The sequence below is a fragment of the Lupinus angustifolius genome, chromosome LG18, assembly GCF_001865875.1.
Source record: "Lupinus angustifolius cultivar Tanjil chromosome LG18, LupAngTanjil_v1.0, whole genome shotgun sequence".
Lineage (NCBI taxonomy): Eukaryota > Viridiplantae > Streptophyta > Magnoliopsida > Fabales > Fabaceae > Lupinus > Lupinus angustifolius.
The window spans coordinates 11,673,691-11,745,354 of record NC_032026.1 but is presented as its reverse complement, the minus strand read 5'-3'; the positions used below and the strand labels follow the sequence as shown (position 1 = coordinate 11,745,354).

General features: G+C 33.1%; 7 protein-coding genes across 12 annotated transcripts; 1 reads left to right on the top strand and 6 right to left on the bottom strand.

Moving 5' to 3' along the window:
* Positions 1,043-9,279, bottom strand: LOC109333069 (pyruvate dehydrogenase E1 component subunit alpha, mitochondrial). 3 transcript variants are annotated; one of them, XM_019568327.1, is made up of 10 exons: positions 6,237-6,781; positions 5,245-5,487; positions 5,068-5,147; positions 3,865-3,942; positions 3,109-3,204; positions 2,941-3,012; positions 2,234-2,287; positions 2,038-2,103; positions 1,399-1,463; positions 1,043-1,365 (listed from the first exon to the last, which is right to left on the bottom strand). In XM_019568327.1, exons 1-9 carry the CDS (start codon positions 6,679-6,681, stop codon positions 1,419-1,421), a joined length of 1,179 nt encoding a protein of 392 aa, XP_019423872.1. In that variant the 5' UTR covers positions 6,682-6,781; the 3' UTR covers positions 1,043-1,365; positions 1,399-1,418. The 3 variants fall into 3 exon arrangements, with proteins under 3 accessions (XP_019423872.1, XP_019423871.1, XP_019423869.1); XM_019568326.1 differs by lacking the exon at positions 6,237-6,781 and adding an exon at positions 8,733-9,279 and having other exon boundaries at positions 1,043-1,463; XM_019568324.1 differs by having other exon boundaries at positions 1,043-1,463.
* Positions 12,333-23,241, bottom strand: LOC109332618 (paired amphipathic helix protein Sin3-like 4). 3 transcript variants are annotated; one of them, XM_019567612.1, is made up of 24 exons: positions 22,952-23,241; positions 22,610-22,862; positions 21,788-21,940; positions 21,471-21,657; positions 21,259-21,372; positions 20,956-21,120; positions 20,149-20,482; positions 19,525-19,661; positions 19,203-19,278; positions 19,094-19,126; positions 18,709-18,980; positions 18,460-18,614; positions 18,150-18,277; positions 17,802-18,056; positions 16,460-17,155; positions 16,189-16,259; positions 14,530-15,150; positions 14,248-14,348; positions 14,017-14,155; positions 13,777-13,929; positions 13,517-13,680; positions 13,299-13,404; positions 12,959-13,157; positions 12,333-12,726 (listed from the first exon to the last, which is right to left on the bottom strand). In XM_019567612.1, exons 2-23 carry the CDS (start codon positions 22,678-22,680, stop codon positions 13,002-13,004), a joined length of 4,287 nt encoding a protein of 1,428 aa, XP_019423157.1. In that variant the 5' UTR covers positions 22,681-22,862; positions 22,952-23,241; the 3' UTR covers positions 12,333-12,726; positions 12,959-13,001. The 3 variants fall into 3 exon arrangements, with proteins under 3 accessions (XP_019423157.1, XP_019423159.1, XP_019423158.1); XM_019567614.1 differs by having other exon boundaries at positions 20,197-20,482; positions 22,952-23,240; XM_019567613.1 differs by having other exon boundaries at positions 21,259-21,357; positions 22,952-23,240.
* Positions 26,193-39,555, bottom strand: LOC109332619 (paired amphipathic helix protein Sin3-like 3). The gene is made up of 24 exons (XM_019567615.1): positions 39,295-39,555; positions 38,925-39,199; positions 38,388-38,540; positions 38,068-38,254; positions 37,878-37,976; positions 37,569-37,733; positions 36,756-37,089; positions 36,180-36,316; positions 35,649-35,724; positions 35,538-35,570; positions 34,136-34,407; positions 33,894-34,048; positions 33,572-33,699; positions 33,206-33,460; positions 32,092-32,778; positions 31,872-31,942; positions 30,280-30,912; positions 28,934-29,034; positions 28,705-28,843; positions 28,468-28,620; positions 27,597-27,757; positions 27,391-27,496; positions 26,829-27,009; positions 26,193-26,587 (listed from the first exon to the last, which is right to left on the bottom strand). Exons 2-23 carry the CDS (start codon positions 38,993-38,995, stop codon positions 26,854-26,856), a joined length of 4,272 nt encoding a protein of 1,423 aa, XP_019423160.1. The 5' UTR covers positions 38,996-39,199; positions 39,295-39,555; the 3' UTR covers positions 26,193-26,587; positions 26,829-26,853.
* Positions 48,541-50,676, top strand: LOC109332620 (glycosyltransferase family 92 protein RCOM_0530710-like). Its single transcript, XM_019567616.1, has one exon. It carries the CDS (start codon positions 48,650-48,652, stop codon positions 50,453-50,455), a length of 1,806 nt encoding a protein of 601 aa, XP_019423161.1. The 5' UTR covers positions 48,541-48,649; the 3' UTR covers positions 50,456-50,676.
* On the bottom strand, positions 51,387-56,452 carry LOC109332622 (protein COFACTOR ASSEMBLY OF COMPLEX C SUBUNIT B CCB4, chloroplastic). Of its 2 annotated transcripts, none has more exons than XM_019567618.1 (7): positions 56,069-56,452; positions 55,371-55,470; positions 55,168-55,241; positions 54,558-54,742; positions 54,361-54,431; positions 53,883-53,966; positions 51,387-51,759 (listed from the first exon to the last, which is right to left on the bottom strand). In XM_019567618.1, exons 1-7 carry the CDS (start codon positions 56,377-56,379, stop codon positions 51,676-51,678), a joined length of 909 nt encoding a protein of 302 aa, XP_019423163.1. In that variant the 5' UTR covers positions 56,380-56,452; the 3' UTR covers positions 51,387-51,675. The 2 variants fall into 2 exon arrangements, 1 of the variants encoding a protein (XP_019423163.1); XR_002105910.1 differs by having other exon boundaries at positions 51,739-51,759; positions 53,883-53,962.
* LOC109332621 (serine/threonine-protein phosphatase PP2A catalytic subunit-like) lies at positions 57,615-61,700 on the bottom strand. The gene is made up of 6 exons (XM_019567617.1): positions 61,223-61,700; positions 59,811-59,925; positions 59,020-59,128; positions 58,871-58,948; positions 58,244-58,435; positions 57,615-58,148 (listed from the first exon to the last, which is right to left on the bottom strand). Exons 1-6 carry the CDS (start codon positions 61,473-61,475, stop codon positions 57,975-57,977), a joined length of 921 nt encoding a protein of 306 aa, XP_019423162.1. The 5' UTR covers positions 61,476-61,700; the 3' UTR covers positions 57,615-57,974.
* LOC109332666 (CLAVATA3/ESR (CLE)-related protein 25-like) lies at positions 67,886-70,022 on the bottom strand. Its single transcript, XM_019567680.1, has 2 exons — positions 69,388-70,022; positions 67,886-68,354 (listed from the first exon to the last, which is right to left on the bottom strand). The coding sequence occupies exons 1-2, from the start codon at positions 69,639-69,641 to the stop codon at positions 68,312-68,314; spliced, it is 297 nt and encodes a 98-aa protein (XP_019423225.1). The 5' UTR covers positions 69,642-70,022; the 3' UTR covers positions 67,886-68,311.

Sequence of the window (71,664 nt, the reverse complement as noted above, 5' to 3'; positions counted from 1 at the left end):
AAAATGGGGTTAAAAGTTTAAGGTGCACGAGGGTAAAGTATTTGCGGCCAAACCAGAATGGTTAAATGCAATTTACACACATACAATATTATCGATAAATAAACGTAGTTTATGTAAGTAAAATATAACTCTAGAGTGCTAAGGAAATCATAAGTTTTGTGTAGAGTAGCAAAGATCCTATCCCAAATTATATTTTATGCCAATGAAACAATATTATATATTAAAAAATTAAATATTTATTATTATTGTTATTTTTGATTTGTTACCAAAATAAAATAAAATTTAATACATGATCCTGGATAAGCAAGGGAGATTTGAGATTGCATTGGATACTCTACGAAATGGTGCACATAGTTAATGGTGCATCCTGACTCATCTGACGGTGTTTTTTTGTCCTCATCTGAATTTAACATAAGATCCTGCAACGTGGGAATAAAACTACGACTATGCAAACATGTTGTGCAGTGTGTCAACTGTGAAGCAGCACGTGGATCTTGTCGTTTTCTTTTATTCAGGGACCCTTCAAAAAATAATCAGAAGATTCGAATGCGATGTACGCAAGCAAAAAAATCATCAAAGCAAAAGTTGGCATTTCCCTTCACTTTACTCCAATGTATTATTGATAACAGGAAATGTTTTTCTTTGCTTCGTTGAGAATGAAGAAAATAATAAATTAAATATGACACTGGATTAATTTTCTCTCCTGAAGGAGCATGGCTTTCTTGAACCCTTTTCCCTCCTATCAATGCATCATTTCAACTTCACTCTGTTATTTAAAATCATATTTATATAAATGGATATGCTGAGAGGAAAATAGTGCTAAGAGAATCTGGTGATTCAATATCTTGTTTAAGTAAAATCATATTATGTCTGAAGTATTGAATCACCATTTTTCATCATAATTTTTTGATCTCTAATCAGTGATTTAACATTTCTTTGAAGGAAGCATTTAGTTATAACTTTCATAAATTTGATTTCTCATACTTTAACTACTTTCCAGCTATCTTCATCTCTTGTTATGCAGGCATGAAAAGTTTGAAAATTGATCAACGAAATAATAGTTATTGGTACCCCAAAAATGGGCTTTAATGAAACACAATGTGGGTGAATAACCAATAAAACCAATGGCACAAATCTGCCACCAATTGAGTAATAAAGGATCAGGGTTTGTGCATAATGAACCCTGCAGAATTGCAACACATGTTGCATCAATGACAGTCACCTTATATGACTGTCTGCTCCGAAAAAAAATACAAATTTCCACCCCAATTGATAATTTAGAATAAATTTCCTATACACCTAGGGAAAATTCAAACCATGCACAGAGATATGAACTCTGCAGTAGAACCTTTTATTCTTCATTATTTTGATCACCCTGGTAACAAGGTAGCAAGATATTCAAACTATAAAGTTCTCAATTATGGCAAAGTAGCTCTGATTTCTTTCCTGTCAGCACCAAATGCCTGCAATTCAGAAAACCACCAAAGTAAGAGTTGAGTAGAAGATACTATTTACCAAGTAATACCGATTAAGGGGAATCGAAGAACTTCAACCATTGTCGGATCTGAGAAGGGTAGATTTTATACAATGATATACACTATTAATTTGCTTGAGTGTAACTTGCAAGCTTAAAAATCAAGAATCCTTTCATTTTCCACACCTTGATATTTATTGAATCAGACTATCCAACAATATCAGTTCTCATAAATATTCTAAAGCCAAGCTAATCCCAAATATAAAAAATAATATTTCCCTCAAATTTAAAGCAAAAGATTGCAAAACCTGTAATACATAATTTGGTTTTTTGGTATAACTAAGGGTATACCCTCACCCTACAAGTGAAAAAACTAATCCCTTTCAGGGTGCGTGGTTGACCCTCTCAACAAGTGTCACTCACATGAATCGAACTTTTGACCTTTTAATCTATTTGAAGATCCAATGTGGCCTTACACACTACACGAACACCTTATTGGTACATCATTTGGCTTGTTTATACATCATATTCATATTAACAAAGAATAGGGATGGAATCAATACCTCAACCCCATAACCTTTAACATATATGTTGGTAAATAGATCAGATGGTTCCGGAACTGGACTCTCCTGGAAATCAAAATAGATTGCAAATAACTCTAAGAATGTAGATCATATACAAACAATACATCATATGCAAGTCTATGGCGTATAAAACAACATGAGCAAAAAGAATGAACAGCAAAGATATGGTTTTCACCTTTGCTTTAGCAATGGCTTCGTCAACTTCTTTTCTGACTTCCTTTTCAGTGTCCTAAAAGAAGGTGAATTTAAATCTTCAGCAGAGCATCAAATTCAAATGTTCAATCAAATGAAACATATGAAGAAACTTTAGGGACACACTAGAAACTATTCAAACAACTATTCCTAAAATCTAAAACGCAGAAAATTGTTGCAATCATTTAAAAGAGAAACTGACAAATAAGCCATTTCTTTTACATGTAGCAGAGAAAGCCATTTTAAAACTTGAATTACAATATCTACTATAATGAAGTCTATATTTCAAAGCAAAACACATATAAGCTAAATTATATAAGTTAGACTAAATCTGTAAATCAGATGCCTTGCATTGTAACAAAGGGAAGTAGGAAACATCTATCCATGGCTATCTCAAGTGAAAATTTGTAACCTGGCATGAAAAATGAAAATGCTTCTGGATAAAATCATCCAACCCATTACCCAGGCCATACTCACCCAAACAAACCCACTCCCATTTCCAGACAGAAATAAAATATCAGCACGTACCTAGTACGCATGAAGATATATGCAAGGCATATCCGTACTAGGTACATCCATGCCTAGTAAGTTAACATACCCAGCTAAGGATGTTATAATAACCGGCTATGAAAAATATAATGTTCCACAATTGAAAGGAAAAAACATGAATTCAAGATTAATTCAAATCACCTTGAGCTCCTTTTCAGTAGCAATCTCGTGAGACAACAGTAGCTTTTTTATTCTCTCAATTGGGTCACGCTCCTATAATCATATTAGCAAATAACAAATGTATATTATAAAAATGAATTCCTCCGTATTGAAAGAATAGGGCGCTATATGATGGGGAGTGTCATAAACCTGTCTGACACCAGAAATTTCATCACGTGTGCGGTATGTGCTTCCAGGGTCTGACATGGAGTGGCCATGGTATCTGTAAGTATCCATTTCAAGAATCTAGAAACAATAATTAAGAAGATAGAGTAATCAATAAAAAAAATCATTTAATCAAAACTACATAAGTGACATCAAGTAATACATTTATAATATAATAATAGAATGACCGCCCCTTCTAACCAAAACTACACAAGTCAGTCATACAACCTTTCATAGGGATAACCATCTTTCTCTTTTTGTATATGATAGAAGGACAACCAAGAGACGTGTGAAACAAACCATATTAGAAGAACGCAGTCAATGAAATAATAAATCATATCCTCAACTTATTTCAAATAAGGGTTTAATTTTGATGCATTGTCTGCCAGGGTAAAAATCTTTTACACCATCATTCAATGCATTTTCACATCAATGAAGAAGTTTGACTCAATCACAAGGCAAAAGCCTAAAACTAATACACTAACCAAAAAAAAATTCACATGTTTGATCCCTTTTAATCTAAAAGGCGTTATCCATTACAAATAAAATAAAGGGCGGTCTAGTGCATGTGACTCCCATTTGGTGGGTTTGAGGAGGGTAAATGAACATGGTCTTAACCTCGCAAGAAAAATGCCGTTTCTAGGATTTTAACATGTGACCTCTTGTCACAAAATATCAACCTTACAGTTGCACGAAGGTTCACAATCTAAAGTATGCATAATAGTAAGTAAATTTACTCACAAGGGGCCCATTCTTCAGAGCATGTTCCTTTGCAAATTTGCAAGCCTGTTTTACGGCAAGAACATCCATGCCATCTACCTGTACAAAGTATAAAACTACAAATATTCATTAACAAGTTTCAATCAATTACCATGTTGAAATATGTGCGCACAGTCATGCATACATGTACACACCCACCCTCTTGAAATACATACTTAAACCAAGTTAGCAAAGAAATGTCCAACCAAAACGCACAACATATAGCTAACATGGAGCATGGTCATACACTCCTATGTATTTAGATATTAAAACATAAAAATAGGAATAGAACTCAATGACGATGCAAAAAGATGATGAATCTGCAGAAGCACTGACACAAGAACATGAAAAACAACACATTCACACATGCCAATTCCTCAAAATCAACCACGCACTTCAAAGAGATCAAGACAATACATAGATGCCAGTTTAAAAAAAAAAGATTTGGAAGCCTAAAATATGATAGAAATAAAGTAACTAAAAGAGATTCTTAATAATAATAAAATTTATCAGTCATCCTCAAGTTATATTTCCAAAGAATGTATTATATATGGTAAGCTAAATTAAACAATAGCCAAAGAGTGCACTATTTTGTAATGATGTCACAATACATCATGTCATTAAATAAAAGCATGTGGCCTTAAATCTGATAGATCAATAAGAGGTTGTTGATAATATAATTTAGCAGCCATCACAATACATGATCTTAAAATTTGGCATAACAACACTGGAAGAAGCTTTATCAACAATAGTGTAAAACAACCCTTCATGATACCACACCTTAAAAACAAACCCATAACGAATTCTTATTTCCATCAACACAAAATAGTAAATCATTAGACTCTGAGAAGCATATTGCATGAATAAGATAGTAAACCCTTTCAATAGACAAAATAATCATAATTAGAACACCAAAGATTTCATGTTCATTCATTCAGATCACATATCACCCAAAAGATGCAGCCATATAGTTCACATAAATAAACTAGAGTCCAGACAGATTGATACACGTGCATCCATTCAATTGAGGTGTTACACAACACATTATCTGGGCAGAAGGGCATTACATTGCATTGTATTCCTCAACCAACAAAATCAAAAATTTCAAAGGCTATTAATCACTAACATGAAGATGACATCTCAAAACACCATTCTATCAAAACCAAACAGAGTTTTCAACCTCACCTTCAATCCGGGAACATAATCCCCACGCTTGTAATAAGCAGGGCTCTTAGCAGCCCTCCACTCTGCTGTTCCCATTCCATCTGCAAAACAAAACAAAGCAAACCAAACCAAATCAACCAACCAACTCACAACACCCTGTTAAAGAAGCACCGAACTTTCCCTACCACAACCACTCACAGTGATTATTCTCGCAGACCAAGATGGCCGGAAGATCCCAAAGAGCAGAAATGTTAAGCGCCTCAAACAACTGCCCTTGATTGGCAGCACCATCACCATATAAAGCAAACGTCACATTCTCATCCTTTGAGTACTTCTGAGCAAATGCCAAGCCACAACCAAGTGGTACTTGTGCTCCAACAATGCCATGGCCACCATAGAATCCAGAATCCTTCTTGTAGAAGTGCATGGAACCACCCTTACCTTTTGTTTGAAAAATGGTACAAATGAGAAATCGAATTATAACTGAATAATGAAAGTGTGTAAAACAATCTAATCAAGTGAATTACATAAATCAAGAGATAATAAATGACTAGGAAACAACAGTGAACTAATCTACTACCACCAAGGTGGCATTTGATATACATGTGATAACTAGACGGAAAATGACATACAGTTTCATTCAGGCACTGACCTACATTGTGCCTTGAAGGATTTTAGTTTTTCATAATACTATATACTGTGTGTAGAAACTGCCCCCACTTTATAATACTAGTATGTATAAAAATGAAAGGAGATTAAAACTTTTGAAAACCTACTTCAAGTGACTTCTCAAAAACTACAAGAGCTTCCAACAATTCACGCATCACGTTTTGCCCTTTAATCTTTCAGTAAGTGACATTTTTCATCCCCAACCTAATATTTACCCATCCTTCTAAATCAATTAACAAATTTAAACTTTCGTAAAACTAGTTTTGCCATACAACTCTAATTCAATCAACCAGCTATAAACACATAATCTTTCAGCTAGTTTCATAGCTATATAAGCCATCATCACAACTATAAGCTAGTTTTACAGAACAGAGCCTAAATAAAACAGAACAAAGCCACTCTACTAATGTGTAATGCAATAACACTTACTATTTCATCATGTTTGATTGTATTTTGTTGGCATGTGAAACACTACCTAACTAAGCTTAAACCACATTCATAACTAAATATGGTACTAATACCTTTGGAGCAGCCATCTTTTCGGCCCATGAGCTCGGCGAAGACCTCGACGAGGTTTCCGCCGCGGCCAAGGAAGATGCAATGATCACGGTAGGCAGTGATGATGCAATCCTTCTTATTGATAGCAGCTTCCATACCAATAGCCACGGCTTCCTGGCCATCGTAAAGGTGGCAGAAGCCGCGAATGAGCTTCGACTTGTAGAGAGAGTCGGCGGCGATCTCCATACGGCGCATGACGGCCATGTCACGGTAGAAGGTGAGAAGCTCGGAGGGGGAGGTTTCGACGGCGCGTGAGGGCGCGTCACAGTTGTGGGCGGTAAATGGAATGGAGGTCTCGATGGTGAGGGTGGTGTCGGAGGAGAGAGGGCGGCGGAGGGACAAGGCGGCGGAAATGGGTTTCAGGATTGAAGAAGAGGATGATGAAGATGCTATGCGTGATAGAGCCATGTTGATTTGTTAGGGATTCGAATTTGGGAATTGGAATTGAGAGAGAAACAGAGAAAGGAAGATCAAGGTTGAAGGGTTAGATGAGATTGAAAACCAAAAAAACGTTTTTATTTGAATGATTCTTTTTCTTTTATAATAAGATAAGAAATTTAAGAATGTCTTAATTTTTATTTTATATATTTAAATTTTTTATTATGTGAATAGTGGGGGAAAATTAACCACCACTAGGAAAAAACAAAATAAAAGTCATCCTCATCAACATAAAAGATATTTTCTTTTGCAACGACAACTATAAATAATTAAATAGAAATGAGGTAATAGTGTTTGAAGAATGTTAATGACCTTAATTTATGTGTCATTTTGTTGCCACCACTTGAGTGCCTTTGATTATAACTATTGGTATTGAGCAAGTTGGGGGAAACCGCAAATAGTGGAATACTTTTTCAAAAGGTGTGATGTTTTCGGTCATATATTCACTTTTATATAAGATTTTTTTATATTGTGAAAGAGGAAAAAAAAAATGTATATACGACCTTATACGAGTTTTATATAGTGTTATTATATCATTCATTATATTTAATTATACTTGATTTTTTAGAAAATGTAATCTAAATAAGTGATAGATAATGAAGTACGTATGTATAAATCTTTATATTCATTATGAAATACTAGATAATGAAATACTTTTCCATGAAATATTTTCTACATAGGTCATTCATATGTTTACTTTTATATAAGAATCAATTATGATTAACACTAATTTACTTGATAGTAGAAGATGTATCATACAAAAATATTAAATTCAGTTATTGCATGGTGTTAGCATGGGATTGGCGGCTCCTTTAGTACTTGTGATTTCTTAAATAGCAATCTTATATTCTGATGTCAATTTCCCTACAAGTTCTCATTTCCATGCCTACTTTTTTCATCAAATGCATTTCCATGCAGTGATAAAACATTTAAAAATTTATTTACACATATCAACTTTAAATGAGATAATAATACCTATGGATGAGACCTTTCTGCTTAGCAACCAGCATAACATTGCTACTAACATAATATCCAAAACTCTGCTCAACTAAATTCCTAGCTTTGAAAACTATACCTTACAAGATTCCTTCGTTATCATTAGTTGTAATCTCACATGTAGTCAGAATGATTTTAAGAATTGTAGCCTCATATCAATTATTAGATAGTAGATGTTACAAAGTTTTGAATTAATTGATTAAATATTCACATGTTTCTTCTTAACATTATAAATGTAAGGGTAACATGTATGTTCTTAATAATGTGAATGCACATAATATGTATGAAAAATGGTACAAATGAGAAATCGAATTATAACTGAATAATGAAAGTGTGTAAAACAATCTAATCAAGTGAATTACATAAATCAAGAGATAATAAATGACTAGGAAACAACAGTGAACTAATCTACTACCACCAAGGTGGCATTTGATATACATGTGATAACTAGACGGAAAATGACATACAGTTTCATTCAGGCACTGACCTACATTGTGCCTTGAAGGATTTTAGTTTTTCATAATACTATATACTGTGTGTAGAAACTGCCCCCACTTTATAATACTAGTATGTATAAAAATGAAAGGAGATTAAAACTTTTGAAAACCTACTTCAAGTGACTTCTCAAAAACTACAAGAGCTTCCAACAATTCACGCATCACGTTTTGCCCTTTAATCTTTCAGTAAGTGACATTTTTCATCCCCAACCTAATATTTACCCATCCTTCTAAATCAATTAACAAATTTAAACTTTCGTAAAACTAGTTTTGCCATACAACTCTAATTCAATCAACCAGCTATAAACACATAATCTTTCAGCTAGTTTCATAGCTATATAAGCCATCATCACAACTATAAGCTAGTTTTACAGAACAGAGCCTAAATAAAACAGAACAAAGCCACTCTACTAATGTGTAATGCAATAACACTTACTATTTCATCATGTTTGATTGTATTTTGTTGGCATGTGAAACACTACCTAACTAAGCTTAAACCACATTCATAACTAAATATGGTACTAATACCTTTGGAGCAGCCATCTTTTCGGCCCATGAGCTCGGCGAAGACCTCGACGAGGTTTCCGCCGCGGCCAAGGAAGATGCAATGATCACGGTAGGCAGTGATGATGCAATCCTTCTTATTGATAGCAGCTTCCATACCAATAGCCACGGCTTCCTGGCCATCGTAAAGGTGGCAGAAGCCGCGAATGAGCTTCGACTTGTAGAGAGAGTCGGCGGCGATCTCCATACGGCGCATGACGGCCATGTCACGGTAGAAGGTGAGAAGCTCGGAGGGGGAGGTTTCGACGGCGCGTGAGGGCGCGTCACAGTTGTGGGCGGTAAATGGAATGGAGGTCTCGATGGTGAGGGTGGTGTCGGAGGAGAGAGGGCGGCGGAGGGACAAGGCGGCGGAAATGGGTTTCAGGATTGAAGAAGAGGATGATGAAGATGCTATGCGTGATAGAGCCATGTTGATTTGTTAGGGATTCGAATTTGGGAATTGGAATTGAGAGAGAAACAGAGAAAGGAAGATCAAGGTTGAAGGGTTAGATGAGATTGAAAACCAAAAAAACGTTTTTATTTGAATGATTCTTTTTCTTTTATAATAAGATAAGAAATTTAAGAATGTCTTAATTTTTATTTTATATATTTAAATTTTTTATTATGTGAATAGTGGGGGAAAATTAACCACCACTAGGAAAAAACAAAATAAAAGTCATCCTCATCAACATAAAAGATATTTTCTTTTGCAACGACAACTATAAATAATTAAATAGAAATGAGGTAATAGTGTTTGAAGAATGTTAATGACCTTAATTTATGTGTCATTTTGTTGCCACCACTTGAGTGCCTTTGATTATAACTATTGGTATTGAGCAAGTTGGGGGAAACCGCAAATAGTGGAATACTTTTTCAAAAGGTGTGATGTTTTCGGTCATATATTCACTTTTATATAAGATTTTTTTATATTGTGAAAGAGGAAAAAAAAAATGTATATACGACCTTATACGAGTTTTATATAGTGTTATTATATCATTCATTATATTTAATTATACTTGATTTTTTAGAAAATGTAATCTAAATAAGTGATAGATAATGAAGTACGTATGTATAAATCTTTATATTCATTATGAAATACTAGATAATGAAATACTTTTCCATGAAATATTTTCTACATAGGTCATTCATATGTTTACTTTTATATAAGAATCAATTATGATTAACACTAATTTACTTGATAGTAGAAGATGTATCATACAAAAATATTAAATTCAGTTATTGCATGGTGTTAGCATGGGATTGGCGGCTCCTTTAGTACTTGTGATTTCTTAAATAGCAATCTTATATTCTGATGTCAATTTCCCTACAAGTTCTCATTTCCATGCCTACTTTTTTCATCAAATGCATTTCCATGCAGTGATAAAACATTTAAAAATTTATTTACACATATCAACTTTAAATGAGATAATAATACCTATGGATGAGACCTTTCTGCTTAGCAACCAGCATAACATTGCTACTAACATAATATCCAAAACTCTGCTCAACTAAATTCCTAGCTTTGAAAACTATACCTTACAAGATTCCTTCGTTATCATTAGTTGTAATCTCACATGTAGTCAGAATGATTTTAAGAATTGTAGCCTCATATCAATTATTAGATAGTAGATGTTACAAAGTTTTGAATTAATTGATTAAATATTCACATGTTTCTTCTTAACATTATAAATGTAAGGGTAACATGTATGTTCTTAATAATGTGAATGCACATAATATGTACATTCTTAACCATGTGGCAAAAATTACGGTCTATGCAAATGCACGGGTAACTTGCTAGTATCAATTATGATAAAGACTTTTGTGAAGACGAAACTATATAGAGACAACCAATAAGATCTTGACAACACATTAATATTTTAATTTTAATTAAATTTAATCTTAAATGATAGCATCAAAAACCATAAATGTATTTATCTCCAAATATAATGTGTTACATGCATCTTCATACAAGTTTTTCAGTGATGACAACTTTAAGAATTTCTATTCTGTTTTGGATTACTAAGGATATCCTCTTATATTTTTGATAAAAAACTAATCATTTTTAAAATGCAAGATGTCTCACCTTTTTAAATTAAAAATAATATTTAATGACTTAATATGTTTTAAATTTATTTAATTACTTAGACTTGTTAATCAAATCACCCAAAAAAAACATTTTTTCTTTACGTCATTGATAAGAGATCTACTATGGTATGATAATCTCCTATTAAATAAGAAATTAGAGACCAAACTCATTAAAATATTGTTTACAAGTTAAGTTTTGGAGATTAAAAAATAAAAAGTAAATAGTTTAGAGTAATTTCACGTATTTTATGATTATTAATTATATCTTTCCTCGGTTACTCTTTAAAAACCAATTTGTAAAAAGACCGTGACAGTATCTTCAACCAATGAGTAGTAGATAAGATAGTTTGTGTTAGGTTTGGAAAGTAGACAAAGTTTAACACAATACACATTAAGGTTATTCCTTTCTATTTTGGGATTATAGTGAACCTCTTCATAAATGAGACAAAACCACTCATGTGTATATCTATTTGCATAAACTTTTCTCTTTTCCGACTTCAACTTGAGCTTGAGTTTCTTGCCATTGCTACATAAGTAGAAATGGTAGAGATGGCAATTGGACCATGACAAAATGTACATTTCCAAAAATTACCCACAATGGTAAGAGGTTTACTCAATAAATAGAAATGGGTAATCTTCCACAGATATTTGCCAATATTTGCAATATATTACTCATTTCTACTCATACCGGTGCCTACATAATCATAAATTATATTATTATATCTGTTTGAAATTAATAGTTTGATAAGGTAATGTCAACCAAATCCCTAATTCAGAAGATATTTCTAATTGGTAACAAAGCAACACATTCAATACCAACGTTTAACATCTCTATTCTTTTAGCTAAAGACAACAATATCTCTATTGTGGGTAAATGGTTGCTGATATAGATACATAGGTACTCAATGAATAATTACTACATACAGAAAAATGGAAATGAATATTGATACTTTTTTTGGGATATGGATATGAAGAGGAGTGCTCTACTACCCTACCAAGAACCCACCCATTTCATCCCTTGTATTGAGAGATCAACTACCTACCAATGAATAATCTTGCTTTTATTGGAATTGCAATATTTCTGGGTAGATGAAATACAATATTTATTTTATTGAAATTTCACAATGCCAAACTGGGAACAGGTGGTGAATGAGTTAAACGTGCTTTACAAATTGACGCAGCTCACATGTCCGTTTTGTTGACAAATTTGTTGTACTTGGCACAAATAAGTAAAAATCGATGGGAGGAGACTGAAAATGATAAGATAATTACAGATTTTGTTGATTTGATATAAGATATACACAAAACAACGGTAAGGTTGCTACTCAGCAACCAAGAAGTGGCAAATTCAAAAATTCAAAACTTGAAAGCAGTTTCTCCACTCGTGGAATAAGTTTGCATACACAAACCCCACTAGGCTTTTGGCCACCATTTTTAATGACATGTGAGATATGGCACGTTATTTAATTCATTTTAGGGGATGAGGGTGTGGAATCTCGATATCAGAATGCAAGCATTTTAAGGCCACATGCAAATTGCAGCCAACCAATGTTCCAAGATCAATAACGTCAACAAAGTTGTTCTGGTAGCTAAAGGAAAGAAAACAAATGGAAGATAACAAAACTATGTAGTATAGATGAATGGAATAAAAATGTCCTGCAGTTACATCACATCACAAAGTACCTATATTTACATTACTCTAAACCCATCAGCCATCAAGTCACAGTATCAGACAATATAGTCTCTGCTCCGCTCCACCCTTTCTGTAAGCTTTTATTAGGTTGCTGGTATAGAAAGTATGAAAAAATAATTTCAGAGAAACAGCACCATCTCTTGTTCAACTCCTTTGATAGTTTTCTCATTCGGCACCAATACTAGTGAGGCTCGAAAAAAACTACAGAAAAGGAAAACCATATACCAGTTATTAACTAGATGAGTTTGCCAATAATTATTATTAACTTGAAGAAAAACCCAAGGACTGAAATATTAGTTGAATATTATTTATTTAGTGTTGATATAGCAGTTAGAGAAAACCAATAAAAATTGATCTTTTGAAGAAACATGCCTTCTTCATATGTTGAAAGTAAGTATGGCGTCAAGCCCAAAATAAAAATTTAGCATTCTATCGGAAGAATTTTGCATACCATCTCCAGCTGAAAATGGACACTGTCATGGACGGGTAAACAATTTGCGAAGCCGTTGTACCCTTCTTGAAAAAATGTTTGAAGACTTTGCTTGTTCATGGCATGAACTCTTCAGATGCAAGGCTTTTCTTTTCCTTCTCATCCGAACCAAAAAGTCTTCGGTATCTAATACATATGAAACCTAATACCAAGAAGAAAATACAAGAGTGGCAATTCAGAAACACAATCCAACAGGTATCATACTCTAATCAAATACCTTGTGGGAAGAACTATAACATTGTGGGAAGAATGGGCAGAAGATAATCTTATGATATTAAATTACCTTAGATGAACTGCAAGCTATCTTACACTCCAGACCATTCACAACTTTTAGTTCTTCCATAACCTGGCTTGAAAATTCTTCATCGTAGGCATATCTACGTTTATTCCTACAAAAGCGAACAAATACACTAAATTATATAATTCAGAAAAATAATATCTACTACAACTATAAGCATTAGCATGAAACGGCACCAAAAATTCTCCTAACATATCAAATACCTCTTCAAAAAAATTCCCGACTTCTCCTTATTGTCAGGAACAACAGAGAGGAAGTTATTGTGCAAATAGGCTGAAAAATTAGGGTCCACAGACACAGCAGTTACTTCCGGCTTATCATGTCCATGGTCCATCAGTTGAATAGACATTTGCATTGGTCCAGGTGACTGCAATGAAATAAACTAGGTTAACACACCTTTTATTTAACTTTTTTCCACAAGCAGTTTTAAGTAGAGAAGAAAGTAAAACCAATAAAAACATACATATTCAATACGATATATGTTCTCATCATGAAGAAGAACACGAGCATTGTCATGATAAACAACATCAAAAAATCTTCCAGGTTTTCTTGATTTCTCATACGCATATAGTTGAAGCAGCTTATTATCCATCTCATCAGTGGCAACAGCTTGAAGCTGAAATAAAAGAGTACATATCTTTAGGACCAGAAGGATAGAACAGTACACAAAAGATGAAGAGAGGAATTTATAAACCTGACTCACCTGTTTAACAAGTTTATAAATCAGCTTGTCTAATGTGAATAAGAGATATGATTGAGTTCCAATGATAGCTCGACATTCGTCCTCAAATTTAGCATTATCAGAAGAACCATCAAGTAGATTGTAAAGGGCATTCATGAACCTGTAGTATTAAGGAGAGACCTCAGTCTTGCATGGATATTCACATGTATTTTCAAATTTGTAAGAGAATGCAACATTTCCAAGGCATATTACCTGTCATATTGATCAGTAGAGCTTGTATCATTTGAAGCCCTCCATTTCCTTTCAGCAGATGACGAGTTAATCTTTGCTGATTGTATCCTTTCATACAATGTCTGTAAGATTAGCAAAAGAAAACATTATACAATGGCATTATAAGCTCAGAAATGTCTTTCTAGTCTACATCATACATATAGTCATACACACATAAATTTAAAACTACAGGAACCTCCAATGTTGGTTTTGAAAACCTTGACTGAGGGTGGGGGTTATGTCTGTAAATAGATATTTTTGTACCTGATGAAGTCTAAACAGCACATAAAAGGAATCATTTCCATAAAATACTTGAGAATTCCTTTCTTTCTCATGTAACACTAGGGGAACATGCTTTGCCAGAGGCTTTACAGTTAGCAGAAAGCATTCTGAAAATGGCAATGAGGTTCCATCTCCTTCAACATCATGGGCATCAGCCATACCTTCAGCTTCACCTTCACTCTCAGCCTTGTTATCATGTTCCCCATCCTCGTGCTCCTCTCGAAAACACTCCACACCGTCAGCAGACTCGCTTGCAGAAACATCAACATTTTCACTATCTTCTGATGACCTGTGAGGACTTTCTTCACCTTCATCATCAGCATCAACATCATTTTCTCCTCTGACTTCATCAAAAACTTCTTTCCCATGTCTATTTTGGTATTGCCGACTCACACCACCATTCTTTGCTTTATGCACTACGTCCAAATCACCATCTCGGTAAACTCCCAAGTTATCCTCTTCAAAGTCTCCATTTGGAGATAACTCACCTTCTTCTCTTTCACCATTGAAGTGTTGAACTGATCCTTCTTGGTATCTGTTAACTTGGGTCCCTTCATTGATGACCCCATTTGTGGATGTACCTGGTCTTTTAGAACCACCACCCTAAGCCATGATAAAGAAAGAAAATTTCAGTACATCACTACTGGCAGTGATGCCTGGTCAAACAACATATGATTAATGTGCAAGTCTGAAAAGACAAATATTGAAGACAACAACAACAACAACCAAGCCTTAATCCCACTAGGTGGAGTCGTGTACATAGATCGAATGACGTCATACTAATTTCAGTCTAGTACAACATAAGCATATAATGTTCAGACAAAAAAAATTGATAACATAAGACTGCTGAAAATACTTGGAGAGTGATGATTGCCTAAAACATCAACAGCATGGCAAGCACTGATTGTACCATTAAAACATATAGCTTAGCCTTCACGTCCGAGTAGTTAAAACTAAAATACGAGAAACAATGTCATCGTAGAAATAAGATTGTACATTAGATATACACATGCTACAAGATCCAATTAATGTTATTAAGCTTTAAACCCAGATTGGTCTCCCCAATTAATGCAGCCTCGTCTACTTCCATTTCAGGTTTATAGTATTAAGTGAAAGGTTATTTATACCTATACCTAATGGAGTTAGGTCAACCCTACTCCACTAGTACTAATAGGCGGCCTGGGGAAGAAGCGTTACGCTTAGGAATCAACAACACGAAATAAAGCTTTGTAAAACAAAAATATCCTTCCTTTCGTACCCACTTGGTGGGGTATTGGAAGGGTAAATGTACTAACACAGCTGTACCCTCATGGGGAGAGGTTGTTTCGATGATTTGAACCTGAGACCTTCAAGTCACAAGACAACAATCTTACTGATGCACCAAGGCTCACCCTCATAGCTAAGGAGAGGTATATATGCTATCAGTAAAAAAGAAAGGATCACATATCATTGGAGTAGGGAAGGTGTTTCACTTGCCGGGGAAGTGTTTCACTATATTTTCAATAGGTGGGCACCAACTGGTTCACTGACAATGCAAAAATCTTCACTAACAGCAAACCCAAAGTTATCCCGAAAATGAATTTAGAACTAGTGCATTTTAACTAGACACTGACAAAACCTGCACAAAGATTTAAGGCATACCTCTGATGAAGGTAAATCATGTACTCCCTCGACAGTAACATTACCAGTTCTAGATGGGGTAGCAGCAAGTCCTTGAAGGAAAATAATACATCTCAGTATCATTCATTATCACAAAATAACACTTAAAGATCAAAGAAGAAACTAATGAAGAAATATTTAAGACGAATAATAGAGTAAGAATATTCTTCTCATCTAATATACTTCTTTTATGACAAGAAAATGATAGAGTAAGAATTAATCGATGCCATCAGTCTTGTAGTAATTTACTAACCTGATGCATTGTCTATGTCTGTTCTTCCATTGCATTGCTCCATTCCAGATGCTGGCGAGACATTAGTATTCACTAAGAGTTCACCGGAGTGATCTTGCTTCTGGACTCTGGATAATTCATCAGGAGTGAATGCACTAATGTTCACTTTGTCATTCAGCATATTACTGCCCAAAGTTTCAGTTTTACGCACACTACGGTCTGAATCAAGACACTCATCTTCTTTAACCCCCTTATCACCATTTGACTGACAAACTTTGCTAGAATTTGTCTGGTCTAAGGGCATACAGCCATCCCCATTTCCAGAAGTATTCAAATGCTTTGGACTCATTGCACTAGCACCAACGCCAGGACTACCATCCCTCCCGTTAACCCATGTGATCCCACTTTTGACAGAACTATTGGTAGCATTTACAGCATCTTCTGTATCCTCGGCACCCAGAGGTCGAAAAGGAACACAAAGCATGGGTTCTAAGAATGCTGTCCAAATCTTCATGACTTTATCCAACTGTTCAGTTGTACAAACTTCTCCACAGGAATATTTTATCAGCTGATACAAATCTTCATGAATACCTGGATCAGGATACTCAAACTCCAAGTTTGGAAGAATAGGCCGTCTATTTCCAGCAGCAATTGCAAGAAGAACGTCATCTTCCTTGTGCTTCTTCTCACTAATTTCTTTGATTTCTGCCAGTAAGGCTGCAAAAAGTTTAACAAAAGAAAGGAGCCATAAGAATGAAACAGAATCATGCATCATGATCACCATATATATTAAAGTTGCATTCCATTCAAAGAATAGCATTCCCCTCATTCTGTTTTTCGATAGTGTCTGATTCAAGAGGAACCATGGTGTGTTGTGATCCATATAAATGAGTGAATACAATCATGCCAAATGCATGTTATGTTACATATTATGTACACGGATTGATTTTCATCCATCCGAAGGTAACGAAAAACAAGAAAAGAGAAGACACCAACCACATAAAATTTATAGACGAATTAATGGAGAAATACACATTTAGGTAAAACAATGGCCCAATATATGAAGCTCCCATTTAGTGAGGCCTGGGGAGGGTAGATGTATGCAACCTTGCCCCTGCAAGCGAAGAGGTTATTTCCAGGATTTGAACCTGTGACCTCATGGTCACTAAGCAACAACCTTACAGTTGCGCCGAGTTCACCCTCTAGAAATACATATTTAGGTATGTCAATAAAATCATTAAAATGACAATAATATCACCCATGATTAAAATTGTTTGCAGGCTGCAGCCTTAAAAAAAAACACATTTATTTTAAAATTAATATCAAGAATTCCATGTAATCGAAGTGAAAAGTTATTTATTACCTTTAGTGCTCAAGCTTTTTGTATCCTGTTGCTTAAAGTAGAAGCTGCGATGATCCAGGGATTTATGATAGTTCTTAGCATATATTTCAGCCCAAACTTTATTGAAATCAGCACGACACCTTGCCCACTCATCCTGTTTCTGCTTCAAGCGTGTTAATATGACTGGCAAAGCTAGAGGTGCATTCTTCCTTAATACATCCATCACATCAAGTCCATGGTCACCATACAACCGTTCAATGCACCTAAGATTTAGGGCTAAAAGAGCATACAGAGTAAAACCCAATCAGATGATGAAAACTTAAAGAAATTACCTCATACTTCAAATATGCTTTCAGAAAATCCCATCACCTGTTAAGTGTTCCTCCATACGAATTGGACTATCACCTTTAAGTATATTTCTATTGATCTTTTCTAACAGCTCTTCTACCCGCTTAGTAGTCACATTTACAGACTCTAACAACATATCAAGTTCAAACCTGCCAGCAGAGATTAGCATAATATCAGAGTGCTGGTCACAGAATCACATCTCTCAATTAACCCAGTTATGTTTAAAACCAAAAAGCCGAACAATATAGCAACTATGGTTGCAAGACATATAAGATAAACCAATAAAGCGGGTATTCTCAAGCGTAAATAAACTCCACTGCCAACCTCTTACCTGTCATCTTCACATCTAAACAAGCTCTCCTCATACTGATTTTTGCGCATATGTTTAAAGGAATAATCCTCACTTCCTGAAGTAACAGACACCCAGTGATCATTCAATACTTCTGCACCAAGTTCTGTTTTCTGGCTAGCTAAAGGTATTGGGTACTGCATAAGCACAGGTAATACACATGAAGAACACAAATAGCATGGGAAACTCAGATACTCCATTAGAATAAGATAAATTAGGAAGAGACTATACATTTTTTGGTAGGAGACGATAACTGGGAGTGCACTGTTCACAGTTAGAAAGGTCCAGCTCATTTATAGGTTTTGACCAATACTTATCCTTGCTGGAATATAGAGACATCCTAGGACCTGAAACATCCTTGTTGGCAATTGCAGTAGATTTATCCCTTTCTCGGCATTCACGGTCCCTTTCCTTCACCCCATCATCCCTATAACGATCTCGATCTCTATCCCTGTCTTCAACCTTCATTGGTTTTGATCCCTGTCCTTCGCCCCATAAGGACTCTGGTGAACACACAGGGTCAGAAAATTTTCAACAAGAAGTTAAAGCTGAAAATGTTCACATGAGAACAGACAACATTACATAAAAATAAAAAAGGTGAGCATATAGTACATACTTTTATTCATGACACCAGCAAGAAATCCACCATCTACATCACAGAACATGATTAGATAACCTACAGAGTTTATACTTCATAGACAGTTATAAATTAGTATAAATATTACCATTCTTTTCAGATTGTACCAAAAAATCATTAAATCCCTCCACAAGATCTGGATATTTTCCAAGTAAATCACCCACCTGGAGGAATACACTACCAAAAGTTAGCTATAATATTTCATTGTCTATCTTGTAAAAAGAGTATACTTCAAGGGAATTATAAGTTACACTACAAAATAAAGTGAAAGCAGGTCAAGATGATCCAACATTGAACAGAGAAAAACTCAGTTATCTTCCAAGACAGATAAGCTACTGCAAAAAATTATTTAACAATTCCTACAATATAATTAGCCAAATAGGCAATAAAAATTAATATATAAACCTTACCAATGACTTCAATTCATGTAGGGTAATTATTTCCTTGCTGTAAATATGTAGACACTTCAAAAATTCCTGGTAGTTGTCAGGATTTCGTAATTTCTCTTTCACCTTTTCACAGAAAGCCAGCTCCTGACTATACTTAACTGAGATGACAAAATTTAGATAAATAACTAACTATAAAAGAAAAAAATAAGGAGTTAAAGGTATTGATCAACAAGGTATAGATTTCTAACAAACAAATTTGGAGAAACGTATTTTATTTCTTGTACATCAAACAAGGAAAATACTTAATATATCCTCAGATCATGAATATAAAATACATTGCATTTCATGTATAAAAAAATTACATTGCATTTCATGTATAAAAAAATTACATTGCATTTGTTAATTATGGATAATCCTAACGGTAGATATCACACTCCTTTCTTCTTTTTTTATCTTTTAGCATGATAACAAGCAGGAAAATGATGACAATTTACAAGTTTAACAAGATATTTTTATTATATTCCATTTATTTCATTCCTAAGTGAACATGAATGCATATGTTTCCACTATTAAAACATTGCATAACGAATGTCAAGTATACAAAATAAGTTTGTAGATTTGAGATGACAAGAATTGAAAACATACTTTTCAGAGAATTTTTATCATCACAAGTAGATGACATAGGGCGCGTACCAAAATTTTCATCTGTATCAAGCAATGGTTCAGCTCCAGAGTCTTCAGCCCTATGATCAGATTTCCATTTGTGAGAGAACCGCCCCCTATCCCGACCACCATCATGCTCATAATCTTTATCATCCCTTTCCCGTTCTCTCCTGTCTCTCTCTTCTCTGTGGTCTTTTTCTTTTTCCAGATGTCTCCTCTGCTCCTTTTCTGCCCTCATCAATCCTCTGTCATGATCTGGGTCAGGACGGTCAACACTGAGACCATGATCACCATGTGAAGCCATGATCCTTTCTCTCTGGCATAAAGATAAGCAGAATGTTAGCTAATGATAAAGTATGAAATTCGAGGGACCAAGTCCCCAAGGTAGTAAAAACGAAAGGGCCCTTAAGGCTTGAGGGGTTTTAAGGCCTTGGGGCGAGATTCGCTAAAAACTAACAATCACATGATCATAACATTCTCAGCAAAAAAATGATTAAGATATTCAACTTACAACACCTCAGGCTTCTATATGTGAAGAGTCCACCGGAAACTAGTTAGTTTTTTATCATTATAACTATTCATACAATTTAACATAATTTGCTAGCAAGTTAGATGGCTGGCCGTTTTGTTTTATACTGTGATCAATAAGGTGCTAAAGATGTATCTCGCCTGAGTGGCTGAATTATACTGAAGGGTCAGCACCTTATGCAGCAAAATGTGCTGACCCCTTTTGAGACCTTAACTCGGGGCCTTTGACTAAGAGAGGGACATATGACTACGGAGATAAACCTTGTCAACATGCATTTGCCGTACAGTTGGCATTGCAGAGCTCCTGTCACGAAGCATAGAATTTCGAGCAGTAACATAATGAGTAGAGGCAGCTGCAGAAGTGTCTGGAAGAAAATGAGTAAACTCATCAAGAAGATCATGGTGGTCTTGGAAAAGTGCAGCAACCTGAAATTTTTTGCCATTTGATTAAAATGACAGTAAGAAGAAATGTTAAGGCTACCAGAGGAAATAAAGAAAAGAAAAGAGAAATAAAATAAAAAATTTGCCTCACTACATGATAACATAGGCATAGACAATACAAACCTCCTGGTAGACCTCAGTGATAGTCTTGTTTTCTTTTCTGTACATATTCAATATGTCTAGAAATGACTTGTAAACACGGTCATCACCTTGGAACCGAGTCTGCAAGAAAAGAACCCATCAGACTCAAGCAAAACTACCCATTGTGTTAAAAGGTTGAAACTGAGTCTGCAACAAAAGAATCCATCAGACTCAGGCCTCAGCTACCAGTTTACCTTAATCCTGTTCACAAAATTTATAGCTTCTTCGAATTCAACAGGCTTCTTTTGGGGAGGTTGCTCATCATCCAGTGGAAGTGTGATTTCATATCCCTTTGGCAAGAAGGTATTAAATCCCAATATTAGCTCTCTATGCCCTTTAAACAGCTCCTTGACTCTTGCTATGACACCCGTAGTATCAAGTCTACAAATGCATCAAAAGGAGACAAAACCATTTTACACTTACGAAACTTAGATCACTTCTACTAATATGATGTGAAAATTTATAATATAGCATAACTTTTTTCGGGGTGGGGGGAGGAATATAATCAAACCTTTGAGCCTTGAAATCTTTCATAACTTCCAAAAATTCATCATATGTGTCCTTCTTATCTTGAAACATGTCCTTTACTGCCTTGAGATATGCTAATGCATCATTAGTAGTTAGTTTCTGACCACCTCCATTCACCATCTGGGGTTGCCCAGACCTGCATTCCAAAAAAAAAATTAGTCTACACCATTGTAGAACTTGATGACAAAGTATTCAGCACATTATCTATTTGAATATATAGACCTAACCCAACCCCAAATGCTAGCTCATAGGCTGAAGGTTGTCTCGGCCATATTCTCATCCGATGTAGGACTTGCCTTAACACTCTCTCCCGCCCAGAAATAGACATTTGGAGCATAAAGTTTGTAGGACTGGACATCTATGGGTGACCCATCGGGATGGTCAAACTCAATGGCTAAACCTAACTCAACCCTAAAAGCTAACCCATAGGGTGAGGATTGTCTAAGCCTTATAAGCATTGGCTCGGCCATATTCTCATTCAAAGTGAGACTTATCTTAACATTATCACACATACATACAATCATCAAATCCGTGACTCAATATACAAGTAACAGATTAAAAAAAATCAACTCAAACTATTCAAACACAATTGCAGTGGAAACAGCCGATCTCATCTTCAAAATTAAACACGTAATAAAAAATAATTATCCAGACTCCTTCAAATTCTTATTTTTTTCTTCAAGCTCCATCAATCAGCTTAAGATGCAATTATTTAATCAAGCAACAAAATTAACAAAAAAACAAAACACAAACAACGTGGGAATAAAAATGAAATTGAAGAAAACAACAAAAAACACAAACTTACGCTTCTCCTCTAGATAAAAGGGGGCGTTTGAGTTGAGAACTCATGAAACCATCATCTCTAGACCTCTTCATCTCTAAGAAAAACAAAACACACAAAAACACACTCTACAATCTCTTCAACACCAAATCATGCTTCCAAACTCAGAAACAATTCAAAATTCCATAACCTTGACTTGCTTATTCGAACAGAGTTCAGATCTAACCGTAAAGAATCAAATTCAAACCTTGACAGATCAACTCATAGGAGACAAATCCTGAAAAAGAGAATAATAAAAATGAAATTCGAATTACTTCAATGTAAAGCAAAGTAAAGATGAATTGAAACAAAGGAAACGAATTTTACAGAGTGATCGCGAAGTCTTCGAACTACAGAGTCTCGAGAAATGGATAGAAAATGAAAATAGAAACAAAAAGAAATAATAGATAAATAGATAAAAGCTTAATTTGTGTAACAGAGGTTTTATTTATTTCTCTAGTCTATGTAAAAAGCTATGGTGAAAAAAGCTCAAAGGTTATGTTGGAGCGGTTTTACGCTTTTTTTTTCTTAGTTTGAATTTCGAAAAGTGATTAATTTCTCTTAAGATTTTCTGGGCAAACAAAGAGAATGGAGAGAAAAGAAGAGAAGGCAATGGAGAAGAAAAAGAAGAGACAGAAAGTGATTATATATATTTGACAACAAAAATATTGGTGGTGTGTGAGGGTAGTAATTTTTTTACCTTCTTTTGCCGGTAACATTTACTGTGTGTACCGCTTATAAGCCGTTAATCTAATCCTTTTTCCTATTGAGGTGTTTCTGTGAAATTAAATTTGGTGGCTAATTGAGAATTTACATACATTTATACCATGAAAGATTTGTTTAGATCTAAGTTGAGTTATATTAGTTATGCTCAATTTTAGTTATACATTTTCTTAAATATAATGAACCAGGTGAGTGAAACTTAAAAATTGTTTATGATTTTTTTTTTCTTATCATTTGTTTTATTCACTCATTTTATTTGTTGAATTTAAGAAAATTAATAGTTGAAATTGAGTATAACTAATGTTGTGTAATAGATCTTTCACGTATTATATATATATATATGGTGAGGCATTCTGTGCATTTTGGACGGTGGCTAAATTGCTATGGCTTTTTAATTCTTTTTTTGTTTGCTGAAATAGAATGCATTATTAGACTTGTTCTTCTACCTTGTATGCGATGGATGATGATGAAATTAGGGCTATCCGATGGAGAGAGAATAAGTAAAGCTTTTAACTTGTTCTTCTAAATTGCTCGTATTTTTATTTTTTTATACACATAATTATTTATTTATATGGAAGACCTAGTATTTTTTTATGGGTTAATAACTTGTCTAAAATCTGCATTGAGCTGGAAAGTGTTAGGTCTAAATTGATATGGGGTTGTAGGTTATTTTTTAGTACTGTGGGAATAATTTTTTATCACTTGAATAAAGAACTGAACCATTTCGTGATTATCTATTTTAACAAGGATTGTTTCTGAATTGAATTTTTATTATTTTTTATTTTTCCAAAGATTTAGCATAACTTTATATTAAATTAACACTTTGTTGGGTTGTGGGTTATTTATGGTTTGCTATTATGCATTAATGGTTTGATGGTAAAAGGAGAGAGTTGATGGTAAAATATGGTATTTCAAATGAGTGCCTTCTGACATAATACTTTATAAATAAGCTTATGTGAGAGATATGGTTAGTTTTGTATTTTAGAATATGATATATTGAGATTTTTAATAAACACGATAAGATCAATTATCCCACTTGGTATATCATAATCATATATCACTTTTTCATTGGTTGTGAATTGAATATATGATAATTAATCTGAGTTATTATATTTTCTAATGAATGTATTAGAATGATACATAGTTATGATACATGTTGAGGCAATAAACATTGTCTCATTTATGTGCTCTAGGACATATATTAATTAGAAAACCCTATAAAATATTGGCCAATAATCATGTATTCTTTGTTAAGCTCATTTGGCATATTCAAAAGACAAAAGTGTGTTTATTTATGGCTTAATCCATTTTTTATCTCCAAAGTTTTTGTTTGGGCAATTTGATCCCAATAATTCTAACTTGACAAGTTTGATTCCTAAGTTTTCCAATCTTTTAATTATTTTTAATTCGAATTTAAAATAAAAACAAAAATCCCAACTGAAATCGTTGAATTAAGGAATAATAACGGACTACCATTACTAAATGTTCAAATTTGAGGGACTAAAATCAACAAATTAAAACTATCGGATTAAATACGCCACAAGAAAAAACTTTAGGACTAAAGATGCATTTAAGTGTTATTTTATTTAATATTTTTTATGTGAAGAGGAAATGTTTATTATTATATATATTACTATATATTCAGTTTCATTGTTATGATTCTTTGGACTTGTATAATGGTTATGGGTGTATGCTTTCAACTTTCAGAGGACATGATACATCAAAAGAATGAAATGAAACTAATTATTTTTCTTATTGACATACCTTAATATACCTTGGTAGATAGCACACGTTTTTAGTTTGATCTCCAAACTCTGTAATTGAGATAAATTTTGTCCTATGATCCATATCTAATATGTGGTTAATAAGCTAAATAGTTGACCACTTTTTTCTTCTAAAGAAAATATTTTTGTCTTTGATCAGTATCTTAGTATGGACAATTATAAGACAAAGTCTTGGATTGAGCGTAGAGATTAAGTTAAAATTTGTCTCAAAGTGTCAACGTTCAAATATCTAATATTGTAGGAAAAAATTGCTAGATGCACATTCTACTTTCACTATGACCAGGATTGCTTAAACTACTAACAACTTTTCGGTACATGAACTACTAAAACTTTACTATTATATGAGAAAATCATGTTTATAGAGAAAGGTAAAATATCTAAGTGGAAGGTGGTGATTTCCAGTGAGGGTGGAGAGAAAGTTGTAGGAGAAGAGTAAAATAAAAAGAGGAGAAATGGATTTAAAATGAAGAAGGATATTTTCATATTTTAAAAAAAATGGTAGGATGGTGTTAAATGAAAAAGAAAAAAGAGTAGTGACAAGAGTTTCCTTAAAAAATGTGGTGTGCTTCAGTGTTACTTGTGTTTCCTCCTTTTGTTTCAAGTCAAGTCCTTCAAATATTGTTGATAACAAGTGGAGCATCACATGCTCCAGTTACATGAGTTATTGATTTATTATTAAAAAAATGTTAATAGGTGAGATTACAATAACATGTAGAAACGGTCAAATTAGAAGCTTATCCTTATCTTTCTTCCATCCATCCATCCAAAATGTATTATAAAATCTAACATTGTGCTTGGACCATATAGTCCAATCTTGTTCCACTGCCACAACCACCAGTTAAGGAGGAAGATTTTGATGGCAAGGTGGTAATGTGTAAGTTGGGTGGTTCAAGGTTGAGACTGGTGGTTAGGCTGGTGAGGTAAGAAAGAGTTTTCATTACATTATTATGAAAACAGAGCATTGAAATCAAGCTTATCCTTATCTTTTCTGCAATGTTTTTTATGTAATGATTCTTTGTGATCACAATGCATATATTGGTAGTGAGATAAATTGCGATTAGAAACTTAATCACCTTTTCATACAGATTATCGCCTTTTCAGTATACACTTTGTATTTGAAACTGGAGGCCAATGGCAGCCATCAAATGTTCACAAATCAATAAGGTCAACAAAGCTTTAAGAGCTAAAGTATAAAAAGGAAAGAAAAAAAAACTACAACAAAAATATGGATGAATGGAATATAGAAAAAGTACATTGGATTTCACAAATATCCTCTATTTACAATATTGTGAGTGATATCAGGCATCAAAGTATAGTATACAACAAACTCCTCTCAGTGCTTCATCTTCTGTGAGCTTTATTAGGTTGCTGCTGGTATGGAAAATGTGAAAAATTAATTTCAGAAAAAACATTCCTTGCTCATCTCCTTGAAGTATCTTGTTTTCAACCAGTGTCTCTGCCAGAGAGAGTAACCAAACAATTAATTAGATGATTGATTTGTTTACTAAAACTTCATGTAAGCATAAACAAAAACCAAAGGGGAAAATTCCAGTTCCATTTTTAGTTTTAATATGAGAAAAACCAATTACAACAATTGATTTTTTTAATGGAATTATGGCTTTCTGCATCTGCTTGAGGATGCAAGTATGAAGTCAAGCTCAACATAACTAACATTTAAAAAACAAAGTTTCACATACCATATCCAGCTCGAAATGGACACCATCATGTAATGGAAAACAATTTATGGTACCGCTGTTGTCTTCTTGCACAAATGTTTGAAGACTTTGTCTGTTCATGGCATGAACTCTTCTGATGCAAGACTCTTCTGTTCTTTTTCATGCGATACAAGTAATCTTCCGTATCTAAAACATATGACACCTAACACAACGTGCAACCGAGAAAAAATATAAGAGTGGCAACTGAGAAATAATCCAACGGACATCATAGCATATGGCCATACTCCGATCAAATGCAAAATATTAGCAAGAAAAAATGACGGCTTAATATACAAGGCTTTCACCTATTGGAGTTTGGGGACTGTAGTTGTATGCAGTCTTACACTCACAAGTGAAAAGACTGTTTCCAGGATTTGAACTCATGACCTCCAAGTCACAAGACAAGCAACTTACCATTGCCCGAGGCTCACCCTCTAAATGCAAGGTATTAACATGTGTAAAATTATAGCTATAGTAAGGATTGATGGAAGAAAGAACATATATTGACAACACATTCCGAAGAAAATCTTACTAAATGAAATACCTTAGAAGAATTGCAAGCTATCTTACACTCGAGACCATTAATAACTTGTAGTCCTGCAATAGCTTGACTTGCAAATTCATCACTAGGAGCATATCTACGTTTATTCCTACAAAAATGAATAAATTAAAATAAATAAATATATAAAAATCTTACCTACAAGCAATACCATGCAATAGCATCAATAATTCTTCTGACATATCAAATACCTCCTCAAAAAAATTCTTGATTTCTTTTTGTCAGGGACAACAGAGAGGAAATCATTGTGCAGATAGGATGAAAAACTCGGGTCCACCGACACACCAGCCATTTCAGGATTATCAAGTCCATGATCCATCAGTTGAATGGACAATTGCATTGGTCCAGGTGACTGCAATGAAATAAACGAGGTTAAAGAACATATAAGACCATTATTCAAAAAAATTGTTTGGATTATAAACTTTTAAAGAAGCTTTTCATTTTAGAAAATAAGCATTTTTACAAAGCTTCAAATAGGATGTTTGCTTTTCCCAGATTATAATCATAGATATAATTATAATCTAATTTCTCCAACTCTACCAAACACACGTCTAGCAGATCAAAATAGAAAATAAAAAATAACAAGAAGTTTCTTAAAGTAAGCATGATAGACACTGGTATCTATACTAGTTAAGAAAAGTGAATGAAAGGAAATGTCCCTAAGCCAGAATCCATGGAACTCTTGGCAGGGCTCTAGATTTTATTGAATTGAGAGAGAAAGAAGAAGAATTACAAGATTAGAAGTATACAAGGATCCCTGGATCCCTTTTCCCCACCACTGATTCCTGAATCAGATTGGTTAATCCAAAAACTACCTTTCCCTCCTAACTGTTATGCTATTAATAGCAGTTAGTTTCCTAACTGATTCTAACTACCCAAGGGTAGAAAGGGAAAGTTGGTTATTCTATCCAAACTTTCCTCTTTCCCCTTTTATACATGTTTTTAATCATTGGCCTGGTATTAAGATGCAGTTTAGATTGAAATAAAGTGGATGTGCACTTATTTTCTCACTTTAAAGGCAAGCTCCCTTTAGACACTAGAGGAGCATTTTCCAAAACTTACATATTCAATACGATATATGTTCTCATCCTGAAGAAGAACACGAGCATTTTCATGATAAACAATGTCGACAAATCTTCCAGGTTTTCTTGATTTCTCATATGTATATAATTGGAGGAGCTTACTATCCATCTCATCAGAGGCAACAACTTGGAGCTGAAATAAAAGTGGACATACTTTTAGGACAAGAGATAGGATGGTGCGTAAAAGACAGAAAGAAAGAGGAATTACGCATCTGACCTGTTTAGCAAGTTTATATATCAGCTTGTCTAATGTGAATAGGAGATATGATTGAGTTCCGATAATTGCTCGGCAATCATCCTCAAATTTTGTATTATCTGAAGAACCATCCAGTAAACTGTAAAGGGCATTCATGAACCTGTAGTATTAAGAAAACCCTCAGTCTTCAATGGATATTCAAACGTACCTTCTAACTTAAAATAAAATGACACATTTCCAAGGCACATACCTGTCATATTGATCTGTGGAGCTTGTATCATTTGAAGCCCTCCATTTCCTTTCAGCAGATGATGAGTTAATCTTTGCTGATCGAATCCTCTCATACAATGTCTATCAGAATAGCAAAAGAAATTATTATACATTGAAAATTTGAAATAGTAAGCTTTAAAATGTCTAGCCTAAACCATACACACACGCATATATATTCATACAAACCCAACACATTGACACTCCTCCAGCTATTCAAAACCTACATAAAAGGTCCCTCGCTCCCTTAAAATGGTGGCAGCTTCTCGTCAATGATATCCTTTCTACCTCTCCTTTAGGCGGCCACGGAATTGGCTCTCCTTAATCCCTTACTGTGAACCATCCGGTCAATATTGACAGCTAAAGAACCGAACTCCCATTTTACCTCCACTACTATCTCCACAAAGTCGGTCCTGATAACAGCAAGAATTCCCATTTTCCTGGCCTCTAACCACCATCCATCATCACCATGACTTCATCCAATGACCATCTAGGTACCACCCATTGTTCTCCTCGCCTATGAATACATGTTGTCCTCAGTCCTTCATTATCTCTTTAGACACCATCATTTTACTACTAACCAGACTCACATAATTCCTGAGGCAATCAGATTTTAGTCAAGAAAAACAATTCCAAAATCAGTATTATCTACATTCGGTTCAGACATCATTGGATCCTTTTACTTAGTCAATTAGAAACACCAAAATGAGGTTGATACCAAATTTCATCCATTAATTGTGTCCACGCCAGCAACTTCACACTTGCTGAAACAAAAATATTATGAGGAAATGGGTCTACATAGCAGCTGGACTAAGTGCCATTTCAGTTTGAGACCAGCGACACCCTATGGTACACCCTAATCCATTTCATTTCGTGGACAATATTTTGTCACTAGAAGAGCTCAAGAAAATTAAATATCATTATATATTCTTCTCTTTGATCACAATTGCTAGAAAATTGAAGTTTCCCCGAATAAAGTACTTCTACCAAAGAGGAGGACTCAACAAAAGATCATCTGGTCAGACTCAAACATTTTGAGATGACTTTACTGGTAACAGATACCCAATCGCAGAGTAGTACCAGGAACTTCTTAAAAATCACAAAAGTAAAAACCAAGTGAGAAGGATAATTTAGAAATAGTATTTTTTTACATATAAATCTGAAGTTTTTTTAACAATGGAATAAAAATTGGGAATATTCTAAATGAAAATAGAACCAGAGCATGGAGTTCATGCAATTTGAAAATATATGGAGCTTCAATGTTGGAATTGAAAATCTTTACCGAGGGTGGGGGTTATTCCTGTAAAATGTAAATAGATATTTTTGTACCTGATGAAGTCTAAACAACACATAAAAGGAATCGTTTCCATAAAAAACTTGTGAATTCCTTTCTTTCTCATGTAACAGCATGGGAACATGCTTTGCCAGAGGCTTTACAGTTAGCAGAAAGCGTTCTGAAAACGGCAATGAGGCTCCATCACCTTCAACATCATGGGCACCAGCCATTCCTTCAGCTTCACCTTCACTCTCGGCCTTCTCATCACGTTCCCCATCCCCATGCTCCTCTCGAGAACACTCCTCACCATCAGCAGACTCACTTCCAGAAACATCAACATTTTCAGAAGCATTTTCACTATCCTCTGATGACCTGTGAAGACTTTCTTCACCTTCATCATCAGCATCAGCATTGTTTTCTCCTCTGGCTTCACCACAAACTTCTTCCCCATGACTATTTTGGCGTTGCCGGCTCACATCACCATCATTTCCTTTATGCACAGCATCCAAACCACCATTTTCATATACTCTAAAGTTATCTTCTTCATAATCATCATTTGGGGATAACTCGCCCTCTTCTCTTTCATTTTTGAAGTGTCGAACTGATTCATCTTGGTATCTTTGAACTTCGCTGCCTTCAGTGATGGCCCCATTTGTTGATGTCCCTGGCCTTGTAGAGTCATCACCCTACGTCATGATAAAGAGTAGAAGAAATTCAGCACACCACTCATGGTGATGCCAGGTCTAGCAATATACTCAGGATGTGCACGCCATACATGACAAACATTGAATGAGGAAAAGAAAAACATTAACTTCAGACTGACTTTAGTATAGTCCATGTGCAAGAGAACTACTATTCTTAAAACGACTAGGCATAATATCATTCAGTCAACAATTTTGATTAGGTCAAAATGCTGAAAATATTTGGAGTATGTCGATTACTAAAAACTTCAGCAGCAGGGAGATCACCGATACATAAATACAAGGATGAAGTAAATGGTTTCTGAATTCTTTGTCTTGGAAAGCCAACAATGTATGACTTAGCATTTAAGTCTTCATGATTTAAAGTTGAGGATCAATTTAGGTGTAGAAAGATCATACATTATAAACACGCTACAATCCCATTATTTGGGACAACGTAGTCCTATGACAATCAACTTAAATAGTTTCAAGGACATAAGATATCACATAAAAATCAAAATTTGGTTAGCAATATAATTGCTCCAAGTATATTGACTTAGAATGCTACTTATATGCATGGAAATTTTTTAACCAGTAGAATGCTTAGAAGTTAGAACAAGGAGAAATAGATCCTCCTCTATAAAAAGTCCTCGTATTTCCTTTTTAAATCCACATTATATATGATTCATTTGACCAACTGTTATCAACTTATTTAGAACTAAAGACAACCGTAATAAACATAATTATACGCTGTCAGTAAACAAGAAAGAGCCACATCATTGGAGTAGGTAAAGTGTTTAACTTGTAGTTGAAGTATTTAGAGATCTTTTTAGTAGTGGCCATCAACTGGTTCACTGACAGTGCAAAGATCTTCATCTTGGCAGTGGCAGCAAATCAAAATTTATCCTCACATGCATTTTAACTTTAGATTGACAGCATACGCTGCACAAAGAGTTAAGCCATACCTCAGATGAAGGCAAATCAAGTCCTCCCTTGACAGCAAAATTACTAGGTCTAGATGGAGTAGCAGTGAGTCCTAAAAGGATAAGGATGTGTCTCAGTTCCATTCATTATCAGAAAGTGGCAGTTGATGATCATAGAAGTGAACCTAATGGCTAGTTATTTATGAAAAGATAAAAGTAAGAAACAAAAAAAGTGTCATCATTTCTTAAATAAGTTGCTTACCTAATGCATTATCTATTTTTGTTCTTCCATTACTTTGCTCCATTCCAGATGCCGACAAGACGTTACCATTCACTAACCGTTCACCGGACGGGTCTTGCTTATTGACTCCTGATGATTCATCATAAGTAAATGCACTAAAATTCATTTTACCATGCTGTACAACACTGCCAAAAGTTTCAGTTTTACACACAATACGGTCTGAAGCAAGACACTTATCTTCTTTAACCCCACTATCACCATTTGATTGCCATGCTTTGCTACAATTTGATTGATCTGATGGCATACACTCATCCCCATTTATACACTCATCCCCATTCATTATAGTAGCACCAACACCAGGATTATCATCACTCTGGGCAACACATGCAGTCACACTTTTGACAGAATTATTCTTAGCCTTGACAACATCTTCTGTATCCTCGGCACCTGAGGGCCGAGAAGGAACACAAAACACAGGTTCTAAAAATGTTGTCCAAATCTTCATAACTTTATCCAACTGTTCAGTTGTACAAACTTCTCCACAGGAATACTTTACGAGCTGATACAAATCTTCATGAATATCTGAATCAGGATAATCAAACTCCAAGTTTGGAAGAATAGACCGTCTGTTTCCAGCAGCAATTGCAAGAAGAACATCATCTTCTTTGTGTTTCTTCTCACTGATTTCTTTGATTTCTGACAGTAAGGCTGTAAAAGGAGTCAGGAGAATAGAACAGATTATATCATCATGATCACCACATATATTGAAAGTTGCATTGCATTCAAAGAATAGCAAACTGCTCATTTGTTTTGCATAGTGTCTAACTCAAGAGGAACAGCAGTGTGTTGTGACAAATATATAAGTAAATAAAATCAAGTCAAATGCATGTTATGGTAGATGTTATGTGCCTATAATTGTCTCCATCCGAAGGTAAGGGAAAAACGAGGGTTTAAGAAAAGAGAAGACATCAACCACAGAAAATTTATGAGTTAAAGGATAAATACTGATTTAGGTATGTCATTAAAATGATGCTAATATGCTTAAAAATTTTGCAGACAAAAATATATACTGATTTATTTAAACATTAAAATCATCAAGAATTACATGTTATTGAAGTGAAAAGTTATCTATTACCTTTAGTGCTTAGGTTTTTAGTATCCTGTTGCTTAAAGTAGAAGCTACGATGATCAAGAGATTTGTGATAGTTTTTAGCATATATTTCAGCCCAAACTTTGTTAAAATCAGCACGACACCTTGCCCACTCATCCTGTTTCTGCTTCAAGCGCGTTAGTATCACTGGCAAAGCTAGAGGTGAATTCTTCCTTAAAACATCCATCACATCAATCCCATGATCACCATATAACCGTTCAATGCACCTGAGATTTAAAGCTAAAAAAGATCATGCAGGAAAAAAGTCAGAATATGGAAGACTTCAAGAAATTACCTCATGCTGTATATATGCTTTCAGAAATTTCATTGATCAATTGAAAAACCCATCACCTGTTAAGTGCTCCTCAATACGGATTGGACTGTCTCCTTTAATTGTATTTTTATTAATCTTGTCCAACAGCTCTTCTACTTGTTTAGTTGTCACATTTACAGACTCTAACAACATATCAAGTTCAAACCTGCCGTGCAGATTAATATACTATCAGAAAGTGCTAGTGATATGTAACTAAGGAGAATCACATTTCTTAATCAACCCAGTGTTGTCAAAAACCAAAAGGCGGAATAATGCGCTATGACTGCGAACTGTAAAGGTAAAATTGATGAAACATGTATTTTAAAGTGCAAATAAACATCACTGGCAGCAAGCTTTGACCTGTCATCTTCACATCTAAACAAGCTCTCTTCATACTGATTTTTGCGCATATGTTTAAAAGAATAGTCTTCACTTCCTGAAGTGACAGACACCCAGTGGTCATTCAATACTTCAGCACCAAGTTCTGTTTTCTGGCTAGCTGGAGGTATTGGGTACTGCATAAGCACATGCAATACAAAGAACACAATCAGGAAGGAATCTCAGATTTTATTGGAATAAGATAAATTCTGAGAAGACTATACATTTTTTGGCAGGAGTCGGTAACTGGGTGTGCATTGGTCACAATAAGAAAAGTCCAGCTCATTGATAGGTTTTGACAAATACTTATCCTTGCTGGGAAATAGAGATGTCTTAGAACCTGAAACACCCTTGTTGGCAATAGCAGTAGATTTATCCTTTTCCCGGCATTCACGACCCCTTTCTTTCATCCCTTCATCCCTACAGCGGTCTCGACCCCTATCCGTGTCTTTGACCTTCATTGGTTTCAGTCCATGTCCTTCACTCCATATAGACTCTGATGCACACACACACACACACACAAAAAGTAAGAAATTTTCAACAAGAAGCAGAAACTGAAAATGTTCACATGAGAACAGAATATATTATTGAGCTCCTCTTTATTTACATTGGTCTTGGATATGCTTACTTAGCATATCCAAGAACCGGTGCCACAATGCACATTTTTGTGGATGATATTGTCCTAGTTGAAGATACAAGAGATGAATTAAATGGGAAGCTAGAAATATGGATATGCTTTCATATATGCCAAAATAAGATGGAGTGCATGGAGTGTAAGTTTAGAAAGAGACGGACAAACTCTACTATAGAGATCAAAATTGAAGATCGTATCATATCACAGGTCACTAGGTTTAAGTATCTTAGGCTATATGTGATAGAAAGATGTCACTAAATCTTAAAGGGGAAATTTTACCACAACTATAAGAATCGCAACATTATATGGACTAAATGTTAGACGGAAAAATATAAGCAAGAGAATATATTCAATGTAGTAAACATGAGAAAGTTGTGTTGGACACTTAGACGAGTAGACACGCTAGAAAAAATAGGATTAGGAATGAATGTATTAGAGAGAAAGTTGAAGTACTCTTACTGTAGAAAATATGGTACAGTGGCACCTTAGGTGTTTTTTTGTATAACCAACGGTATCCCCTTCTCCTATGGGTAAGGAACTAATCTCTTTCAGGATACGTGGTTGCCCCCTCCCAATAAGTAGTGCTCCCAGGAATCAAACATTTGAACTTTTTGTCTATCTGGTGATCTAGTAGGGCCTTACACCACTAAACCAACACTTTGTTGGTACGCCTTAGGTGGTTTGGGCATATGTGGAGGAAATTTTTAAAAGACTCAGTAGAAAGAGTAGACCAAATGGAGGTTAGACTAATTTCTAGAGACATGGGGAGACCAAGAAAAACTATAGGCAAAACAATTAGGAAAGATTTAGAAATCAATGTTTTGTCAATAGACATGATATATGATACAGCATTATGGTGTTGTTCGGTCCATGTAGTCGACCTAACCTATAGTAGGACTCAAGCTTGGCTGTTGTTGAGAATATATCATATTAAGTAAAAACAAAAAGGATTATCTATCAGAAGATGATATAGAGTAAACCACTTTACATACTTTTATTCATGATACCAGCAAGAAATCCACCATCTGCATCAGAGGACCTCGGTTAGAAATAAGTTACAAATTTATACTTCATATAAAGTTATAATTTGGTTTGAATATTACCATTCTTTTCAGATTGTACCAAAAACTCATTAAAGCCCTCCATAAGATCTGGAGAATTTCCCAGTAAATCACCTACCTGGAAGAATAAGCTACCACAAGTTAGCTGTCATATGTCATCACATGTTGTGTAAAAAAAGCCCACTTCAAGGGAATTATATAAGATGCACTATGAAATAAAATGAAAGCAGATCGAGCTGATCCTGGATTGAACAGAGAAAAAATCAGTTATCTGCAACAACAGATACGTTACTGCACGAAATTATTAAACAATTCGTACACATCATTCTATGGTCAATGCAATAACAATACATCACTACTTACATGCACATAAACTCTATGATCAATGCAATAACAATACAGCCTAATGTGTCTTGCTTCCATATTTTGCCATTACAATTTTTTTATTCAAGGAATTAACATTATTTTTGCTGCCAGCGAAACCAACATACCAAGAGTAATTGAAGTCATCTACATCGACAGAATCTGACAAAACAAGTAAGATAGCTAATTAAATTCATATATAAACCTTACCAATGACTGCAACACATGTCGGGCAATTATTTCCTTGCTATAAATATGTAAACACTTCAAAAATTCCTGGTAGTCATCAGGACTTCGTAATGTCTCTTTTACTCTTTCACAGAAAGCAAGTTCTTGACTATACTTGCCTGAAATGACAAAAGTTAAGATAAAAAACAAACTACAAAAGGAAAATAAGGAGCAAAAAGCATTTATCAGCAAGGAATAGAACATTAAAAATCAAATAGAATGAAACATTTTTAACCTTGAACATCAAACAAGGAAAATACTTCATATATAGCCTCAGGTCGTAAATATAAACTACATATTATTTCTTAATACTATCAACAGAAAAGATCATTTTTTTATCCATTAGCGGTATAATTGCCATAAAAGTGAGGACAAAACTTTTGCATCATGAATTAATTTCGAGTATGACAGCATTTTTTTTCCATTTATGTCATCCCAAGTGAACATGGAGACATGTTTCCACAATTAAAACATTGTATATTACTGCACTAGTTAGACAAGGTAAATATACAAAATAATTTGTAGATTCCAAATCAAAAGTCTCGATGACAAACTCACTTTTCAGAGAATTTGTCTCATCAAAGGTAGATGACATAGGGCGCAGACCAAAATTTTCATTTGCACCAAGCAATGGTTCAGCTCCAGAGTCTTCATCCCTATGATCAGATTTCCCTTTGTGGGAGAACTGTTCCATATTTCGACTATGGTAATGCCGATTATCTCTATTATCACTTTCCCTTTCTCTCTGGTCTCTCTCTTCTCTACGGTCATTTTCCTTCTCCACATGCCTCCTCTGTTCCTTTTCTGCCCTTGCTAAACCTTTCTCACGATCTAGGTCAGCACGGTCAACACTAAGGTCACGATCACAATGTGAAGCCATGGTCCTTTCTCTCTAGCATTAAGATAAGCAGATCGTTACTTAGCTTGGTGACCAACTATGAAATCAGTGGGACCAAGCCACCAGGGTAGTCAACGACAAAAGGGTCCGGTAAGATTTGGTTTTAACACCTTGGGGCAGGAGTCACCAAAGAACAAGTACGCAAGCATAACATAATCAGTAAATTAACATGTACAATTTTCAAAACCCTATGCTGCTAGCTGCTAAGAGTCCCGAATACAAATAACTAGTTAATTTTTTAACATCATAACTATTTTACCCAGTTTAACAATTAGTGATAAGGTGAAATGACCACCTTTCAACATTTTTTTTTACTGTTATTAATTATTAATAAAGTGCTGAAGTATTCCCTGCCTGAACCATACTGCAAAAGCAGCATCTTAACCAAGAAAAGATGCTGCCCTTCTGGCACCTAAAGTCAGTGCCCTGGGCTGCCTTTGGCTACAGAACAGGGCATAAGCATATGGAGATACCTTGTCCACATGCATTTGCCGCATTGTTAGCATTGTAGAGCTCCTATCACGAAGCATTGAATATCGAGCAGGAGCATAACGAGTAGAGGCGGCTTCAGAAGTGTCTGGAAGAAAATGGGTAAACTCAACGAGAAGATCAGAGTGGCCTTGGAAAAGTGCAGCAACCTGAAAAGGTCCAACATATGATTAAAATGACAGTCAAGAGATATATTAAGGCTACCAAAGGAAAGAGAAAAAACAAAAGTGCAAGAACAATATAACAAATTTGCCAGACCACAGCATGATAATATAGGCATGAACAACACAAACCTCCTGATAGACCTCAGTGATAGACTTGTTTTCCTTCCTGTACATATTTAATATGTCTAGAAAAGACCTGTAAACAAGATCATCACCATGAAACCGAGTCTGCATGAAAAGAAGCCATCAGAATGAGAAGCAAAGCTGTCTATTCTGCCTTAAAATTTGAAACTGAGTCTGCACTAAACCACCCTTTTACCTTAATCTTGTTCACAAAATTTATAGCTTCTTCAAATTCAACAGGCTTCTTTGGAGGAGGTTGATCATCCTCAGGTGGAAGTGTGATTTCATATCTCTTTGGCAAGAAGGTATTAAATCCCAATATTAGCTCTCTATGCCCTTTAAACAGTTCCTTGACTCTTGCTATGACACCTGCAGTATTAGTTCTACAAAAGCACCAAAAGGAGATAAATCATTTTCCAATAACCAAAACCGAGATTCCTTTTCCTAATAGAATACCAAAATAAAAAACATATATTTTTTGGGTGTGGAGGCTAATGTGGTACAGCATGATCAAACCTTTGAGCCTTGAAATCTTTCATGACTTCCAAAAACTCATCATATGTGTCCTTCTTATCTTGAAACATATCCTTTACTGACTTGAGATATGTCAATGCATCATTAGCAGTTAATTTCTGACCACCCCCATTCACCGCCTGGGGTTGTTCCGACCTTCATTTCGATAGATTTCATAAAATATTTAGACAATTGTAGGAATTCATGACAGTATTCAGCCTATCATCACACATATTATAATCAAAACCGCAACTCAATAAACAATTAGATTATAACAGTAAACAGCTGCCGAAAATAAAGAGCTTATCTTACCTCACAAAGTCAAACTATTAAAAATAAAAATAAAAACTTTACTGAATATTAAACCTGAATAACATATCAGAAAACCAACTAACCAAACAACTGCCTACATTCCAACGATTGAAAGCCCCATCAGTCAGTTGAAGATGCAAATTGATTAATCAAACACGAAAATGAACACAAACTGAAAAGAAGCATAGTGCAATAAAAATGAAATTGAAGAAGACAAACAAAACTTACTCTTCTCCTCGATACAGAAGGGGGCGTTTGATTTGAGAACTCATAAAACCATCATCTCTAGACCTCTTCATCTCTAAAAAACAAATGACACAAAAAACACACTCTACAACCTCTTCAACACCAAACCATACTTCCAAAATCTAATACAATTCAAAATCCCACAATCTCAAGTTGCTCATTCGAACAAAACCAACTAGCAGAGTTCAGATCTAGCCGCTGATAATACGCGAAGCAATAATTACATCATGAAGAAATCACTTCAGCATCGCCAAATCCTGGAGAAGAAAGACAAAAACATGAGCCAAAAATCGAATGAATTAAATGTAAAGCATAATAAGGATAAATTCGAACGTAAGAAGCCGAATTTTACAGAGTGATTGCAATGCTTCCGAACTGCAAAGTATCGACGAATTGATAGAAAATTAAAATGAATAAACAGTGATAATCTTTTGTGTGACAGAAGATTTTAGCAACAGCGTGAAGACGGTGAAGATAACTCAAAGATTTTCATGGAACTAGGGTTTTATCTTCTTAAATTGAAGAGAAATTAGTTTCTCTTCGATTTTCTGTGGAAGCAAACGTAACAGAGAAAGAAGACATAACACAGTGAAGAGAGAATAAAGAGAAGAAGAGTTCAGTTATATGAAGAGAACGAGGAAATGAGGTATTAGGGATTATTTACCTCCTACTCCCGGTCATACTTAATGTGATTACCTTATATAAGCGGTTACTCAAGTTGTGAAGTGAAATTGCACTAACCTAGGGTTTTGTTCTTTAGCTGGAATATCCACAATAATGTCTGGCTAACTCTCTTAGCGAATATTTTTTATCTATATGCTCGAATCCAATACCTTATTTAAAATGAATGAATTAAGTATGTATCATTTAAACTAACACTTGTTGATACTGAGTGATTGATTTCTAACTCTAATATGTAAGAATGGTCGATAATAATAATGGATATGAGAAAATAAGGAAAACTCATTATCTTGTTGTGACTTTTTTTTGTAATTTTATTTAATGCATATAAATGAGGGTGTTGGTTTAGTACTGAATATCAGGCTAGAATGATATAAAGATTAAAAGGTTAAAGACATGACAATATCAACTAATAAATTGGGTGAATTTAGTATATTTATATAGGAATTATGAGTTTGGCATATTTATAAGATTTTATTTACAATGGATAATAAATTATGTAAGTTTAGTTGGGAATGATTGAATCATTTTAAACAATCGTAACTTTCTTTATTAAATAAAATTAAAATGCTTGGAGCACTAAAAACTAAAATGCTTTGATGGAACTAATGAGGTGTTCACGTCCAAACTCATAAAAAGAATTAATTAAAAATAGATTAAGTTGTGATATTGTGACTGAAGTTTTGTTTTGTTTTTATTTCTTTCAATCATATAGATTATTTCTTTTCTTTTTTGTCTATACTAAAGGAGTTATTTAAGGACGACTTTTTAGATATAAAATCTTTGTAATAGACTTTGCCACACAAAAAATTTATACACACAATATGATCAAACATCTAACATTATACTTAAAGAATTTGATCATCGACCTTGATAATTACCAAGAATTTGAACATGTAACATTACATTCAAATAAGTATTAATTTCAATGTAGGAAGCCGAATTTTACATATTGGAGCAAAGTTTCTGAACTATAAATTATAGACTAAGATAGAAAACTAAAATGGATAAACAATGATATTATTTTATGTGACCAATTTTTAGCAACAATGTGAATATGGTGAAGATACCTAAAAAAGTTGGTTATGGAATTGGGCCTTTTTCTTCTTAATTTGAAGAGAAATTAGTTTCCCTTCGATTTTCTAATGGAAGATAATAATAGGAGGTGAGACCATAAGGAAACCTTGTCATAATGTTTCCTTTTTGGTGACATTTTTTGTGATTTTATTTAATGCATATTAATGAAATTAATGAATTGGGTAAATTTAGTAGATTTATTTAAGAATGATGAGTTTGGTATATTTAGAAGTTTTTACTTACAATTATACAAGATAATAAATTGTGTAAGTTTAGTAGGTTAAAAGTATATTTGAGAATGATTAAGTCATTTTAAACAATAGTAGCTTTCTTTATAAATAAAATTAAAAAAATTTGGAGCACTAAAAAAACTAAAATGCTTTGATAGAACTAACGAGGCCTCATTCACATCCAAACCCATCAAAATAATTTATTAATTAAAACTAGATTAAATTGTGATATTTGTGATTGAAGTTTTGTTTTGTTTTTATTTCTTTCAATCATATAGACAAGAGTTTAAGAATGGGCACATCACATCAGTTGGATCATGAGAAATTCTCATATGAGAAACTTGTAAGGAATGTTTTTTACTCTTATAAGTTAAGAGACCAAGTTAAAAAAGAACTATAGAAAACAAGTTTTTTTGTAGAGCATGTCTATAATTTCTCTCCAACATATATTTGGTCAGCCTCCTTGAGAACATTGAGCCATGAATAGTAGTATTAGGCCCCAATTAAAATGTCAAAAGTTTCATTCATAAGAACGACACTTATTAGAGAGGACAACCAACATTCTGAAAATGATTAATTCTTTACCAAAAGTTAAATTAAGAAGATATCTACACAAAAATGAATGTTAGTACTAGCCCATAACAATTGGGCAAAATCATTCAATTTGTCCATTGATCCAAAAAAACACCACGACCCAATACTCGGAAAAGGCCCATAAATGATAAATTATCAGCAATGATAGAGCAACTGGTTAGTTTGATTCGTTTTTACAAGTACTTGATTTTCAATGCCATAATGCTTCTGTAGTTAGTGACATGAATAGAAGAAAATAGTTTATTCCTTTGGATCTATAAATATTGTTCATAAACTTAAAGTGCAAGAAGATTATAACATGACTAAAGCAAAAAGATTCACATCGAAAAAGGGGTTAAGATAAAAAGAATGATAATTTACTCTACAAGGAATTGATTCATTACGTAAAGGGATTCACATGAAAAGGGGTTAAAATAAAACAATGAATGATAATTTACTTGGTAAAAAAATGGTTCATTAAGTAAAAGGATTAACATCTAAAAGGGGCAAGATAAAAAGAACGAATAAGTGAATGATAGTTCATTTGCTAAGGAATTGGTTCGTAATCAAATAAGTTTAAGTCTTTAATTTTTTTTATTAATGTGAAGATTTTGTTGATGAATAATTTTTAAATTAATATATAAGTTCTCATATAATCTCTCTCATAGTCAACATTGGTGTATTTGATTTGAAAGCAAAGTTAATGGCTACCCTCGACTTTGCAAATTGCAATTGATTTGTGGTGAGAAAGATGGTTAGCAAATTGATATTTGGTTTTATGCACTTCCCACTTGGGAGATAAGCATCTTAAGTCCTTGAGTAGTTCTTTGATTCTTCTAAGTACATAGTTATGTCATGCCTCATAGTGGAGCTATTAAATAGTCATACCATGATAGAAGTGAAGATTTCCAAGTTGTTTATTATTAGACTGAAAATAATTTATCCACCAAAATTTTTGTGTTCAAATTGTCATTAAAAAAATAGGAAATGATATGAGTAAATTAAAAAACCTAATCCGCATCTTAACTATTTATTCTATGAAAATTTAATAATTTAAATTAACTAACTAATTCAAAGTATTAATTTTTTCTAGAATTAATGGTTAAAATGTGAAATAAGTTTTTTAACTTATTCATATAATAAGTAGACCCATCACTTCAAAAATAGGAACCTCAAATTAATTCTTAAAAATCTAAAATGTTGATTAAATTAATGTTTATAATCTTTTTATGACAATTTAATAGTTATTATTAATACTTATTTTAACTCATATTGACTATATTCATCCATTGCTCTTAAGCTTTTATATTTATATGGCCAAAGGTACATACTAATTTTCTAGGAACAAAAATATTCCTTAGACTCATCTATAAATAGGAGATTTTGTGTTGAGATTTCATCTAATATGATAATTTATACTTAGAAATTTAATTTTATATAACATCATAAATTTATATCATGTGAATTTTTGATATATCACAAAATACATAAATTTATCCTTGTTGTTTCTCTATTTTCAATATGGTAAATTGATACAAGGAATGGTATCCAAGTTTGAAAGATATTTTTTTTATAAGTAGAGTTAACACCTCCTTATAAATGTATATTTGCTATCTTTAACCGTAATTTTTTTAAAGATAAAGCACTAGGAATAACTTAAAAAAATATTAAACCCTCAAATTTTGAAATGAATACTGTAGAAATAAGTATATTTTCTAAATCATGAATCCTACCGTTATGCATGATCAATAAATTAGTAAATATTAATTACTCCTAAATCCTAATTGATGGAAAGGATAAATGATGACTTTTTCAAAGCCTTAAAATTATTTACTGACTACTATGAAGTCCAATATAAAAATATATGGACATAATCCAACAACAATGTTATTGATAAAGAAAATTGTTATTCAGACACCTTATATTGGGTAGAAAGAAAAGTAATTCATGGTGTGCTATGAATGAAAGAAAGATAAAATATATGTAAGTAAATTGTTGCTGTTTTTATTATAACAATGTTATTTTTCTCTTGATAATGAACTATTTTCTGAAATTTCTTTGTGTCATTATCTATAGACATAGTGGCCCAGCTATATACATCAAGACTATAGAATGTGGTGTCTTTTTTGTCACTGGTTCCAATCATCAATCTCCTTTTAGGTATAAAGGCTCATAGATGCTTCACAATGAAAAGAGAAAATGAGATAGACTTATACTTCATCTTCCATAAATAAATTCATCAATCTTTTAGAGTTAGTGATTTTTATATGTTTCTTATATGTATTTTTTATTCTTAGCTTCTCTCATGAATCTCATATCTTTTCTCCATGTGATGATGAGAAATTTATAACTATAATATTTGCATATTATCCCATTATGGGAAATAATTATTTAAGTGACAACTCTTTTATGTAAAAGATTTGGTTAATAACTCTTCAATATAATTAATTAATAAAAAGTAGAAATCAATTTTGACGACATAGGATAATAAACTTATTAAAAAGGTAAGTTTTTATTGGGGAAAAAATTAATACCTCCAAAAACAATGGAGTAAATATTTTCCAATACTTATATATATATATATATATTAAGTATAAAGTCACCAAAGTTACATAATACAAAATCATTTCCCTTATCAACCTCACTCATAAAATTTTGATAGTTCTCGTAAAAAATAATCTGTACTTGAAACCAAAGTAGAAAAGGATGAACAAAATGTTTACCCTACTAGATTATCAGATTGATTAAAATGTTAAGAGTTTGGTTTATTGGACCAACATTTATTGACAGGAGCACTCATATATTACAAAAATTATTAATTTTTATCCAAAAGATGATGAGATACTATTAGTTATAAAAAAAAAGGAAGTCTATCTATCTAACTAAGTCAAAATAAAAGATAGATAGATATTTCCATAAAGCAAATTAAATTTAGGCGAATTACGCTTAAATTTTGCCATGACTAAATTGAAGTATCCAGAGTACTAGGCATTCAATAAAATATTCGTTTATGACTTACTCAATGTCATAATCTTATTCATCTAATTCAATCAATTATAATCATTTTATAACTTTTCAACACATCAATCATGATTATGAGGTTATTATAGTGATAACGATAATAAGGATGAAAAATAAATGATAATAATTGAAGCATTGTGAAGATCTGATGTCAGCTAGAAATATCAAATTAGGCAACACAAAGAAGAAAGCAAGTGTATTTTTGGTAGTTAGTATTTGAGTAGTTAGGTGGTACCAATTACCAAATTCTATTGAAAATGTGAATTGTCCGATTATAGGAAGAATTTAAAATCTACCTACTTTTAATGTAAAGCCTTTTATACTGTTAATATATCATCTATCATTCATTTTTTATTGCTTTTGTTTGATATCAATAGTAATTAAAATATGAATAATGAATGATTTACGATTTGACAATATAAAAATACTTATATTATATACATATTAAATCATTCAGGTAATCTCTAGGCATTTTGTTTAAATTGCTTGACTTTATTGTCTTGGTGAGGCCAAGTTATGGAGGCAAATGCAGAATATATAAGACAGACTAGCACTACACGTGGCCACTACATGCAACAACACAGAAACTATCACATACATTCCTCATTTCCTTTTTATTTACTACCTGTCCTTATTATAAGTAGTATTTGTAAAAAGAAAATATGTATATAGTGATAGTGTAAGAGATTTTTATATTGTCATTGTAGTATTTACTATTCATATTTTATTATTATTAGTCTTAAATAAAAGTAATATAAATGAATGTTGAATAATATACTGACATGTATAAATTTTTATATTAACATTATATACATTTTAAACGAATTTATGAAAAGTTTTAGTTATATTATTTCACAGGACACTTTATATTATATACAACAACTTTTTTTCTTCATTTGCTCATATTAAAAACTTTATTTATCTACACTTTTTGTTGTTGTTATCAAGAGTTTTTCTTTATATTTCCAAGTGTATCATTTCACTATTTAGATAAATTATTAATTTTTTTTAGAGTTTATGATTGTCTCTTCCTGCAATTGTCATTCACAGTAATTGAATCCTAAACTTTTTTGTTATCTCGAGGATTTAGCATAAACTTATACTAGTAGACCAATATCTGGTTGAGATGTTATATATAGAAAGTTTGAGACTATCTGTTAATAAACAATATTAAATGGATGTAAAATTGTAATACTATAATATTTGTAATATAAGATTCTTATATATGTAACTTAGTTAAAAATGTTTTGGGGAAATACTTACCAAAAAGGTAGAAAACCGAATGCTTATTTTAGAAACTTTCCTTTTGCTTGGTCATAATAATACGGCTAATGCTAATAAATAATATATTCTAATGTAGTCCAACTCACCAATTTGGACCCGCATGTATGTGCAAGATAGGCAGACACATATTAAATTATTTAACGTAACTCGTTTTTACAAATGAGGGATGTCGATATATCGAAGCAATTTATTTATGAACATTATTGGACCAAAGTGGGTATTTTTAATTAACAGAATAATAGTCGGCTAGTGCATTTAACCCATACAGGTGGAAAGTAACGTCTTACCGGACGAGGATAAATAGCACCAAATGAGAATATCGTTAAATATCTTATGTTTTGGTCCGATTTAATTAGCTTACATTCAAATATCTTATCCATAAATTATATGTGCTTTCCATCAGGTTTGATTTCGATTTTTAATAATAAAAATAATAAGTAACGTATATTTTCAAATTGCCAAGTTCATGACATAAAAAATTAACAAATCTATTCTACGACTCTCAGTACCAAGCTTGATATATAAAATACTAATATCTATAAGTAGCAAAAAACAAAAGCAGCAATGCAAATAAAAGCATAATAACGAGAGCATAAAAACCAGCATAATTTTAACATCCAGAAAATGCTAATTAATAAGTAATAACTGCTAACAGTAATAAAATATGAAAAAAAATATATTTTAGATTATCAATTATAAAACTAATTAGACTTAAAAGTTGAATCAGTTTCATATATGTACACGTTTTGCTCTGGTCTATACAATTTTGTTCCTAATTTTGGAATAAAAAATCAAAACGGTCGGTTTTGTAAAAAACAATCAATGATTATCTCAACAAATTCAATTTTTGTGAATCAGTTTTGGATTTCTTTTTAGATTGGTGTGGATAGAACAACTCTAACTAGCAAGACCTCCACTTATTGTTTCACTTTCACATATTGAACCTACTATCACATTCCCAACCGATCTCCTTTCCCCGCTACCTTTGAAATAATGTCCTATTTTATGTACGACCAAAAATTAATTGAATGAACTTGACATTTTTTAAAACTAAACTCATTATTTAATTTTTGATAAATTTGGTTTGTAAATCAAATGAATTGAGTTTAAGCTAAAAATTAAACTCATTGAATAAATAAGGTGAGCTTGAGCTAAATTTAATTCTTCTTGTTAAATTTATAAGTTGGTTTAATTACACACATTAAAGTGCGTTTAGCAAGAAGCAAATAAACCATATTGTAGAGGTGAAGATTAGAGACATCACATGTCACTATTTTTAAATATATTGAGTCAATCATAAAAGACAATTAAAAATTTGATGGACATGTTAAAAATTTGATGGACATGTAAACCACATAATTTTAGTGGGCTGAATGAAGTGGCAAAGTACTCCAAGTATCATATAAGATACTAATGTTCCACTCATGCTTAAAGGGGAGTTTCATAAGACCCACAATGTTATATATATTTTTAGTACTACTAATGATATCTCTCACATTGAATAATGAACTAATACCTTACCAGGTATGTGTCTGCCCCTCCCAACACTCCCAACAAATGTTATTCACAAGAATCAAACTTTTCACGATTTGGTCATCCTAGAGGTCACAAGATCAACACTTTGTTGGTAGACCCACAATGTTATATTACATTTTATGTTGTGCGATAAAATTTTATTAAGAGAATAAATTTCATATATTAGTGATGAGAATGTTGTATAAGATGAATTTACTCCATTGACAAGATAAAATTAGAAACGAATGCAACATGAAGAAAGTTGGAGTGACTCTAATATAAGGTATGCCAAAATCATGTCTTAAGTGGTTTTAACATGCATAAATATGACATTAGAATCCATAGCAAGGAGAGTAAATTAAATGAAGATAATATAATTTTTAGATGAGAGATACAAAAATACCAACAATAAAATGATTAAAAACGATTTAGAAATCAAGTCGATAAACCTAATTTACAATATAACATTATGACTTCCTTCGATCCGAATGACCAACCTCACCTAACAAGATTAAGATTCAATTGTCTTTATTATATATATATATATAATCTTTAAATTTATACTTATTAAATATATAATCATATATAAAATATAGATAATATATATTAAAATTGAGTGTAAAATGTATACACTGACACTGTCAAGATTTATACACATGCACTTCATCATCCATCGTTCATTTAGATTACCTTTTCTGAAAAGTCAACAATAATATAAAATCAATAATGATGATACAATGACAGTATGTAAAACGCATACACTGTCAGTGCATACATCTTTTTCTCATTAGAATTTCATATAAATTAATGAAGTCTATTAACACTTGAAGGTACCATATTGAACGTGGCTTAAAACTCGAATCAATTATACACACTCTGACCCAAAAAAATTATACATACCAAAGTCACCAATAACATATTATTATTATTCATAACATCCATTAACTATAGAATAAAGTCAATAAACAATTAAGTGTCGCATCGCATTGCATCCTCTTCACGCGCTAGAGTAGGAATTGATGAGAGAAATAACTGAGAACACTTTTGACAGAGTATTCCATTCCATTTTCTTCTCACCACAAATCCAGGGTAACACTTTTTATTTTAACTCAGTACAGAATTCTAGCTTTACTCTATTTTTATATTGCATATATTAGTTATATATATATATATATATATATATATATATATGTATATATATATATATGAGATAGAGTGAGAAGAGCACCTTAGTTCTTTATTTTCTTTTTCTTTGGGCGTACAAGTTCCTAGTCCTCTCAAATTCTTCGTCATCATTTTATTCTGTTAACAATTGAGCTATTCAAGATGGATTCAGAGCAAAGGAGGAAGAGGAAGCAACAACGTGTTATTGGGAGGCATCATATTCTAAATCTACCATCACCAAGATCACTTTTTCTCAGCTTTTCCTTCTTCATCTTTCTCCTATTTTTGTCCACAAATCGCTTCTCCATCTTCTACTTCTTCAACAATCACTCTTCTACTTTCCACCCTTCTCTAACACCTTCCACTTTATCCCTTTTTTACTCTTCCAAAAGCAACTCAATTCTTGACCCTCAAACCACCGCTCTCCGCCCCTTCACCCTCCAACACCGCCTCCTCTTCCCGGACTACCTCCTCCTCCTCCTCACCGACCACCCTCCTAAACCCAATGAACTTGAGTGTGTATACTACAACAACGGTTCAGCTGAACCGGATTTTGATGTTATTGAGGTGCAATCGGTCCTGTCTACGGACCAATATGACGAATCTCGATCCATTGCCAGATGCCCATTTCCCAAAAACATGTCCGCCGCCATCACTGTTGATATACGGCGGCGAGGCGAAATGGGTCGCCGGAATTTGAACCAAATTGCTAAAAAGACCCAATCTTGGGATAAGGTGGCTTATGAAGCGATCCTGGATAGGGACACAATTGTGGTATTTGTGAAAGGGTTGAATCTCAGACCCCACAAGATTTCGGATCCAACCAGTTTCCGGTGCCATTTTGGGTTGAAGGGTTTCAACAAAGAAGGCGCCTTTATGCTCACAACAAAAGCTGTTTCAGTGGCACAAGAAGTTGTGAGGTGTTTGTTGCCGAAGAGCATCAGGAGCAACCCAGGTATGGCCCGGGGAATTCTGGTCTCGGTGAGCCATATGGCTGGTAATTTGAGGCACCCGGTTCGTATGCTTGTGCCTTCTGTGGCTAATGTCAGCAGCCCTAGAGATAGTGTTAAGAGTGAAAATCGAAGGAAGTATGAGTTGTGTGTTTGTACTATGGTGTGGAACCAAGCTTCGGCATTAAGGGAGTGGATTATGTACCATGCTTGGCTTGGAGTGGAACGTTGGTTCATCTATGATAACAACAGTGAGGATGATATTGAAAGGATGATTAATGATCTTGATGGTCAAGGGTATAATGTTAGTAGACAGGCTTGGCCTTGGATTAAGACTCAAGAAGCAGGGTTTTCTCATTGTGCTTTGAAGGCTAGAGAGGAGTGCAAATGGGTGGGTTTCTTTGACGTTGATGAGTTTTTTTACTTCCATAATGAGTTCCGTCACCGGCTAGGTCAAGGTGGAGGTGTTCCTGGCGAGAATTCTCTGAGGTTGATGGTTGCGAATTTGTCTTCTTCATCCATTGCGGAAATAAGGACAGCTTGTCATAGCTTTGGTCCTTCTGGATTGACAGTGCCACCCAAACAAGGGGTTACTACAGGGTACACATGCCGTCTTCAGAGCCCTGAGCGACACAAATCCATTGTGCGGCCGGATTTGCTTGATATCAGTCTTCTGAATGTGGTGCACCACTTTCAGCTGAGGGAAGGGTTCAGGAGCATCGACATGTCTGAAGGTAATGTTGTCATAAACCATTACAAGTACCAGGTGTGGGAGACCTTCAAAGCCAAGTTCTTCAGAAGGGTTGCTACCTATGTTGTTGACTGGCAGAAGGATCAAAACAAAGGATCAAAGGATAGAGCACCAGGACTGGGAACAGAAGCCATTGAACCACCTAACTGGCGGCTGCAGTTTTGTGAGGTTTGGGATACTGGCCTGAAGGACTTCCTTGTGTCATATTTTGCTGACCCTGCCACAGGGTTAATGCCCTGGGAAAGGTCCTCCAAATACGGATACTAATCAAATCAGGGTGCTAACATATTGGTAGCTGCTGGTACCCTTGTAAAGCACAATAAGTATACTTGTAAACAATCATTCTATTCATTGTTTTGGGATCACAAATCATGTTTTTCTTTTCTAAATGATTTTATAGATATGAAACAGACTTAGTTTATACAGAGATGTATATTTGCATCAATATGAATGAATCCCTTTCATTTTGCCCTTTACATCTTCCACCTCGCACTAATTAAACATAAAGTATATATCATCCAGTATAACTACAAAATATTCATGCTGAGGAAGGCGTTATTCATCTTTCAGTTAAGAATCCACGAAATATAATCGCATAGTTTGAGCTTCCTTGCTGCATAGTCCTTGTACATTGGACTATTGGAGAAGCTCATTTGGCGCCTTCTTGGCAAAATTTACTTGTCCACAAAAGGAAGGGTTTTGTTTACAATAGTTTGGGCCACATATAAGGCAATACATAATCCTAACCAATCAAACATATCTACCAACAATGATCAAGTGGTGTAAGCCTCTAAGGTCCCATTGGATTCCCAGGTAGATCAAAAGATCAAGAGTTCAATTCCTGAGAATGATACTGGTTATGCGAGACAATCAATCATGTACCCCAACAGAGATTAGTTCGGGCCCTTGTTATACCACAAAAACCAATGAAACATATCTAAACACAATTTTAAGCTTAGTTTATAATACCATATTCTCTGTTTATTTAGTGCAACACGTAATCATTAGAAATACAACTGACAGAATATTAAACGGTATTTTACTAGATTGACTTTGTGGCAAGCCCACAACATAATTGATTATACGTATCTGTAGGAATAACTGGGGAAGTACATTACATATGGTTTTGTATGTTTTCCCTGGTCTGGGAATCAATATTAATAATATATTTCTTTTGTACAAATGGGAATATTATAACTTGAAACACAAGCAACCGCTGGAAGTAATCTTAAAAAATGTGCTGATGTATACAACCGCGAGAAGTAAAGAAAAAAAGTGCTGATGTGTACAATAAGTTAGAATAACTTACTTTCCAATGATCTGACTAATAATACAGTTTGAGCACTGCCTTAAAAAATGAATGAAATATACACATAGGTCAATTTAAGCTTCTTATCCTAAAAGCTGAAAGTTGGAGAATTCATTTCTCTAATATAAACTATAAAGTATTGACAAATGCCGGAGGGTACCTTGGAAATCTTTGAAACTTAATCTTGCAAAGTCAGAGGGGCACGTTTCACATATTTTGCAAGGGTGGAATCCAGCTTCTCTCCTATAAATGTAATCCATGCCTGTAATAATTTCAATAATTAGAAACTAACCCAAATTAATTGAATGTCACTGGGAATAAAAATATGAAACAATTTGCAGGACTATGTACTGGTGGTAGTACAATCATGTTGGAATTACAGAAACTGAAAATTGACATCAAAATAGAGTCAAAGTGATCCTTCAGGAAACACAGGATGCTAACCTAAATTTCGGGGTGGGGGATCACTACTAACCCATCATTTGAACATAACAGAAAACAATATTAATGATGTTTTAAAGGAATGAAAATCTTCTGACCACTATTATGCAGTCATCCCTTTACTACCAATGAAAAGCAGATATGTACTTAAAAAAAATGATTTTAATAGAAGTTAATTTAATTTTTCAACAAGGTAGTTGTTTCTCATGGGTGGCAAAAGAATTGTACAAATGGTGAGTACAGACAGAAGATATCAATCCGTTTTAAAGGTATTGAGTTTTTTTTAATATTAATTAGAGAATTTTGTATCTTTTATATTTGACTAGGATTGTCTATATAATTTGAAAATCATATCTGGTAATTATTTCTTTCGATGAGTGCATAATACAATCAAACAGATCAGATAAATATTTCCTCATTTGCAACTCGGTATCAAAGGTCACATCCATTGGGCTAGTTCGTCGGCCTTAGCAAGTATCTCTGTCCAACACGCATTCCAATGTCATTTAGCCAAAGTGTTAACTGTTAAGGCTGCTTGTCGACACACACCTTCAAAACCTTGTGACATGTGCACGGCGTCAAATCTAGAAAAATCAAACACCTCTACCGTTGTTGAGAGTTGGACTCGTCAAATTGTTTTGTGTGAAAATGAATACAAGGAATATCTTCAATTCAAGGCGATACAACATGCTACATCCTCTACAGCCATTGTGATTTGTGACTTATACTTGCTAATTCTACCATTTCTCTCTCTCAATCATCTTCTATCGGATTCTATATATTGAATTTCAATGCTTCAAATCATAGGGCTGGTAATCACCCTCATTTTTCTCAAAATTATCACAACCCAAAATACAACACTATATCATATATAACTCTTGCTAATAGCTCTAAAAGTCAAAGCTACTGCTATTGGTCAAGCCAATCTTGTTTTACTAGTACTTGATTGTCCATTTAATTTGGTCTCAGTTAGTCAACTAACGTGCACTTTCAATTGTAATAATTGTTCTATAACAATCAGTAGTAACTCCTTTACCATACAAGACCAGAATACTAGACATATGATTGACACAAGAGTTGAAAAAAGTCTCTTTTGTTCTTAAATAAGAATAAAAGTGACTAAATAAAAACACTCATTGTTAGGAAAGAAAGGCAATGAAAATACATAATCTAGGAATAAATACAAGCACAAACATATCCAAAAACATCAAAACATCTAGAATCATTACAAAAAATTAAATTTTGATTAAAAAAAATCGAAGAACCCCAATTTGTCTTCCTTGAACGAAAATTTCAGCGATTGCATGTATGTCGACAACAAAGTTATATTTTTTTATTTATAATTGATTTCTAATATTTATAACACATTATAACAATTTTTAATTTATTAATAAATAAGTAATTATTCTTAATATTTTGCTGTATTTATTGTAAAATATAAAAATTTAGGGTAGGTTATGGAACCCGAATAAGAATAATGTTTGTCATTACGAGGAAAAAACAGATGTTGTTCTTATTTTATGGGAAGTTGTAATAAATTATAAAATAATGTGTGTGACCCAAATAAGAATGAAAATATTGTTTTCTATTGTGGATGCTCTAACTTATTGCTCTTCTTTGCTTCATTGCTCCTCTCTGCTGCAGAATACTCTTACCGCACTGTCCGCACATACCCACTTTGGTGTATTTTTGTGTATTTAAATATGTAGGCTATAAGTTACTTATATTTTTTTTCCCTCACTTGTAGCGGTTATCTCCCTATGCGCTATCCCGCCATAATGTTTTTAGGATCTGACTCTATTTGTAGTTGACTACCTAGGTTTCAAGTTAAATATTAACCATAGGTTCATAACATGTTGTAGGATCCGAAGTTTAGAACATGGTAAAGTCCAAAACTCCAAATATACCATTAGAAATAGAAAATTAAATCTGACATGTACCTACCTGATCAGAAGTACTGAAACCACGTATTGTGTCACCACCAACAATAGCAATCCCTTTACCTCCTAGTGGTTGTAAAATCACTGCCTAGCAAAATAACAATGTATGAGTAACTTGGTTATTCCATTAATAAAATCTTCAGCTGAAGACACTGATTACAAAGGTGGACCAACCAACCAACCAACGGAAGATGCTGATTACATGCATGTCAATGAAAGAATTGGGGTTGAAAAAAACATAATGGTAATGTGGACAGCAATCAACTTAGACACACATAGAAATCCACACTCAAGTGTCTCAAATCCAGGGTAATAACATTGGCTTTTACTTATTTTAACTGCTTCGCGTGAACTATTTCCTATTACCTCCTTACATAAAATGAATAGTACCGATGACTTTGATAACTACACCCAACTTTACAAAGGTTTCATGAGAAAAACAAATTTCTAATGTAAAAATAATGCATAAGATTTATGCATACCTGTGTATTTGAAGGCAAAAATGGCAGCTGAGATTTTCCAGGATAAAGAGATAGATTAGCCAAATAACTCTCTGAACACACAAAAATCAGCATGTTTAATTTACGCTAGTGCACATCTTCCGAAAATACTGTGCTGAAATAGCAGCAGCAGTTGTGATAGATAAAACATGGTTGACAATTTATGTTCAGAAACTTACGAGCTCCGGATTTCATCACACCCTCGTATAATGATCCTTGCATCACTTTATCGGCATCAACACTTAAAGCCTCACCACCCCCAAGAGAAGATTCTGCTGCAAAACCAATTTGAAGTACACAAGTGCTCTCATACACAATAACAAGTGATCGGCAGCAGGTGACATCTGATAGAGATTCCCACACCCTGATTATAGATTATCAAAGAAACTATTACAGACAAGAAAAAACCTGTCTGGTTAAAGAAATACCATCCATACTTGCTGATCACAACACATGATTTTTTCCTCCACTATATAAAATAAGATTTCATATTATTTTCACATCATAGCCATTTTATTTCATTAACAGAACATGTAAAAACACGGCCATAATACCTAAAATCCACAAAGCATCCATTGCTTATTAGTTATTCTCACTTTCTGACCATATATTTGACAATTAGATAACAATGAATGAAAGAGAAGTTGCTTTTATGAAGCAGGGTTATGTCCTTTTACTTTTAAATGTTTATTTCTTAATGCTTGTCCTTAGTGAAACCTGCTATAATGATCTGGTAATAATGTCACTCCTAAAAAAACAGCAAGTGAAGGTGAAACAAGTGTGCATTACCAGAGCAACTCGGTAACGGCAAAATCAGGGAGACCAGCGCCCACTCTCTTGCACTCAACTCCTTGAGGATTTACCTGCATAAAAAAGAAGCGTAATAACAACAAAATTATAAGCCGGAATGACACTTAGATGAACATATCTAATATAACCCATCAGATGAGTGTACAAATATAGCAGTGGAACTTGAGAGACAAAGACATCACCGGAGTTATAGATTTGGGTCTAATGGAAAGCCACACCAACCCAGCTAAAATATTGGTAACAGCCAATCCCAATGTCAAGAGGTCAGCTCTCGATTGTGAACTGCAAAAACAGTATAAATTTTACAACAATGACAATCACTCACCAAATTCCAAACAGTTTTGTTTTTATTACTTAGGGAAGGAAAAATCTGTATGTCTAAACCTTTCTTAAATTTTCATTATAAATTGTTTCAAACACAAAATAAATTAAGGATATAATTTAGATACACTTTAAATCTTTTACCCTGAAATGCAATCATCTATGATGTATCTCACATTATTAAAAAACAGATTTTCTAATGTGCATCCATAAACACGAATAAAAAAATATCAAGTTTTTAGAAAACCTATTATAAACCAAATGTCCATGGGCATACTTAAAACAATTAAAAAAATTGAATTTCATAACAAATCATAAGATTGACCAAATTTAGCATTAACAATATAAACCACTGTATGCAGTGGCAGCATGAGAATGTGATACACCGCCATTACATCATTCCACATTCATATTTAATTATCATTCAAAAAAACTACAAATAAATAATGAAGGTATATAACTACATATTCCACTCATAAACTAATCAAAACCTACACTATCTTTTAATTATTGATTTACGATTTCTAAAAAATAAAACGTAACGGAGGAAGTAGAGAACCTTCCGGCGTCAGCGACGGGAGCAATTCCAGAAAGAGCACGATTGAGAAGAACGGCGAAGAGAGAAGCTGAGCCAATGTAAATGGGGGAGGTGCGAACGACGTCGTCGTTTTGAGATACCCAATCGGCGAGGACATCTCGTTTTGGTTTGGGTCCTCTGTAACTGTAAACGGAAGAAGAGGAAATAGGAGAAGATGAAAGAGTGAAACTGAGAAAGCGTTGTTGAGAAGAGAATGTGGAATTTGATTTAACTGTGTGGTTGAGAATGGGAAAGTTGTGTGTGTTAACTGTGAGAGTAGTTCCCGCTTCCATTGAATGAACCAAAAGTTATCAAAATACTATCTTGTTTTTGTACCCACGTCTTAAATTTGGATAAAATGACATTGATGATAGTTAATCGGACTCGGATCATCTCTTAAATTGTGTCTCATTTCTTATCTCGGATTAATAAGAGTATTATTTTTTTCATTTTTTATTCATGTGACAATAGTTAATTAGTCTGATATACAGGGAATGAGACACAGTTTAACCTATTAATACATTTTCATCCATTTGTTAGAACTTTTTTTCTTCATTCAATCTTTATACTAAATATCTGATCTCTTTGCCCAAACTATAGCTTGTAGATACTGAGGAGTATTGATTTGTATAACTGATACTTAAATTTCTTATCTGCATTTTACTTGTTGAACAATAAACAAGTGTTTATATGCTAAAATACTCATGTATATTGTGTGTAAAACATTGGAGATGGGGTGGTGATCTTTGTCTTGATAATTAGTGGATCAGTCATATATGAGAAAAAAGATGGCAGCTTCAGCGTCCAGTTATGTAGGAGTGAGGAATCAAACAAGCTCTCAGTTTTGAAACAGAAGCCTGCTCTATGATGAGGTTTTATTCAACACTAAATCCTCTTTTTTATTATTATTTTTTTGCTCATTTTCCTAGTCAGAATGTATGATATTAATTTTAATAGGCCTGATGTTGGGATTCCGTGGCCACCAAACATTCATTGTATTTTTATAGTGATAACGTACTCGTATAGTTTTACTGGTCTTTGGCATATTTGCCAGTCAAAATCATGGATCCAAGGTAGTCAAGGGAATGAAAGGTCCTAAATTTCCCAAATTTAGAGGGGCCAAGCATTTTGAGGCACTGAAAGAGGGCAAATATCGCCACAACAATAATATTGTTTGTCTTGTGACCAAAAGATTAAGAGTTTAAAACTTTAAATCAAGAAACACTTATTTCGCTTGCAAAGATAAGTATGTTATTCTACCAACTGAGCTGATTGACCGATCACAAGGATTTCCAACTGAGCTGATTGACCGATCACAAGGATTTCCAACTGAGCTGATTGACCGATCACAAGGATTTCCAACTGAGCTGATTGACCGATCACAAGGATTTCCAACTGAGCTGATTCTACCACAAATTTGCCTAGGAGGAAAACAAAAACAAGATATTCCGGAGTCCTCCGTATAGTGCCAGGCTCAATTTGCCTCACCCTACAGGCTCGCCTACCCAATATATCATTCAGTTATGTAAAACATGAATACCTACACTTCCATTTGTTACCATCAATAAGTGTCAAATAAACATGATGGCCAGAACTCAAAGATCTGCACCCTAACTTGAAATTGAATTAAAAAAATTACAAAACAAGATATACCAAGTTATTGCTGCTTCCTCCTATAAAAAATATACAACCCAATTGGTAGCTTGTGTCAGTTCTATAGGTTTCTTGTTCAAATAACATGGCAGCAGCAGCGGCAAGCAAACTCCAAAAAAAAAAAAGAATTATGTTGATGATAACCCTCCACTTAAACAAGGGAAACTCATTAACTTAAAGACACATCTATAGTAACAGCAGAAAGCAGCAACTACAAGCAGATAAGTATATGAAGTTACAAAAAATAATCCGGAGTCCTTCGTGTAGTGTCAGGCTCAATTTGCCTGGGAGCTGGATCAAACTGCAGAAAATTCTGATCCATATTCTCTCCAATTTCCAGTATGGCAGCCATGTTCCCACATCGGTAGCAGTAATTTGGAGCGCTAAAAACAGTAACCACATTCTTCTCCTTTAAGAGTCATCAAAGCAACGGTCAATACATAGAATAAAATAGGTACCTTAAATGAAAAAAACAACACCGAATCAAAATATTATGTCGGTCACCTGGCACCAATTGTACCCTTCCATGACAAGCTGGTGAGCTCTAGATATCAGGGAGAGACCATTGGTATGATTGAACTGAGAAGCTATATCCTGTCCAAATGTATATCCAGCACCACGTGGAGATATTCCCCAGCCACAGCGATCATCTGGATCAGACCACAAGAGATCACACATTGGCCCTTCATGCGGAACCTATAATGCATTGCCAGGAGCACAGTCCAATTACCATCAACATAGTTTTAGACAAGATATATATACAGAAATAAAATTTCATAGTGGACCAAAAGATGAGGCATCCTGAAAATCTAAAGCATTTGGCATGGCTGAAATGAATAGTTAATAGTTGATTCAATTAAATAGAAGAGAAAGCAAACATCATTGAAATTCCTATACAAAATAAAACATTTCCAAAGCAAAACAAGATTATTGCAAACTGTAATAAAACAATTGTAACATCAAATAAACTTAAATTGTTTCTCTTACCATATTTAAAAAGTAAAAGATAACATATTTTGCTCGAGAGAGAGAGAGAGAGAGAGAGAGAGAGAGAGAGCATGCTTCGCATAAAAATGTTCTTCATACCAAATAAATCATAAGAACTTGAAATAGCCACTTAATAACACAAACCTCCTGAATACGATCCAGGGAACGGATATTATCCAGTGTGTCCAAAGAAGGTGAGAGACCTCCATGCAAGCAGAAAATCTGTAATATACATGGAAGTTAGAGACTGGCATATGATCAAATAAACATTCTGCTACATATGTAACTCAAACCTGACTCTCAATGAGGGCAGTCAGAGGCAAATAATCAAACAAGTCAGTAAAAAATTTCCAGACATTGGCATTTCCATATTTTCTCAAGCATTCATCATAGAAGCCGTACCTGAAAAGTAGGTCAAGGTTAATGATGAATTTGTAAGGAAACATATAAACAATATAAAAAAAACTCCTCTTGTATTTTTACGTTCAAATAAAAAATTATTGTTTCTGTTTTATATTCCCCCAAACCATTAACGAATTGGTGTAAACCATGTAATTCATCTCTACTCACACATTCAGATGCACCTTACATGCTAGTTATAGTTTTCACTTCAGTGCCCCTTGGCATCCATGTACGAGGTTCATTTCAATAGAAGTACAACCTTGCTATTCATTCACCATGAACTTCACAATTCTATCAACAAAGTAGTGAAAAATGACTACTACAACAGCCTCAGCATCGCAGAGACAGTTCATTAGCAACAACATTCCCCTATTTAAATATTATTCTCATTTATGAATTTTGATGACCTGATACTAAACAGTATGTCAGAATATGGTGAGAAAAGCAGAGAAAAAGAAGAAAGACATCATATTGTCATTCCAGAACCATACTGCTGCCCCTAAGATATCTCCCTTTGAAGTTATCCTCAAGATAGGTTGAACCCATGGGCTACAATACTACCTCTTCTCAAATTTTAAGCAGTATATATATAGACTTTCAACTTAAACATGATGCATCTTTACATACACAATTTACAATGAGTTTATCTGAGAAACATAGGATGAGAAGATAATGTTCTTACACTTGAGTAATTTGACGGCTCTCGTGATTTCCCCTGAGAATTGTAATTCTATCTCTATAACGGACTTTCAAGGCCACCAAAAGCGTAACAGTCTCCACTGAATAGTACCCACGATCTGCATAAATTTAGCCAGTATCATGAGGAAATGGTAGAAGTTCCCACACATGCAAAGACAGTAATTTGATAATGGCCAACACCATGTTCAATAAAAACACTATTCTTCTTACATAAAAACTAAAAATAATTAGAAAATACAAAAAGCATGATTAATTATAATTTATTTGATATTCGGTGATCATTTTTACATCTCCACACTACCATAAGAAAATTGAATACCCACATCATCAATTCCAGATCATCCCTTAGCAAAGTCCTACATTTTGACGCACAACAATCAACCCAAGAAGGAAACAAATTTCACCTCAACAATTCTTTTCTAATAATGTTGGGTTCGTAAATAACTAAAACCAGGAGCTCAAAAATTGATCATTAGGTTTCAACTGTGGCATCAATGTTATAGACACAATATGGATTATGGAGCTAAGATAGGTAGATAACCAGTTTTACTGTAAGCAATGAATAAGTCAAGCATAAAAATCAGCTAGTCTAACACCCAACAACAACTAGTATGATATTATCATGGAAAAGTCATAAAACTGATTCGAACTAGCTGAAACCATAGCACTTGGTTATGGCAAAAAAAGGGCAATTACTGCAATCCATCAGTCTGAATATATTACTTCAAAAGTCATAAAACAACATAACAATTATAAAACACTTGGTTCCCGAGCAGTTCATTCCTTAAACCAATGAAATCAGAGAAAAGCTATGAAGCAAAGATATACCATTTTGGTACTACTATGTCATGTGTGGAGACCAACTGTTATACAACACACAATAGCAGGCATCAAATTTGAAAAATATATATTCTGTGCCCATGTCCGTGTGTCATGTCACTTTCTGTGCCAAACTCTACTTCATATGAGGCTAAAAATAACTCCCAGAACATTAAAACAGAGTCCAGAAGACACCAATAAAAAAACAATGAACAAAACACTAAGAACATAATCATCCTAAAAGAGCCTCGAGGAGCAAAAGATCAATGAAACGGAATCCCAGCATAAAATCAAAATCTACAAAAAGTTCAATCAAAAAATAAATAAATAAACTCATCTTTAAAACCAATACCAAGCTATCTAAAAGTAAAAATCCAGTAACAAAAAAATGAAAAATCAATTATAACACAACACCAAGCACCTTTACAAGGAAAGCAAACTTCCCAAAATAAAAATCATAATAAAAAAGAAAATATCCAAAAAGAGGAAATGAAAAAAAAAAATAAACATCAAAATCAGCTCACAAAAGAAAAAATAAAACCTAAAGAAAAAAATTGGAATTGAAGAGTGACTAACCAACATAATCGCCCATAAAGAGATAATTGGTATGAGGAACATTTCCACCAATACGAAAGAGCTCTATGAGATCATAGAACTGGCCATGAATATCACCACACACCGTAACGGGACACTTCACCGGCTGAACGTTCCACTCCTCCACCAGAATCGCCCTCGCCTGATCGCACAGCGCCTTCACCTCCGCCTCCGGCAACGCCTTGCACTCCATCAGCACCTCGATCTGACGGTCCAGATCCGCTTGAGACGGCATCTTGTTCTCTCAGATCCAAAACGACTTAGGTATTGTCGTTTTATATAGATCGATCGGGTAACACTGTAACGGTTAATTCGAACGGAGGGGAGTTCCGATGAGAAACGTGGAGAGCGAAATGGAACGTTTCGAAAATGAGATTGGTTTCTTTCTCTTTTGTCTCTTAATCATTTCATTTTTTTTCGTTCTTGGTTGTGTTGTAGTGATTTTTTGTGTTTGTCTCGATTCTGAAAACAAAACAGAAATTATGACTAATTCAATTTTTTGTTATTTTTTATATTACCTATTATTTTAGAGTAACTTGGAAAGATACCTTTCAATTTTAGTTAAATTATTACATACAAGAGAAATTGCCCATATAATACATAGGAGATAAGTATAATTTTTTAAATTAAAATAGTGGTAAGTATAATTAATTTTAAAAAATATTATAGAGTGTAATATAAGAGTTATTTAAATAATGTCTCATTAGAATGATTGATGTTTTGTAATGAATCAAAATTAATAAAAATACATTGAATTTTATACTATTTAGACTTATTATTATAATATATCATGTTTTATTTCACTTAATTAAACTCATCTACCCATTTTATTTAAAATATCACATCTATCTCACATGCAATTGTTGTCCATCTAGCATGTGTATAAATTTTGTTTATACCAATAAAAGTATTCACTCACATTTTGGATTAATAAACTAATACATCTTGGTTAATGTAACATTATATAAATTAAAGATTGGATTGTGTAGGTAAAAATGGTAATTTATATAATTTTCCTAAAATTTATGGATGTGATTGTAATTTACTTAATATTTTATTATTTAGTTCTTGTCTTTAAAGAAATTAATAATTGTGGATGAGAGAAATAAAGAAGGAAATTACCTGGAAGGTGTGGTGATGGTGAGCAGCCAGAAGTTAAATGAAATTCAAATACAAGTGAAATGACACTCCAATGATATTCGTTTGCTTAAAATTTATTAGTGATACAATTGTTTCAATTAATACTTTTTATTTAGTTTTAAACAAATGCTTCAAATTCTTTATGCGTGAATTATAATTTTATAAAATTAAAAACTAACATTACCACAGATTTAATATGGAGTGCAAACGAATTATTTCAAGGGTAGGTTACTAAGTCCAATGCAATTTCTTTTTTTTAAACATTACAATTAGGATCATCACCTCCTAAGTAGATAATATTGATTATGAATGTATGAAGATTATTGAGAGTACATTTGATGTTCTATACCATGTGTTATTATGTGTATTACTAATTGTGATTAGTTGAAAAATTTATTTAAGTTAAATATTTAATAATTAAATATTTTTCTAATTAATCATAAACAACGACATGTACAATGATATATTTTTATGGGATAAAAAGTGTCCTACCAAATTATTATATGAAGATTTGTGGCTTCATATGCAAAGTGGTATTTGTGAGTATTAAGGATTGGCTAAGAATTCACTGGAATAGAGAAATTATGAGCTATTTTTTTTTGAAAGGTGAAAATGTTGAAATTTAATCTCGTGATATAATTATTAATGTTAATTATATATAAAGGGGTTGATTCCTCTACAAAGTAACTTTTAAATGCTGCAAATAGATATCCGTCGAAATTGAATATGTCAATTTGCTGATATGTTCTAATTATGATATTTTCTCTGCTTCTTATTTATTAACATTTGGAAATATTGTCTAAAGAATAGAAATCAAGGAATCAATGATGGCCACACAATAATGACCTTCCAATTAAATGCTTTTTGTTAATATTTAAAACAAATTTTGGTGATTAAATTTGTAGTACCGTATTAGACATGGACAACCTCTTGTTGGAGCTGAGATTTTTTTTAAAAATTGTGTAGAGGGAAGATATGTAATACTAATCATCAAATACTACTAACATATATCCATGGAGATCGTTTTTTAAGTTGTATTATCATAAGCCAATATCAGTAAAAGAAGCAAATATCTAAACAACTAAATGCAACATATCGAACAATTTATTTATATTATTTATGCATTTTCAATATAAATATTTATATACAAATAATATATAATTTACTATTTATTTGTATTATTTTTTGAAGAGTTGACGATGATAAAATATGAAAGATGAATAAAGCAGTGACAATATAAAATCTCATATACTTTCAATACATACATATTTCCCCCCTAATTTTAACTATCATTCACTCTTCAAAAAAGTAATCCAAGTAAAGAGTTAATTACACTGACATTCATTGGGGTTTAGTGAAATTACACAAAACACGTCTCACTTTTTTACATATACACAAACCTCTCATACTTTTTATAATTTCATTACACTAGTCATTCCTGGATGAGAATTAAGTATAATTTTTTAGATAAAAAATGTGATAAATATAATTAAGTTAAACAAAATATCATATATTATGAGGAAAGATCCAAATAATATACAAATCAATGTATCTTTATTATTTTTTATTGCAAAATACATCAACAATTCTAAAGAGATATTGTTAAATTGCTTTTATACTATATCGTAAATAACCAAAAATAATAAAGAGATATCGACTCATATTATTTGGACTTGTCTCCACAATATACCATGTTTTGTTTAACTTAATTACATTTATCACATTTTTTGTTTAAAAGACTACACTTATTTCTCATGCATAGGTGGTCCGTGTAATGAAAGTATAAAAATTATGATGGTTTGTGTAGGTGTAAAAAATTGAGAGATATTTTGTGTAATTTCACTAAAACTCATGGAGTGTCAATATAATTTACTCCCAAATAAATAATATAATAATTGTGTATAATTTTTTATACTAATAACATATAAATATTACGCCTAATAAATAAATACCAAAGATAAGGGTATAGTTAAGTGGATAGAAAACAAAATGATTTCCTAAATCCTTCTTATTGTTGGCAGCTAGGATGGTAACAGGATGGGGAAACTCACAAAATTTGTGGGTATCCTTGTGGGATTGCAGGTATCTAAGTACTAAATAAATTTTTAATTTTAATTATATGTTTATATATTTTGTAATAATTAATATATAAAAGTAATTATTATATGAATATTATGATAATTAAGTATGTGTAATTTATTATGAAATAATAATAAAATATGTGATATATAATCTTAAAATAATAATAAAAACTAATATATATATATATAAAATTAATTAAAAACTAAATTTATAAATTTGCGTGTATCCATAGGTTGGATATCATAAAATTCATTATCACTCATAAACTATTATTGTGGGTACCCATTGTGAGTATTTTCATATGTTAGGTTTTTTTGCCATCCATGATATCCTTGATTGTCTATTATCATGTAATCTACCTCTACGATTAGCAAATTTTTACCATCATGATTTTATTTATCTAAATGTTATAGGTTGAGGAGGTAAACATCCATAGGTTAAAATATAGTTAAAAAGCATTATTAGCAAGTGATCCTAAACAAGATTGCCATCCTACTATTTCAACTAATAAATATGATGCAGAGATAGATAACAAAACTGCTACAACAATTGCTGCAACAATTGAAGCAGAATCAATTTATAAGATAGCTAATTCTCATGGCCAACTCAGTCCAAGTTTCCTGCACCAGATCAAGATCCTCTCTGCCTCTGCATGTGTTAATTATTATTGGCAAGATTGATTAGTTAATTTTGTTAGGTAGTTAAGTTTGTTAGTCAAGCTTTCTATAAATAGGGTATATGGTAGTTCATGAAAGTATCAATGAGATAAATATACACTTCATCAATCCATAAAGAGTAGTGTATTCACTCAATTCTATATCATCAATAAAAGCTTGGTATTCATTGATATCTTTGACATTTATCTCTTTCTTATTCTTCATCTTCTTCAAGGACCATATTTTCATAAGCATCATAACACGGGTAAATAAATAAAAAGGTGACAATGGTTTGATTTTATTTTAAAATTTAAAATATATTTAACAAATTCAACCTAATATTTAAAATGGTTAATAAGAGTAAGCATTCACAATATAATTTATAATTCTAATTTCTATGCTATATAAAACACAAATAAATCACATGAAATATATGTATGCAAACCTACGAGATTCTTAATTGTGAAAAGTTTAGCGAAATAAGCCTAAATTGATCCACAATTGTAAAACAATAGAATGGCTTCAAGGGCTTTTCGCCACAGGCCCAGTACAATTCGCCGACACTATATCATTCTTGATATGACATTTGTAAATTGGTGTGCATCCTCTCAGATGGATTATACTTAAGGGGTCAAAATGGATCAATTTAAATTATTGAATATTTCTTTTGATGGTGAAGATTTGAGATTACTATTACATTTTTATGATTAAAATTATTATGATATACATTTTTTAATAAGTCAAAATAAAAGGAGAAACAAGAATTTCCCTCTTTGTTATTAGAAATGATTATTGTTCAATAAAAATAGGTATATTTTTTTATGTCTCACTTCACACTCGAATATAATAGTTAAGTAAAACTATTGAAATCGGACAAGTCTAAAATTCAAACCCTAAGATGCAACTAAATTAGTCCACTTATAATAAGACCAACCCCTATTAAGTACTATTCATTAACGACTCACTTGTGGATTCTTTATTAAATAAAATATAGTTTTAACTTTTAAATAACAATATGGTAGTGGATGGAGGTTCGCCACTGAAGGTGACAAGTGGTGGCCAATAATAACAATGAGATGACAACAAGGTGAAGGGATAAAAATATTCAATTGTGCCTTAGAATTATGACTAATTGACTATTGACAAAGATGCTCAAAATGATTGAGTCAACAATGATGATCGATAATTTTGAAGGACGGCTAAGTAGTAAATACTAAATAGATTGTTTAACATGAATTTAAATTGTGGATTACACCACAATATACTGTAATCATATTACAATATAATTATGGTAAGATATTAAATTATAATGATATAGTTATATCAAAATAATATTTAGATTGTATCAGATTATATTAAATTCATAAAATAATTAATTATAAAATAATTCATAACACAATAGACACAATTATAATAACTATAATTACAATTTAAATAGATGGTAGGAAAAATCGTTGATTATAATCGAAAAGGTAAACTAGAGTAGGTAGAAATATATATGGGGAAATGGTACATGCAATCATTGTATAAAAATGGTATCCTATTTTTAATTTGCTGCACAAGCTTGTAACACAAATAACTGGATATCAAATCAAATAACTTTTACAGACAAAAATCCTACAACGGCCAATTTTAATGGAAGGGCACTAGCTGTGAAAAAAAGCAATATTTGAAAATATACTTTAGCCCTTTTGGTTAATTTCCCAATTTGAATCTCACTTGTTTAGCACACATTCTTTGCTTCAAGATCCAAACAATGCAAAACGACAACATAAAAAAGCAGGTAAAAAATTCTTCAGTTTGAGGGCATCCTTTAATTTTCACTTTGAAACATTGAGTATCATATAATAAAAATATATTGTCCCAAAATTGTCACACAGTAATAAAAATCTGTCATTTTAATTAAAAAAAATTAAAAATTGATTACTTTTTTTATTTTTGCATAATTATCATTTGCATGAAAAATAATTTGGGACATGGGTAATCTTGATTTGATGATCATATGCTTGTTTCCCCCTTTTCATTTTATTTTAATCCTATCATTGGTAAGAATAAAAATCTAATCTTGAATGGACCAAGGACTAAGCAGTTTTCACCACCCCAACAAAGAGTTGAAATAGTCATCCAGCATTGGACCATCTAATGTTAGAATAGGAGGAGATGGAGAAGTTTACAAGTTTTAAAAAATCTGTATCTTTAAAAAATATTCGATACCTTATGTCAGTATCTCTATCCAGTAGTGGACTCTCATGTAACAGAAACTATTTTAACTCCAAAAGAATCCAGTGAAAAAGACTAACAAAGGATGCATACACCCTTCTTTTTACAGGTGCGCCAACACCTTTTAATTGTGGAATTTACTTTACTTTAGGAACTCATGCCTAATCTTTAATGTATATATTAAAACAGAAATCCCAAACTTAATAGTGAGGGAACCAAAGCCAACATAGAGACATGCACAATATATTAATCCTCCAAAGCATGCATGGTTGTTGCTATTGCATGCTACAACATCTTGTGTATCTATGGCTTTTAAACTTTAATGTTATGTTAATTGCTTTACATGCAACCACTGATTTCCATTCCATTGGAATTGGTATTCCTGCTTCCTTATCTCACAAGATAAGTTCAAATTGAGAGTTTAATTATTTGCATTAACAATGTAAATTTTTTATACTATGTCACGATATGTATTATTTTTACTTAAGAATTAATACACTAATTAATGAGTGATAAATGACATGATATATAAATGGGGTAAGTATCATCTCCCGTACTCACGAGAAAAGTAACGTCAAAAATAAAAGAAAAAATAATATAATATGACACTTATAACCTTGAATAATATGACTCTTCTATCTTTAAAAGTAAGAAGGAAAACAACAACTTCTATCTCTCACACTAGAGAAGATTTGATTCCCTGCATTACCCATTTTCTCTCAATACAAATGCAAACACTCACTGAATTGAAGTCTGTGTAGAAACTGCAAAACTTTCTTTTGAGCTTATTTTCTGTGGGACAAGCGTCCTTTCACTTTTTCCTCTTGCCACCAACTCTTCCCATAACAAATCAATTACCAAGCATGTTGGAATTCTAAGAAGCTTGGGTTACCTCAGAGGTACATGCTAGCAGCTTGTGTCATCTTCAGTAAAGGTTGCTGAAGCATGTTGAGTTCCCAGTGTGTAAATTTGACTAAGCTTTACCACCAGGTGGTCGACCAGAATTTCCAGCTCTCCTGGACAAAATTATCACAAAATATTTTCAAGGAAAATCAAATGTCACTATATTGCAAAATAAATGTCCCTACATCATGCAACATCAAATTAATTCAGACCGCAACGATCACAATCCATATCAAAATTACCACAACGACTGCAATTGTAGTAACCACAATTAAGACTGTAATCACAACTTAAAATACAGATTATAAACTATCAAGATTTATTATTTATGAAATAGTTTTCATAGTAAGTACTGCACTTCTTGCACTCTTGTGTCTTGTGCTAAAAGCAAATAAAGCAAAATTAAAAGAAAGACAACCAAGAAAAGGTTAAAAGTTTCTTAATGCATAGAGCTGAATGGCACAAATAGCTTTAATGCTCTTGATTAGTTAAGATTTGAAATAAAGTTGGTAGCCATATGCTTTATCTTCTTTTGCTCAATAGCTTTATCTCTAATACCTATTATAAAGAACTCAAATCAGCAATTCAATGTAACAGTTAAAAGCATGGTGATCAACAGTCATTTATATTTTGATTCTCCTCTTTTTTTATGAAGCTCCATTAAAGCAAAAACCAAGAAGCTTGAAGTTGATGAAAGTCTTGTTTATGTAAAAGGCATAATGCACTAGGAAATAATGTGATGCAAATTTTAAATTATTGTTTGGCTAAATATAGATTAGGGAAGTAACTAATAAGGTTGTTGCACTTTGAGAAGGTAGATGTACCATCCTTATCTTCTTATTCTGGATGGAGATCCTCTCAAGTACCAGAATGTCTAGCCCTAAATTAGAATTGTGATACATGGACTCTCCACTATTGAAGAGGAGTTGAACTCCACTATTCTTCCGAAAAGATAATAAATAACTTAATATTATATTAGATTTCATCCGATTCCGTTAACCATATATATATATAAATTGAATCCATCAATTGAGACTGGTGATATAGTACTTCCAAACTAAAAAAAAACATAATATATGATGCATGGCATGCAAATAGTGAGACTACAGTGGCATAATCATATTGAAATTAAAAAGCTAGGCAAACCTGTTATGAAAAGGATCTGGTCCATTGGGAACTCTTCTTTTGCTCATGTAGTTGAAATCCAACTCTTCATTTTTGACATGTTTATTATCTCCACCTATCACTTCCTCATGCTTGAGTCCCTCAACAGATAACTGTGAAGTTTGTTCTATTCTTCCACCATGTATGCTTCCAACAACCAGAAGACAAATAAGCCCTACCACTATGAACACTCGAAAGAAGAACTTTGGAAGGAAATAACTAATACCCATATGCATGAAAATTGGTTTTTTTTCTGATTATATGTATTATTTTTATGTCATATTATTATATAGGAAGGAGAGGCCTCACCTTGCTAAGACTTATTAGATGAAGAGAAAATCAGAAAATGGATCCTATGATTGTATCATGATTGAAGTGGAGTATTTTTGGTGTATAAGAAGACAGGAGAAGAAGATAATAGAGGGCAGGGAAAGAAGGGACTTAAGGGAGGGTGAGCTATAAGGTAATAAGGCCAGAATTCTAAATTTACTATAAAAGATTAAGGGTGTTGATGGTTTTCTTTATAGGTTGGAGGGATTCTGTTGCACTTTCTCGAACTAAGAGAGTGAGAGAGAAGAGTTAATTTAATTTGTTTGGAGCGTGACATGGAGGCAATCCCTTTGACAATAACAACTAAATTATATAGTATGTGCTATGTGGTACTCATTTTGGGAAGTGCCCTGTCCCAAAAAACTGTTTTTTTTCTTCTGTTTCTATCTAATCGATTTTTTTTATTTAATTGAATGACACATTTTAATTGGTGGTGATGAACTAAATATGTGGTTAGGCAAGTCGTTGAACCAGAAGTTTGTTAGGTCAGGCTACACACTGCATCCGAAACAGCTATAAATAAAAACAAGATACGATAAGAGGAACTAATGAGTCTATTAATTTGACTGAAAAAAGTAAAGGCACAAAAAGTAATTTGAGAATAAAACAGTACATGAAACACAAAGAAAATAAATTAGATCATACAGAAAACATGTTAGATTTTGTTGCCATTCAATACTACTCTTGTCTGTCTTTAGTTATTATTAATGATAGAAGAGACCTTTAGTTTACTCGTTATGCCTGCCAATGTGCTCAAGTTATATCTATTTTTGTTAAATTTCCACTTACCAAAAAAATTGTTAAATTTCTAAGAAGATTTTAATGAGTGGCTATATATATAAATTCATGTTAGACTAATATAAATTTGACCTTCATTGAAATACTAGTATAACACTAAGTATTATATTAAATCCCCAGGTACTCCATTGGGGATTATAGACTGCACAACATAACAGGAAAAAATTGTCCACTTTCTCTCAAATCATCCTTTAAAATAATTAATCATGTACTTTCAACACTTCATAAAGTATGCTGCCATTGTTAATTCCATATATGCTCTATAGTTTGAACTTTGAACCTTACAGTGGCAGCCAGTCAAATGGCCCACATACATATATGCTTTGATAGATATATTTTGTGAACAAATTATATATTATATATATATATACATTTTTGTATTCTGGTATATATTTACCTACCTCAGATTTTATTAAGTTGAAGTCTCGTGTATTGGAGCAGCTTTTTTATATCTTTGTACTATGATATCTTGAACTTAAGGAGAATCTCTATGCTAAATTAAATAGGAAAGACACCAGCACATCACATATGGATTTCAACTATAGAATAGATTACAAGCAGAAGCTAGTTCCTTTGAATGAGGACTTTAATCAGTAGAGTATATATAGCACATCATATCACACATCTCTTAGTACTCCTTAAGGCCAAAGCATAAGGCACATTTTGTCTTATCCATTCTATTTGAATATGAGAATAATAAAAAACCAAAAGTGATTTTTGTAATAGCTTTTTACTGTAATAGCTTCACTTTGAAGGTACATGAATATAACTTGGTTATTCATAGCAGCAAGTGATATATCACTCTAAGATCAAAGCTTTAGGAATTGATGCCTTACCTATGGTGCACACATGTTTGAGGTGTAGAATATTAACATATATACATACATTAACACTTAATTGGCAGTTATTTATACTTGCAGACATCTACAAAGTTATGTGTGTATTGGAAAATGGTGAACTCAATGTATTGAAAATTCAAAAGCTTTAATTTCTGGTAAAAGTTCTATCTTTTGATTCCTTAACTTCGGAGTATCAAGTTAGCAAAAACCTAACTTATATAAAAAAAATCATGTAGCAGATGGGTATATAATATATGAGGAATTGTCTTTATGGATAGTTTATGAATTAGTA

Excerpts from the sequence above, each read along its gene's own strand:
- LOC109333069 (XM_019568326.1), bottom strand. The coding sequence starts at position 9,177 with ATGGCTCTATCACGCATAGCATCTTCATCATCCTCTTCTTCAATCCTG. Across the intron at positions 5,488-8,732 it reads AAAAGATGGCTGCTCCAAAG|GTAAGGGTGGTTCCATGCAC; the intron begins GTATTAGTACCA and ends TTCAAACAAAAG. Across the intron at positions 5,148-5,244 it reads GGTCTGCGAGAATAATCACT|ATGGAATGGGAACAGCAGAG; the intron begins GTGAGTGGTTGT and ends TTTGTTTTGCAG.
- LOC109332618 (XM_019567612.1), bottom strand. The coding sequence starts at position 22,680 with ATGAAGAGGTCTAGAGATGATGGTTTCATGAGTTCTCAACTCAAACGC. Across the intron at positions 21,121-21,258 it reads TCACTGAGGTCTACCAGGAG|GTTGCTGCACTTTTCCAAGA; the intron begins GTTTGTATTGTC and ends AAAAAATTTCAG. Across the intron at positions 19,662-20,148 it reads TGATAAAAATTCTCTGAAAA|TTAAGTATAGTCAGGAGCTG; the intron begins GTATGTTTTCAA and ends TTGTCATCTCAG.
- LOC109332619 (XM_019567615.1), bottom strand. The coding sequence starts at position 38,995 with ATGAAGAGGTCTAGAGATGATGGTTTTATGAGTTCTCAAATCAAACGC. Across the intron at positions 33,461-33,571 it reads TATTGAGGAGCACTTAACAG|CTTTAAATCTCAGGTGCATT; the intron begins GTGATGGGTTTT and ends GATCTTTTTTAG. Across the intron at positions 27,010-27,390 it reads TAGCTTGCAATTCTTCTAAG|GTGTCATATGTTTTAGATAC; the intron begins GTATTTCATTTA and ends ACGTTGTGTTAG.
- LOC109332620 (XM_019567616.1), top strand. The coding sequence starts at position 48,650 with ATGGATTCAGAGCAAAGGAGGAAGAGGAAGCAACAACGTGTTATTGGG.
- LOC109332622 (XM_019567618.1), bottom strand. The coding sequence starts at position 56,379 with ATGGAAGCGGGAACTACTCTCACAGTTAACACACACAACTTTCCCATT. Across the intron at positions 55,242-55,370 it reads GACCCAAATCTATAACTCCG|GTAAATCCTCAAGGAGTTGA; the intron begins GTGATGTCTTTG and ends TTTTTTATGCAG. Across the intron at positions 54,743-55,167 it reads GCCGTTACCGAGTTGCTCTG|GGTGTGGGAATCTCTATCAG; the intron begins GTAATGCACACT and ends ATCTATAATCAG.
- LOC109332621 (XM_019567617.1), bottom strand. The coding sequence starts at position 61,475 with ATGCCGTCTCAAGCGGATCTGGACCGTCAGATCGAGGTGCTGATGGAG. Across the intron at positions 59,926-61,222 it reads CTTTATGGGCGATTATGTTG|ATCGTGGGTACTATTCAGTG; the intron begins GTTAGTCACTCT and ends AAATTTATGCAG. Across the intron at positions 58,949-59,019 it reads CTGCCCTCATTGAGAGTCAG|ATTTTCTGCTTGCATGGAGG; the intron begins GTTTGAGTTACA and ends TGTATATTACAG.
- LOC109332666 (XM_019567680.1), bottom strand. The coding sequence starts at position 69,641 with ATGCATATGGGTATTAGTTATTTCCTTCCAAAGTTCTTCTTTCGAGTG. Across the intron at positions 68,355-69,387 it reads CCAGATCCTTTTCATAACAG|GAGAGCTGGAAATTCTGGTC; the intron begins GTTTGCCTAGCT and ends AATTTTGTCCAG.